At 42.7% G+C, this 54,520-nt stretch overlaps 3 protein-coding genes across 4 annotated transcripts; 1 reads left to right on the top strand and 2 right to left on the bottom strand.

Annotated features, from left to right (window-relative positions):
• Positions 1–4,052: 4,052 nt before the first annotated feature.
• psen1 (presenilin 1) lies at positions 4,053–24,040 on the bottom strand. Of its 2 annotated transcripts, none has more exons than XM_080784536.1 (11): positions 23,906–24,040; positions 23,167–23,252; positions 19,878–20,236; positions 18,150–18,291; positions 17,659–17,726; positions 15,866–16,086; positions 12,905–13,003; positions 12,549–12,647; positions 12,230–12,427; positions 8,348–8,466; positions 4,053–6,425 (listed from the first exon to the last, which is right to left on the bottom strand). In XM_080784536.1, exons 2-11 carry the CDS (start codon positions 23,200–23,202, stop codon positions 6,270–6,272), a joined length of 1,497 nt encoding a protein of 498 aa, XP_080640662.1. In that variant the 5' UTR covers positions 23,203–23,252; positions 23,906–24,040; the 3' UTR covers positions 4,053–6,269. The 2 variants fall into 2 exon arrangements, with proteins under 2 accessions (XP_080640662.1, XP_080640663.1); XM_080784537.1 differs by having other exon boundaries at positions 19,878–20,212.
• A 2,480-nt stretch (positions 24,041–26,520) lies between these two features.
• LOC308329814 (BRD4-interacting chromatin-remodeling complex-associated protein) lies at positions 26,521–41,082 on the top strand (the record flags this gene model as incomplete). The annotated part of the gene is made up of 13 exons (XM_080784317.1): positions 26,521–26,656; positions 28,936–28,981; positions 29,480–29,522; positions 30,453–30,518; positions 30,745–32,286; positions 32,436–32,681; positions 32,957–33,830; positions 34,064–34,221; positions 34,654–34,715; positions 35,667–35,812; positions 36,382–36,476; positions 39,544–39,646; positions 40,304–41,082. Exons 2-13 carry the CDS (start codon positions 28,941–28,943, stop codon positions 41,080–41,082), a joined length of 4,155 nt encoding a protein of 1,384 aa, XP_080640443.1. The 5' UTR covers positions 26,521–26,656; positions 28,936–28,940.
• A 3,906-nt stretch (positions 41,083–44,988) lies between these two features.
• On the bottom strand, positions 44,989–52,019 carry exd2 (exonuclease 3'-5' domain containing 2; the record flags this gene model as incomplete). The annotated part of the gene is made up of 10 exons (XM_080784316.1): positions 44,989–46,126; positions 46,308–46,709; positions 48,159–48,294; positions 49,380–49,486; positions 49,981–50,276; positions 50,446–50,578; positions 50,693–50,958; positions 51,113–51,256; positions 51,814–51,864; positions 52,014–52,019. The coding sequence occupies 10 exons, from the start codon at positions 52,017–52,019 to the stop codon at positions 45,910–45,912; spliced, it is 1,758 nt and encodes a 585-aa protein (XP_080640442.1). The 3' UTR covers positions 44,989–45,909.
• Between the last annotated feature and the right edge of the window lie 2,501 nt (positions 52,020–54,520).

The following is a 54,520-nucleotide window of genomic DNA, read 5'->3' as shown; positions in this document are numbered from 1 at the left end:
CACATTTAACCATTTCCAGGGCGCTGGCCGGCCTATGTGGCCACTGGCCAATAATGATGGGCTGGGCATGTTTTGTTAATGATATTGTTTTATTGTCGTTATTTTGTTATTATAATGTGTGATGAGGAGCAAGTTGAGCAACCCCTATAGGCCATAGTGGTTTGAGCATTGTGAGTTATTTTGTAACAATAAAATATTATTTAAATAAGTGACTAGACTGACTTTGACCGTGGGGTACTTATGTTTAATCACTTTCATATCATATCGGTCATATGCACATAGTGATACATTGATTACTTTATCAGATAGCTGACATCTGTGCACAATGACATTACTGGCCTTCTGGTCATGTATTCTCTATGTGTGTAATAAACTTCAGAATTGATACTGCTGGTGTCATCTTGTTCTGCACGCACGTGAATAAACTGAAATATCACTCGATCACCACCCTTAGCTGGAGGGAGACTTATAGGACCACTGGCCACATGGTTGGTCAACTACATTCACAACAGTAATAATCATGGCAATTCCTGGCTGCAGATATTTAACACACACACCAGTCAATTTGTGTCAGAGTGACCAAATCCTGATATGCTGCTGAAAATGTGCCCATAAGGAAGGTGCCAGTACAGATCAAAGGCACCAGAATACCCACAAGCAGTGTCAACTCTGTATAGGAAGAGAATTGTTGACCATTGAGTTCTACAGCCACCACAGTCCAAGCTTTGGTGGTTCCCGTTTTTTTGAGGGGCGCGCGCAACACCTCCAAATTATGTCATATGGCAGCCAAGGTGGGCCAGTGCCCTGGGTGGTCTGCATTAGTGCTGGATAAAGAGAGCAAGGCCAGCCTTACTGTCCTTGACAGCTTGCTTTAAAGATGCTGGCATACACTATAGGGACAGCAAGTCGCAGCAGCTCCTGGCACCCCTTGGTCTCCATGAGATGGCCAGAAGCACATGCGGTTCGAGACCAGAGCATAGTGACAACAGAACCATTAGCATCCCGAGAAAGTCCAAGGGAGATTTTCCAATAGGCCTATGCCCCGGGGTGCGCGTGTGTGTGTGTGTGTGTGTGTGTGTGTGTGTGTGTGTGTGTGTGTGTGTGTGTGTGTGTGTGAGAGAGAGAGCTGGCAATTTATTGACAACATGATAGTCACTCACATGTTAAACACGACATGAAGTCTGGAGAGATAAGACATTACTTTGGGTTTTAAAGAGGAAACCGCTGTAGCTACCATGAAAGCTATGTTTAGGAAACTGCCACCATATGTTTCACAAAGCTTTCTCTCTCTCCTCCCCCTTTCTTCTTTTGGAGTTAGGGTTTTGGAAGAAAGGTTCAACAAAGCTGCAATTGTGAAAAGTCCTGTGGTATGGAAAATATGTATTTTGGTGTAATCTTAACAGCTCTCGCACTAACTTTCTACTGTTTACAACTCTTAATGATTGCCCTGTCTGTTCTTAGCTTACATACATACAGTATACAGGTGTGAAGGAAACCATGGGGCCAAAGGTTCCTATTATGTAAACAAACCAATGGAATAGTCTTAAAATGCCAAAGATGCAACATAATGACAATGCCAACTACTGGTGTTTTCCTCTTATGACAGACATTTATTGTGGTGTGGCTGTGGGTGGTGTGGATGTGGGTTTTATTATTTGACATTTTATGTTTTTTGACATATTAAAGAATTTTGACTATTAAAGAATTGTGAGGATCAATAAAAGGTTAATTTTATCTTAAATGCCCAATCATTCCTGCCAGGGAGAGGGGTCTACTGATGATTTAGTTTTCCTGATAAATGTATTGAATGTAAGAAATTACAAAATTAATTGGATAATGTCAATGTTGCTCTCTGCCCCTGTCTCTTGCAGGATTTGTATTGCACTCAAGAAAGCTAAATGTATAGGTATAAAAGGTTAAATACTTAAAATCTTTAAATACTTGAGTTTCTTTTTGTTTGTTTGTTAATTTGTTTTTTCCAAGCAACATTTTACAAATGGTTTCCTCTGGCTTTCATTCTGATCCGGTTTCTGATCCGGTCCATAAGACACCCTCCTAGATAAAAAGACATTCTTAGCACTTTGATTCTTCAAAAGACTAAAAAAAAAAGGTGGCCACCCACTTCTTCGGGTCACTCAATATTTTGTGATAAGCAAGGTCTGCGTTCCAATAAAAATCTTTTATAAGGGCAGTGTAGTCTGGCTGCCAAACACATTGCTGCTGTTGGTTGTTTAATTATAGAAAACTAATGAGCTCACAATGCTGTATGTGTAATCTATTGACTGCTTTGAAAAAGACCCTCTGCAACCGAGTTCCACATTTTCCACATCCACTTTTGTTTTTCTTTTGGAAGCCATCAATTTTGATTCCTGGTCATTACGTCTAGCCGTGGCTTTAAAAAGAGCACTAAGCCACAGCATTTAAGTTAACATTGGAATTACCTCAGCTTTACATTGGTCCTCTATACTGGACAAAATGTACACACACAGACACACGTGTGACTCAGACATAAACATATACATTTGCTGTACATTCAGGAAAATGGATCTGCCCGGCTTACACGCCCAATCCCTTGAAAACCGGGCACAAACGCGAATGTTTCAGTATTCAGTTGAGTATGTGCTGTCAGCCTTTCCATTTCCAGCTTAGATCCACCTATAGAGCCCGACGCCAGCCCTGCTCCCATCCACTCCCTCTCGTCTCTGAAAACGTCCATTCATGCTTCTTCGCATGACCACGACTGTACAGTACATGCAGAGCCCGCTCTAACAGATTTTGAACTATCATGCATCACATTAAGTTTCACACATCTGTTATATTTTGCATAAGTACAGTATGGTTTTACAGATGCCGGCTGAGCTTCCGTGCCTGTCTCTCTTTGGCATTGAAGGAGTGCTTGGTTTCCTGTAGCTGATCTATGATCTCCTTGGCCTCTTTCATTTCCACAGCAAGCTGATTGTATTTCTCCACCAGCTCCTGGTTCTCCCTGCGGAGTTCCACCACCAGCTGGCTCAGCTCCTCGTTCTGCTTGCCACAATGCACCTTGAGCTGCTCCATCTCCATTAGCGTCTCCTCCATGCGCTGCACAAGGCCCTCAAGATTGTCCTTCGACATCCTTCACGCTCCTTCCTTTCTAGTTTCAACTTCTTAGTTTTTTTTCACGTCTGGAAATACAGATTGGGGTAGAATATGGCGGTCCTTTCTCCCACTCAACTACTTGAGTGTCTGTGTTATCTGTCTTTGTGGTTACTTAAGTCTAATCCCTCCAATTCCTTGCATGTCTCACATGGAAAATTACCGTAATCCCCTTAGAAGAACTATCCTGGGAGGCTTCTGATCCACACAGGTGGTCACGCACAATTCACTTCAACACACCCTCCACTGCACCCAGCCTGAGGATCTGGCTCCTAATAATTGCATCCCAGCTGAGCTACAACATTCTTATACCACATTGGAGACACGTTCTGTGAAACCACAGCATGGGATTAAATAATCTGTGTAAACAGCCATATTGTGCCACTGTCTTGGCCCAGTGGCGAGTCCAAATGGTCCCCATGGCGAAAGTTAATACTTTCCAAGCATTCTAGGCGGAATGCCAATCACTTTGGTGTCGAGCTGGCAACGGGGACAGGCACGGAATGAAATGCCAGTATTCACCAGTATTCCATGATATCTCTGCAATGTTCAATTTCCCGGTTGTGCAATTCTGTTGTGTGGAACCAGATGAGCCTATGCTCAATATGGACAAAAGAGGAGACTTAATAACTTGTAAAGAAAACAGCAAAGGTATAGTTAAATATATATAGAGGATTTCAAGTGAAATGGCCACAATCAAAAAGTGGTGTATACCCTTAATAACAACAAAAAGAATGAGGGATAACAAATGTAATCATAATTTAAAAAAGATAAGATATCATTATATAGCATATTTGAAAGAATAAACCCGTTAGTGATTTATACTGGTTGAGCTCAAAGATAAACCCAAGACAAATTCCAAGTCCAATCCAAGCAAGCCTAATGTAATTTAGACAAAGATATATACTTAGTTTTGTTTTATTTTTTATTTAAAAAAAAGGAACAAAATCTGAAATGAAATTGCATACACATGTGAAATACAGAAAAAATAAGGTCAGTCACCCAACCTTTTTCATGGAAGAAAAACAGTCGCAGCATATGTATTTTAATATTCCCATTGTGTGCAGATTTTGCCCCAGGAAGGAAGCATTACATTTGAGTGCATTTAAAGAGCAATCATTGAAACCTTCTCATGTATGAGAAGCCATGGATCCTAGCGCTTGCAGGGTTCCTACACATTTCTGCAGGTTCAAAATCCTCTGACATTTCAGTGGCTGTTTAATGTGATGGAAACAGAGCAACAGGGCCGCTGAATTTAGTCAACACTACTAAATATCACTTAACTTAGGATAGTTTTTCACAGCTTTGTGAACCGATATGGTGTCTACAGTACCAGACTGAAAAACTATTTTTTGGTCCTATTCCAACATTTTCTAGGCTGTTAAGGCATTTTCTCGACCTGTGTAGGAACCCTGTAGGATAAGCCCTAATCTTAAAAGTTTCACCTCTGCATATCTTAACAAAACAGCATCTGCCAATTTATTCTACATCATTTAAGTCTTCGATGCATGAAGTGCACAGTCCAAGACAGCACCAGGAAAGCAAAGTGGGTACAGCAGTAGCCTGAAGGTTAGAGAACGGGCTCGTAACCGGAAAATTGCAGGTTTGACTCCTCAAATGAGCTGGGGAAAAGTCTGGGCAGGGCGAAGTGAATAAACAACACTGTTCACTTCCCACATGTCCACTAATGAAGTGCCCATGAACAAGGCACTGGACAGGTCCCAGATGAGACTGTGGAAAACCCTACCCTAACCCTGAAACTACGTTCCCACACTTTTTATTCAATTATTTGTTCTGTGTGAACTTGGTAAAAAAAAACGGTACAAAGGTCAATAGTGAATCTCTTGATGAGGCCACGTCACAACATAAATCTAAAAGGTAACTCTACACACGTTTTCCACATCAAAATGATCAACATTTTCCATATATCCTGTTGTGTATGAGCTGTTGTGCAGTGTGTCTGATAAACCTTGGGCTACACAGGGCACGCAACAGATGCATTCTGTTCACGGAGGACCTGCTGGAACCAGCTACACTGAATGCAAGAATCAATGTATAGGTAGAGTAGAGTTCTGTGCAACAATTTCAAAAAAGTTTCTATTTTTCAATGGTACGCTTGCCAGAGGGAGGCTACGGGTACATCACCAGGGAAGGAATGAGGGGATTACATATAAAATAAACGGCTGATATGGAAAGTTGTATTATAAAACCAATAAAAAGGTGCAATAAATGATGATCTAGTCTCAAGTCGGGACCAATTGAAGTGTACTCGGATACGGATCGCTGTAATGTGAAAGCGTTGAATGAAGTGTACTCGGTTGCGGGGACCAGGCAGTCGTACTCGGGGAACAGTTTGAATCAAAGAGATGCAACAAAAGGCACACCTATGGGCACATTTTCTCTGTTAATCCCCATTCAATTGTCTTGTTTAATTGTGTATTTGTTGCATTACTCTTTTCTATTTTATAAAGAAAAAAAAACATCCCCTCCCACAAGCCAACCATTTCTCCCAACAAGCAGCAGGGGAAAAAAGGGAAAAAAAGAACAGGTCATTTAAGAGTCACGGTGGAAGCATGCTCTTATGGGACAGCTCATACACAATGGAAGAACTGGAAACACTCAACTTTACAATTCCAGTATTATCATCATTATTACCGTTCACAGAATGTCACATTATGTCCATAAAAATGAAATGAAGGCCTTGGAGACATTGCCATTTTATGAATTAGTCCCTCATATTTCCTCATACTTGGATTGCCTTTGGTAGGTAGAAGTAGTTCAGGTCCCAAAGTCAAGCAAACCTCCCTCAAGCCGCAGTCAAACCATGGCCACACATCGCCTCATAAGAGGCGCAAGATCACTTTTGCAAAACAAATGATCAAATGAAGGAAATTAAAAATCATAGCTTAAAAACAACAATTGTTGTTATCCAAGGCAGAACAAAAAAATAACTTGTGTCCAGTCATGAACACACACGTAAGAGGAGACAGGTTCTTGTGAAAGATCCGGCAGGAAGTGGGGAGGCCCCGAGGCTGCCCGTTGTTCCCGATTGTGAGGGGGAACACAGCTTGTTCACCAGACAGCTATGGGTGCGGTGGGTGGTGGTTGAGGGTTGCATGGAGGCCAGAGTCCTGCTAAATGTAGTACTGATGCAGTGCTAGTTGTTCCATGAAGGGCCGTACCAGGTTGTCTGTAGCGAAGTAGAAGACCAGGCCGAAGAAAATAGAAATGGGCAGGGCTGGAAGAGCCTTCTTGAAGATGGCGAGGAGTAGGAGGGTCAGACATAGGCCCTGTGTAGAGGAAGGAGATGTTCCAAACATGAAGTATGAAAAGAGAGAAACGACATGCACATCCCCAACCCAAGTTTGGGCAGGTGCTGAGTGACGAACAGTATACAGAATAACAACAAAACACTCACACACTGAGGGCTCCAATGCAATCCAAACATGAATCATATCACATCAAATCAAAATGTGATATCCACCATTTTAAAGCATACATCCAATGATCACTGCAGTTAAGTACATTATGAGTTACTGATCTTTGCTTTTGAAATATTTGTTTTAGAATAGAATCTTGAATTACTGGACATATTTATTCTAAAATGCATTTACACTAACTAGAGTATGACTGAAATCATACATAGGAGAGTGGTTGCAAAACTGATTCCGCTCTGACAAAGATCACACCGTTACTCAGCCTAAACACTCCTACACAAAAGTGTTGAGAGACCGATATGATTGTGGTCAGGCACCAAAACAAACTTAGGTTGTGTTGCAGTCATGACAAGAATGGCCACAAGACTTTCCATCTGATGTTTTCCATCTCAACATTTGAGAATGTTCTGTTGCCTTGTTTTCAGTTTATTAAAGTGACTGTTAAGGTGCTCCTGTAGCGCACCAAATGGTTTCTGTATGCCATTCTGTGTAAATAAAGCAAACATGACTTAAAATGAATATATGGATGTAAATAATTGATACTTACACCAAATCCTTACAATACATCCTTGCAGTTTGCTTGCATGAAATTAAGACCTTTCTTTTAACATTTTAACTCCTTCCCATATGCGATTAACTTCAAGGTTGGGTCTGTCACGCCACGCTTTTCAGTCGCCGAGAGCTTATTTTGAAGAGCCGCCAGCTGATTTTTCATTTCCGGGGCAGCCGCTAGTTACTGTCGCTTTCGTCAGAAGCGCTAATAGTGCCACGAGGTCCTGGGGATTTTTTATTGAGCTCCTAAACATCGTTCTGTATGATCACCTCAATCAGAGCTTCAATTCCGAGGAAAAGATAATCGCTAAAGATAGTGGACGAAGGGAAATTATTCAATGACGTCACAACGCGGAAGCAAAGCGTTGCCAGAAGACGGAGACGCCAAGAACTGGTAAATATAAGACTGGTGATTCTGGATTCATAATAATAACTTGTTCAATGTCGTTCTTGGCGATCGGTGACTTTTAATAAAACTCTGTGTGCAGTCTGCTTTATATAACTTCATTACCTTTGTCAACAATTACATGTCCCATTTGACACTGGGTTATACAGGTAGACAGAGACATCTTATCAGCACTTTACTGTCCTCTGGGCTGTGGGGATCCACAGGTTGAGAACCCCTGCTTAACAGTATATGGTTTGCATCATGGGAAAGTATGTGTACCAGTCTCAGCTCAGTAGATATTATCATTCTGTACCAGAGTGGCAGTGCTGCCTATTTGATCAAGTATTTAGTTGTCCCTACTTGTTTACTTAGAGTAGACAAGAGGCACCTCTTAGGTAGCAGCATGATGGCTTTGTCAGCCTGAGTTCTCTGTGTATATGGTTACAATGTCTGTAAATGTTTGGGACAAATATGAATGTATTGTATATATCTTATGCAATGGATATACTTGTACATATCACTTTTGTCAAAGTCACCTGATCGGCTACAGTAATTGGGACTGAAGGTTGATGGGCCAGGTGTGGTATGTCACACTATATAAATTGTCTACTCATTCCTTGAAGGTCTGAGGAAGGGCTGCGGCCCGAAACGTTACCACTTCAATAAAGATATATTTGGGAGCATAAAATGGTGCAGATGTTTTTCATTTGTGAATTTATTTTGATCCAGCAACCAGCCTATATTAGGTATATAGATGTGTGTGTCCTTTTTGTTCAGCCTCCTCTAGTAAGTGCTGCCTAGCCCAACACTAAAGTAAACACATGTGGTTACTCACAATGAGGATGGCCACAAAGCAGGCAAGTGTGGTGTTCCAGTCTCCGCTGGCTGCGGCCGAAGCCTTCCCCACCAACATGCTGTAGAAGATGAAGTCTCCCAGGCCCAGCTTTACACCCCCTGAGAACACAACCGCATTCACTTTTAAGCATTTTAATGATTATTTCAACTTCTGCTCTGTTGGAGATTACAGTGGAGAGACGGGAAGAAGACATTATAGAAGACATCTAACGTTACACAGGTCTCAAGATGGATTCAAACCTGAGGTGTCACAATTATGTGGGTACTAGTGCATTGTGGATTCACCTAGCAAATCCATGTTTAAAAGGTAGTGTAAATGTATGTTTTTGGGGTAAAACTAAACTATATTTGTTAGAAAGGTTAAAGCTCTATATTCTAATAGTAGTAATTGTTATAGTCGTGTTCCTTCAACAACAGGATCTCCCTTTATCTCCGGCTCTTTAGTAAACAGAAATTTGCCAATTTCAGCCAATCAGAAGAGTACCCATTTATCAAATTCAATTTCATAGTGTTCTAAATTCCAATGTTGTCTGCTCACTTCTTTGTATCTTATCACCAGTATCCAATCAGGAGCGAGAACTCCTAAATACTGTCTAAACAGCTGGTATAACGACCTGGAAATGCTTTGTTGTTTATTTTAGAGTTGGAGAGCAGGGAGACCCCTTATACCGGGACAAACACTCTATAGCAATGTCTCTTTATCAGAATATAAAGCTCTTTAACACCTTTAACAAAACAATGTGTCTTTATTAATACTTGCTTGACCACCTTTCAATGCAAAATGGCCGCAGCATAATTGTTCCAAGATATCTACATATATGACCAAAATCCCAACGTAACCAGTAGTAAGGAGAGCAAGGCTCTGACAATTATTCCTACAGTGATCCTAACAGTGGGGACCCACAAATGGCAGGGCGCCACATTTAGGGAGGGATACAAATTTGCTTCTGGACTGTAATTATACAGTAAAACTTGGGTTCCTACCTAGTATTTTCTTGGGAGGCTTCATGTGAGAGAAGGAACAGGAGGGCCCCCCGAAAAGTACAGTTGTGAAAACTAGTAATTGGTGTGAATAATCACATTGAAATCTGCCATTACCAAAACCAGTCCCTGCTGTCAGACATACAAGGTTATTCAGAGACATGTTCAGGAACACACACGCATTAATTTCACAGAAAAAGAGAAAGTCATAAAACATTCCTATAAAGACTGAGATTAGGGAACTGGAAGATTACTACATGTAGCAATGCAAGTAAAGACTGGTGTTCACAGAATTTGTCTACTGTGAAAACAGGGCAGAGATTTATACTGAGGCTGGGGCAAGCAATAGTAAGAATAATAAGTATTGTTGTGGTTGTGTAGTTACATTTTGTTTACAATTTATGTTCCATAACATTTTCTGTTTTGATTTAAGTTATATTAATTAAGCTTTATGGTCCGTAGTTTAAAGATAGATGGATATTAGTATATTATATCTAAAGCCCAAAGCACACCAAAGGGTCGCAATGCAACTCCTTGCAACCATGCGAGACGCGAGTAGACGCATGTAGTTGCGTCGACATGCGCCACCATGTGCCGACATGCAACAGGACATATCATACCGCTATGACGAACGCTAAAACCGTTTTGTTGCGTCTCGACAAGGAATTACAGCGGCCAAGACAGAAGACAAGCGGAAGTGCGGAAGGCACACTGCCACTCAAATACCCGCCCCCACCTGCCTCCGATTTGGCCTACCGAACGTCCGCTCTGTGACGCACATGGAAGCGTCTGTGGCTTCCTTCCCTGTAAGATGGCACGAGAGACCCCAGAGCCAAAGGAGGCTTAGAGCCATAGACCTTTCGGTCTATGGCTAGGAGACGCATACAACCGGAAATGAACTGGAATTGAAAAATTTGCCTGGCATCCGCCTCCATGTTATCAGATTTAGAAAAATACATTTATCTTGGGTTCAGATCGCGTTTTTGGTCAAGATTTTCATGATTGGCTGGCCTCTAAGCCAATGGGAGACTAGCCCTATACAGCCAATGGGACACTAGCCCCACGGCCAATGGGACACTAAGCCCGCTCTCCTCTCCCCCACCACACCATGACCAATGACTACAGAAAGCCCCACTAAGGTACAATATGCAAGAGAACGGAATGCAAGCAGATATCTTTTTTTTTTTTGTGTTCAGGAGGGCTGGTTGTCTGTGTGCGTTTAAAAAATAATGTGTCTGCTGTAATGATGGACAAGTTACAATGTATGAATCATTTTTGTTACAAACTCATTTTGGACATCAATCTTTGAGAACACATCTAAACTTTAATCCCTGGCAATCGGCAACCAGTATTGCCAGAAGATATGAGATTTGATAATAAGTCACTGTAAAATGCCAATTATAAAAATACTACAGTACAGAATGAAAAAGAAAATATTGATTTACCTTTGAACTTTTCAACCCAAAATGCCGCCTATACATATCATCCCCCACCAAGGTCCATGAAACTCCACCCATCCATAGTACCAGACCTTTTTTGTTCAGATAGCAGTGCTTATAATACCCTGGCTGCCACGCATGTATGCATGAGGGGTTAAGTACGACAATTCTAAACGTGATTACGTCTGAGGAAGACACAGAGCACCTCCCAATTCCCCGATCGTAATTCACCCTGTGTAGAGTGGCAAATACAGTAAATTATAGATTAGGGGATAATTACTGTCAGTTCCCCATAACTTACAGTGGGCCTTGACTGTGGAAGTTAGATTCACATTGACGTAAACGTAACTACATTCTCTGCAATTTCAAATGCAACAGTGTGGTGAACATCAGTTATTTTGCCTTGCTTTGGTGCATGCATGCACTTCCACACTCATGTGTGCATGGCTGAACAGGGTTTGTCTGTATGTGTATGGACGCATGTCTGTCCCATTGAAATTAGACCAACCGCAGCTCATGCGGCTACGGCGCTACGTGCATGACGTGACAAAACAGAAGCACCTCAGTCCATGGAAGCATGAAAGTTGGGTCGTATTTTAAAATCTCTTTATGCATTGTATGTAGCCATAGCACGTCATAGTACATATGTATAGCATAGTATAGTATATATGTATAGTTTCATTATATAGATATTCCACTGTTACGTTCTTAGCTTACGCATGTTTCATGATAAATGCTTTTTATGTGATTTTATGTGATGTATGATGCTTTTTTGTTCTTGCTTAATGTAAATCGCTCTGGATTAAGAGCATCTGCTAAATGCCTAAATTGTAAATGTATGTGCTATCTTAGTTATAAAAATAATTTTGAGGGGTGTTAGCCACTCCTATGCACGGCTTTGTGTGTTTGACACTACTCATGTCGGAACTTACCCCCAATCCATTCCGTGATGCTGAGTGCCAAGCAGGGAAGCTTTTGGTACCATTTTAAAAGTCTTTGGTATGACTTGGTATGCCAAAGACTATTGAACCCCCGACCTACAAACTCAGGGCATATTCTCCAACCACAAGGCCTATCTATCTATACTCACAGTTCAACCACACCGGGTGGTCCAGAGGTGTAATGTCAACTCCATGCATACACATAAAACAGAAAAGGGACCATAATCATGGCATTGCCCCTTTAATTGCAAGTCTCCATCCTCTTTAACTTCTTGATGCTTTAGCCTTCTCTCATGGTGGTCTTTTGTACTATAATGTCACCAACTCAGGGATTTTCACTTTGTTTTATTGCCTATTTAGATCATTCAGTGATGCCAGCATTACTAAGAGTTTGATTTACTTGACATGAATTAATTAATTCTGAAAACGAACTAACCTAAACTAAGAATTGATACACTAAATGCAACCAAACTAAGTAGTATTGAGACTTTCTGCACTCACTCTCCTCATCGTCATCCTCTACAGGGGGGCGAGCAGAGGGCATCTGTTGAATCTGTCTCCTAGTTTCCTCTGTGGACTGGAGGGGCCCGAGCTGGTGCTGCTGCTGCCCCACCCAGTTGGGTGTGAATCCTCCTTCCTCCTCTGGCGGAGGACTCGACGGCGCCGGGGGAGTTGCTACTGGAGACGATGGATTTGAGTCTACAACACGTACAGACAAATGACAACAGATTACACAGAGTGCAGAATTAGAGTAAGGGATTGGATAAAGGATATTTAAGAATCCATCCAATTATTTACACACACACACACACACACACACCTTGACTCTCTTGTGGAGATGCTGCTTCTGTTTCAGTTGAATTCCTCTTAGGAGGCGGCCATTCTGTATCTGCCATGTTGACTAGCCACACCATGGTAGCTGTTATCAAATGAAGACAGGCATACAAAAAGTTATTTATTCAGTTCATGAAAAACAGCACAGCTTGTGTGTGTTATTCCCTTTGCCACAATAAGTGAGCATATTCCCCACCATTTCACATTTGAACATACTATACTTCACCCCAATGAATACAATTCTTATTTATGCGTTATATTTATTAGCCAATATCTCTGTGCTATCACCATGAAAATATATAATTAAATCTTAACAGAGAGTAAAAGATAAATAAATCTTACAGGAGTAAATGAGAGCTGGAAAGATGGGCTCGTCCCTCTCCTGAGCCGTCTCCACCAGGATCCTCAGAGGGCCTTTGGGACACAGGACGGCTAACAGATCTGTGGAGGAGTGGGGGACAGATTCCAGACAGACCATGTTATCAGAGAACAGACAAAGAGCTCTTTGAGAGGGTCAGTGTGCAGAGATGACATGTGTGATAACCAGAGGCCTGCGTTTTGAGTGATTACATCCCGTGTTTCTGGTTTCACTTACGGTGGCAGGGCAGCCTTGTGCTTAAGGGAGTCTATCCCTTATCATAAGATCATAGGTCTGATCCCTACAGCAGTTGATGTCAAACTTTATTTGTCCTTTGGCAAAAAGCTGGGCCCTGTCCTGATGTTTATTTCTAAAGCTGCCATGTGTTGTATACAAATCCCAGCTAGATGACTAAAATGTCAACACAAGCAAAACATTTAACATGAGGGGCTCAACCTAACCTGTTCGAGGAACCTGATGTAGTATGGAGTTTGCTTGGCACAAAGCTTTTACATTTAAAGAAAAATCATACAGAAATATACAAATACAGTACTAAATTAAAACAAAGAAAAGAGTCGCCACACACTAGCATGTGTTTAATAAAAATAATGTAACATTCAATAAATAAAACTTAATAATGATATTCTAACTGTATTCACATTAACATGATGTACTGTATATGCTGCAGTGGTCACATTTGTTTATATCTGCACCTTAATCGCTGATGTCTGTTCTCCCTCTCAAAAGAAATCACATTCTTTCTATGCCATCTCAGCAAAGTTTTTGGCAGACTGAGAAACTGACAGTGTATCCAATGGTCTACCTCTCTGGAAGAAAAGGCAGCTTGCAGGACATCTGCCTTTATCTTGGCTTGTAAAGTGGCTCTTAAGCTGACATACTGGTGGATTTAAGATTTAGCTCACATACTGGTGGATTTAAGATTTGGCTCACATTTCTCAGATTTGTTTCCCCACATTTTCTGTTTGCAAGTGGCAGCCCTGAAGCCACATCCCTTACTCTCAGTAAAGCATGAAGAGATGTTTGTCATCCCTTATTGTGACACTCTACACACCACTATACCACTATCCCTTATTGTGACGCTCTATACACACACACACACACACACACACACACACACACACACACACACACACTAGTATAAAACCACAGTAAAAAATACTTTTCCGTCATCACTTTTTATCCTCAATATGTACTTTACTCAGTCAATCAAATCATCTCTATGGGGTGATCAGCCAATCAGATCATCGCTATGATTCACACAAACACATGATAATATATGGCCATGGGACCCTGTGCATTGAACACCACAAGTTCTGCAGCTGCACCCAGCATGTTTAGAATTTGGATCAAAGCCACAATAAAAATAAATATATTTCTCTGTCATTTGTCAGGGGAAACAAAGCGTGAAGAATCGCATTGTGAATCTGATATCAGTGAATAGTTAGGTATAGAACTGCAAAACATTGAATGTGCATTCACTGCATCATGACATATCGATCACTATATCTCTGAAACGGCATATCGTGGAGACATTGTATAGTCAACTATGTTTATAACAATATCGCCCACACCTGGCCGGATGGTAACCGCAAGGTTCCCAGTTCGAACCCGGGCTCCCCTAGAGTTAGGTCGCATTCTCACCAGAGAGCTTTGCTGCGATTAAAACGAATCCTGCTGCGCATTTTCAGAAAGTGCGCTTCGTTTGGCAGGTGTGAAGGCTCTTTCGAATCCTAATGCGCAACAAAGAACCGCATTTTACTCCGAGCAAAAACGGGGGTTTTGCTTCGCTTCCAATCGCGCTTGACTACGATTCGGTGCAGGTGTGAATGCAATCCGCAGCAAATACAGGAAATGAAGCAAACATACGTCAGGCGGGTGAGGAGCTGAACACAGTTGGAGACGGAGAAGGCATATTTTACGCAGCGCAAAGATGTCCCGTTACCGTGGATAGACGTGGTCGAATGAGGAGAGTGGAGACTGAAGCCCTGATCGAAATGAGGACGAGTACATTAATCAATTGCTTAAGAAAACACAAACACTGCAGTGCAGTGTAATAGTATTATAGCCTACAGAATATTCTGTCTGTCTGTGCGTGCCGTAAACATGGAGTGCTGTCACTGCGTGGGGACTAGTGGGGAGTAGGAACTTTCATCTCGATAAACTTGTAAACATTTTGCGCTGCTGTCTGTTATATCAGTGCGCTCAGCGCTGTGCCTCCATGCCCAAAAGAACAGTGCGTGCGTGGCTGCGTGCTTATAGTGAGAGAGCGAGAGAGGGGGGGGCAGTCCCAGACCGTCGGCACGACACATAATGCACGTTATGAGTATAATTATCACCATAGATTTATCATTTCACTGTGTAGGCTAGTTTATGAATGTAACACATTGATAAAGGTCCCCCCTGCTGCGTTTCCAATTGCTGCGGATCATGACAGTGTGAAGGCAAACCGTAGCCAATTAAATATGCAAGAATCCCATTTCTCCTCCCATACGCATTCGAGTCTACCGAAGTATTAGGTGAGAATGCGACCTTAGTGTCGAAGTGTCCTTGTGGAAGACACTGAACCCCCAATTGCTCCCGATGTGCTGGTTGGTGCCTTGCATGGCTTCCGCCGCCATCAGTGTATGAATGGGTGAATGTAATGCACAATCTATGTAAAGCACCTTGGTTAAAGGCACTATATAAATGCACCATTTACCATTCTTAGTTTTTAGAGGGTAAGTGCATGCATAAAGTGAGTGGCAAACCGTGTGGCAAATGCATTCTAAATCAGTAGCCAAGACGGACACACCAAGACGGTGTGTGTGTGTGTATGACCTTGCATGAACCATCGTACTGATCAAATTCAAATTGGCTCGTGCCAAACAAAGTAAGTGGGCTGGAGGGCCAAAGACATTGAAGGCGAAGGAATATGTATGTTTTACCATAGACGGATATGACGGCCAGTATGAGCCAGGCGGTCCACTCTGGCAGGTACTTGATGAAGACCAGAGCCATGAGGGCACTGATCATGATGAGGTAGGCCTGCTGGAGACGCAGGGGCCCCTTCCAGTGGATGCAGATCATCCCCACTACACCAAAGTTCCAGATGATCACCGTCAGAGTGATGTAGTCCATGGCCACGTTGTAGGTCTTGAAAACCTCTCTGTCAGAGAGAGAGAGAGAGAGAGAGAGAGAGAGACAGTTAACACATTTAGTACCGGAACTGCATCAAAATAAAGGCGCTGCTTGCGCCAGAGTAATCGCCAGAGTAGTGATCGCTTCTATTTTGAAAGCCATGAACCGGAAATACTTTCTTAAAAAAGTTGACTGACAAAGTGCCATCACAATCTCCGATCATCTTAATATATTTATATACGCTCCAAAAAGAGTTCATATTTTGCGGGAGAGACGGATGAGGAGCAGAAACGCAGCGCCAGCATATCGATCCATTCATCACCACGGAGAGCGCCCTGGATGAGGAGATACGAGTCATTCTTTCCGCCGCGCTAACATGGGAGTCAATGACAAGCTAATAGTTTCACAGAGCGTTAGCATACGGCAAGCGAAAAGCGAAATGCCAAAAAAAAAAAAAGTAATTATTCTGAATATTATTATCTCGCCCCGCGTCGTTTGGACGTTGCTAGGACGTCCACAGACGTCTAAGGCACCTCTCGGTTCCAATCCTTATGACGTTTCAGGACGTATTATGTACAAAATGTGTTAAAGATGAAGGGAAAGGGGGCACGGTGGCACAGTTGGTAGTGCTGTCGCCTCACAGCTAGAAGGTCCTGGGTTCGATTCCCGCTGGGGACGCTGTGGGCACTGGCGGCGTGTTCCCTCCTCCGCATCATCAGTGCCCATACCCGAGGCGGGGGTTGGCGATAGGGCCTTTCTGTGTGGAGTTTGCATGTTCTCCCCGTGTCCCCTAGGGTAGATACCCTCACAAAAACATGCCGTAATCCTGGTCTCTAAAACTACCTCCCTCTGGCCAGCCGGGGCGCCTGATGGAGGGGAAAGGAACTGGTCGGAATAACGTGTCCCTTCCACGCGCTACGTCCGGCCGGGGAAATTCCCCTCTGTCAGGTGAAAAGAAGCAGCTTGGACTCCTCATGCATAGAAGGAGACATGAGGTCAGTCCGCTGCCCCCCCAGGTTGGCAGAGGAAGTGTAGCGCCCAGGATTACATTAGATAATTGGCACTGGGTGATAAGAAAAACTGGGTTACAAAATCGTGGGATAAATTTAAGTAAAAAAAAAAAAAGATGAAGGGAAAGAGACAGTGCAACAGAGAGAAAGAGACAATGAGGGAGAGGGACAGTATAGGAGACAGACAGTAGAGGGAGCGGGGACAGAGAAAAATGTAGAGAAATACAAAGAGACAGTCAGAAGGGAGGACAACAATTTAATCCAGAGCAGAGTTGCGTCAGAGACACCTACCTACACCTACTTAATGATGAGAGAGTGCAGGAAAAGGTCAACATAATGTCTAACACTCTAACTCTACTTGACCTTTATCTTTTCCTTTGATCTCAATCTAAGGGGAAGCAGGTTTACGGCCCAAAGGTTATGAATCTTTACAATATGTTCTTGGACAGGAAATCCTTCCTGTCCAAGAACATATTGTAAAACATATTGAAAAACCTAGCTTCAGAACAAATGCTAGAGGTTAACCACATTCACCCTCACTCCCTATTTTGGTAAGGGTGAGTATTATTTGTAGGACTGACTGGACTTACTTGAGGTAGATGTAGGAGAAGAAGAACAACAGGAGGAGAGAGGAGAGGAACAGCCAGCCTTGAATCACCTGTAGGGTCAAGAGGTCAAAGCCATGAGGATGGAATTACCATGGTGTTTCTACCCACAGACGCCGCTGCAGTTCATTGGAGCGATATGCATCTTATGGAGGCCGCCATATTATTGACTATCCAATATGGCGGAGGCAAAGCACACTGCCACTCAAAGTGACTACTGGGGCCTGGCCGTGGCTCAGCGGTCCAGGCACCTTGGCTGGTAATCCAGTCTGGCAGTGTGCCGCGGGTTCGACTCCCGATCCCGACGGCCTTTACTGCATGTCTTCCCTCCATCTCTCTCCCCATTTCCTGTCAGCCTACTGTCTGTCCCTCCATAAAAAGGCGAAAGCCACAAAAAAAAAAACATTTAAAGTGACTACTGGCCAATCACAGCGCGTCATTCCCTAAGTAGGGACACTAGGTAGCCCATACTGTACCTTGTAGCAGCGGTTCTTGTAGAGCAGTACCAGCACCAAAGTCATGACGATGATGACACTGATCATGATGATGGCGTTTAGAATAGAGTTGAGGGCTTTCTGCCCTACAGTGTCCGTGTCTTCAGTAAATGGTGTGTATATCCTATGGATTGCATTAGAAAGCATTATTTCAGTCACATGTCCTGACCAGTGATGGTGTACTTGTTCAAGATTATTCGATTAATACAAAATGTAACCGAGAGAATAATCGCCATAAAAATACACTTATATTGGTCAATAAATTAAAATTTCCATACATTTTCTAATATTTAATACACATTTTAGTATTACATTTTATATATTCTGTAATTGAAAAGAATACAAATCTGATACAGAAGTTATTTCTCCCAGTCTGTGTCACAGTTTCTGATTGTCTAGTCTCATAAGAGGCTGATCACAGTACAGGTACAGTGCTTTATGTGAAAACCTTCGTCCATTGGCAACCATTTAGTTAATGTTACTGTTTGCAGTAAACACAACATTTATATCATAATATTTTAGCAACGATTTGCATAATAAAAGCTCTATAATAAATTGCTGAAGTTTTGATTGAACCATTATGAGTGTTCTTTATTATAGGCTGTTACTTCAGTAATGTGGTTGATATGTTTGCAATTATACAGCATTGTCTCCATCTAGTGGTATGGCACAGAACTATATTCTAAAAAATCTAATAACAGATTCCTAGCTCTGAATTATATATGGGGTCCAGCTTCAGCTTGATATTGTTGGCAGGTGGATTGTTGAAGGAATTAATAACTACACTTTCAGCGTTTATCATTATGCTTTTGCATTATGCTTTTGCTCCTTCATTACTTAAAATAATTGAAACAAATGCCTTTGACAATCACTGCATACAGTACACAATCACTTGTCAAGAGTGTAAAATTAAACATTGTTAAGGCTCATTCATAGTCTGGATTTTCAGTGGTGAGGTGACCACCGGAGCTGAAATAACGTTGAGCGGTGGTGAGTAAAAACAGAGAGAAGGGCTGGGGCGGTGGTTTTCTCTTCACCGCGGCTCGTGACGTTATGTTGTAGTTCGGTGGTCACCAGCAACCACCGAATGAATAATGCTTTACAGTGAGCCCACAATCGTCAGAGATTATTAAACATATTCATGCAATAGCTAAACTCTGAATTAATCAAAAATACAACAGAAGTAAAGTGTAAATTTAAAATGTTGTTCTGGCAGGACACTAAATGACACTATGCAAGTATGCAGTGGCTCACAATCACTGTGTACAAAACTTAAAACACTAAAATTACTGCTGCAAAATCTCATCTACTCCTCCAACTCCATCCCTTTGGTTTTTGACAGTTAAATTAATCCCCATGGGCCACAAGGCCATGAAGTGCTCCCTTTGTTTAATCACATGCTGTGCATTTTTCCATTGTGTTGTGCTGTATTGCTGCTGCAGCAGGGCGCATCCCTAAGTAAGAGCTGCCATGCTCTACTACCATCTGACAATATAAGGTTATGGGTGATACCTGACAGAACTGCAGTAAAGCTTACATAGCCCACTTCTAACATTTAAAACATTAATCCATGAAGTCATATACTTTGATTCTATACTGTTACAACTAAAACTTACTAATGATCATCTTCATTTGCTCTTGTGAGCAAACATTACTGGAGTTCACCGCTAAAAGTGAACACTAAAACCTAACTAATGCCACCGCACTCACAGTCGTTGTCCGTCGTTCTGCGTGTAGAAGCTGACCGACTTGATGGTCGCCACGACGACCACCATGCAGAGGGTGACGGGGACGAAGAGCATGATGACGTGCTTGGCGCCGTACTTCAGCGTCATCTCCTCGTCCTCCTCTTCCACGCTCTCCACCACCCGGGGCTGTCGGGCCGTGGGGGGCTGTCCATTCTGCTCTGCCCCAGTCCCACTGCCTCCTCCATCAGTACCACCATCACCGCCTCCTCCTCCTCCTCCTCCTCCCCCCCTGGACCGGACTCTCGTTACACCAACCTCTTCGGATGGCTGACTGGGCTCTGTTGCCTCGCTAGTTGGCTGGGGGGAGAGGGAGAGCAAAATCTATAAAAAAAGACAGGGTATTGGTCTTCCACACAATACCTGGAATTACATAAAACAATAAAAAGAAAATCACACCTGTGTGAAGTGTACTCTTATCATTATACATCATCCATCATCTCATAAACAACTGAATTTATTTATGATTGGTTAGCTCATCTAAATAAGATGTACATTTTCCCTTCATTGTCAATGGCATTTAATGTTTGTGTCGCCACAAATTTACAGCATATTTAGCAAACAAGCCAGACATTCGACATAATTTCTCAATTTCGCAAATATGAGACGTGTGGGACAACATTTAGGTCATATTTGGCGGACATTTGACCCATTTCTCCTTTCATTGTCAACGGCAAATATGAGACGTGTGGGGACAACATTTACGTCATATATGGCAGACATTTGACCCAATTTCTCCTTTCATTGTCAATGGCAAATATTGAGACGTGTGAGGACAAAAGCTGTATATAGGAGGGGCTAGTGCCCCTCAAAAAATAAAATATATACATTATCTCCCTTAATACCAGCGGTCATCAGCCACTGGAGTAGTGTGGTGGTGTTTATGTAGAAAAACACATTCTCACTGTATTGATGTTTTCACGTTTTGTTTTGCTAGTCCAAAAACATCGCTGTCTATGAAAACAAACCATGTAAACACCAAAATACAGCGAGACTCAGGGCATTATGATTGATTGATTTAAGTATTTATTAACAGTTTGCAGAATGGGTACACAACTCAATACAAGGACAGTTACTGTGGACGACACACTGATAAAGCGTTACACTTTTACGGGGGGAGGCAGTTTCTGCAGGTAAACACCACCACAAACTCCCTCCAGTGGCTGAAATTATATAACTATATATTTATTATTTCATTAAGTATAAGTATTGTAAACACAGGGAAAAGTTACATACTATATAATATATATGCCAACATAGTTATTTGGCCATGCAACGTTTGTTTTTCAGCCTTAAATATATGTAGCAGATTCACTGAGCAGAGCACTGCCCTCATTCCCACTCACTCAAATGTTATGCTTTGTCCCTGCAGGCGAAAATAAAGGGAGCATATCAAGGACAACAAACTAAACTTGCCTGGCAAGTCAAGACACGAGGAGTTTCAAACAACCTTGGCAGGTACGCATAAACAGAGACATATCTCCAGAGACCATTCTGCATAATTTAAGAGCCATTCTGCAAAATAAGAGCCACTGCTTTACAATAGTGTGTTGTTTATGTTCGTCAAACCCAGGGCCAAATGCAGAGGCTGGTCTCTCTACTATTACGTTCCCCCAGTTGGTTAGGTGGCATAGATATACTGTAAGCTATATTCTGAAATCGCTTTTAAGCCAAGAATTTAATGTGCCAATATAGCTGCTGCTTCAGTGCTTCCTGAGAAAAAAACTAAACTTTGCCTGTCCCTCCCATATAAAACCCTAGATGCCTCATTCGCCACCGCAATTCATTGGAGTGACCTGTATCGTAGGGAAGGCGGAAGTGGGCCGGAAGTGCTGCCACTTAAGTGACTAATGGCCAACCAGCACGTCTTTTCCTGGACGTATCAATTCAATTCAAAGGAGCTTTATTGGCATGAAAAAATGATTGGCCTACCGAACAACCCTTATGTGACGCGTGCAGAAGCTTGCCTTCCTCGAGATACAGACTATGGAGGCGTCAACCTTTCTATGTCTATGGTGTTTTAGCACTGCTTCTGTGAAACCTATTAAAACCAGGAAGGCATCCGTGTCATTTTAGTGTTGTCTATAACAGAGTGGTACATCTATTTTTGGAAAATTTGTTTGATGAAAAATGACGAATACGTTTGAGAACTACCGATATAGAAGGCATTTGTGGAATCAGCCTCAGGTCTTAATGGGTTAATACAGCTAAAGTGACATTTAGAATAGGAAACATAATTGCTGGACACAATAACTACCACTCTGCTGGGTGAAGAAAAAGAAAATTTGCTGTTCATTTCCCACAATGAATGTCTGGTGTGTGATAAACAGTGGACATTGACTGCTGCCACTCAGTGAACTGTGACAGGACTTTGTCCACTCTGTTGGTTAAGGAAGACACGCCTAATCAAAGAACAGTGACTGCACAGAAACATTCATAATCATATAAGATAAGATGAACGTTTATTGATCCCCCGGGGGACATACTGCCATTAGTTTCTTATTTACTTCCCCATCACTTGTTAGCTCAAGATGAGTCATGCCAGTGCCTGGCATGTTATGTCAGACTAAGAATAACATTCAAATGGGTAACTTAAAAACGTATACAAGGCTTTCTACTAATTCAAACATCTTTGTAGAAATTGTCAGTCTTGCATAAATAAGTTGCATATTGCAGGTAAACAATTTCTTACTGTGGTGTAGATGTTCGCCGCAATTTGTAAGACTAGATTTATTTTTATATATAATGGGATGAATCTAGAATTGCATTACCCTCCATTGACCAAATTGAAATTTGACTGAATGAGTCACCTGACTTTCATTGACTGAATTCCGACAAGCGCTTCCAAACCCCAACACATAAATATAATCACCTGCATAGACAGAAAGTAGCTCATGAGTCATTACATGTCTACAGTGGATTTTTATGAAACAAACACTTTTGAGATTGAAAGAGGATAATTCAAGCTTGCCCTACAGCTGCAATGTTGGTGACCTTAACGTCGTTAATACAAGCAATTTCAATTTGACCAATGGGCTGTCAATGGAGGGTATTGCATTTGCAACTCTAGATTCATCCCATTTTTTTTAAGAATCTAGTGTTGCAAATTGAGGCTAGTGTAGATATGCAGCTCTTTTGTGCTCCATTAGCCTTTCACTGAAACGCAAATAATTTAAAATGCTAGCTCAGTTATTAGGAAACACATTAGAACTGCACCGTTAGACAGAAAGGATGGCACATTCGTTTATACTGACCATATTGTTTTCAACATCCACTGCATTGTTCGCCATGGTTGGCAGGGCAGATACTTGTCCTCACATGCAAACCAAATTCTTTCGTCCTGATGAGAATAAGAAAGAACGTTTGGAATGGATAACAGCACACCAGAATGGAGTTCAGAGATACATCTTTGACAGAATGGAAAACAATGTTCAGAAAATCCAGGAATTTAAAATCGAGTGACCGTTCGATTGCACAATCAATTTAGGAATGAATATGAAAGCAGCCATCAATAGGGACCCGGGCTGGTTTTACGTGTTTCTTTTGTTGTAGTCCCAGCTGTCATTTATCCAACCCACGATTTACAGAAACAGAGCCCAGTTTAATGAACATCACACTTAGGGACTTCAATATATTAACACATTCACGAGCTGTACGGTACTTAATTTGGTGAGATGAACTAGCTTGTTGAATGGAGAGTCGGCTATTCATTCACACGGACATAAATACATCATGCTGGTGACAGTGGTGAATGTGCAGCTGTTTAATCTCATGGTTAACCCGATGGGCAATGGAAGCAGGTGCCACTGCTGCCACAGTATCTGCCATTAGTACGACCACTAGGTGTATGTATCCACTGACAGGTGGGCTGTACGTATTAGCAGTAGCAAGCTAACGTGGCTAGTTAGCCAATAATGTTAAGATTGCACTGGGTCGGCGGCAGAAAACTTGGTTTGCTAAAGCCCAACGTACTGTGCTGAACAGGGCTCTTACCTATGATCACCAACAGAGAAGATGCTTGCCTTGATGTAGAAGTTTGAAGTGATTTAAAGAAGCGTTCACACTAGCCGTGGTACTTTCCTCCAGTCTCTTTATTGTTCCTGCATGTCTTGGCTCACACACAGAACATCCGGTGGCTGCTACTGAAGGCTACTTCCTGGGGGGGGGGCATTCAGCATGATCAAAATGATTAGGCCTATATTTATATATAATTTATTTTTGTGAAAATGATGTCGTATAATAATAATAATTATTATTATTATTATTATTATTATTATTATTATATTTTGTATGCATGTATATATTTGTACATTTTTGTATCCAATTGTTTATTTTATTTTATTGTCTGCATGCTTTTTTATATCACCGTGAAAAATGACATATAGCCTATGCATGGGTCTAAAGTTAAAGTGTTTTACTTTTAATGTGACAAAAGGTTATACTCAATCATCGTAGAAGACTGATTAAAAATGTAATCACAATGTGTGAGAGGGGAGGGGGGGTCGCCGGGGGGTCGCGGGTCGTGGATGGCATCTGAACATGATGTTGTATACAAAATTACAAATACATAGATATGCTGGTCATCCAAATCAGATGATGTTCAAATTATCATGCTGACATCATGGACATGCAGGTCTACTACGAGCATCACGCCAAGTGTCAGGGGTGCAGGTGTTGTGTTACAAAAACCCTCAAGGGTCCGTCCCAAGCATTACCATTTCTAAAGACCCGGAGTTATAGTCTCCCTGTCCATGTCATGCAGTGCAGTGAAAGGAATTAAATAAGCTATTGTGGTGATGTATATATAGGCTACGGATAATATTGTTCCTTGAAAATGTTTGTTTGGTTGTCATGATGCATGCCAATTTTGTTTGAAATGTTACATTAATTCTGGAAAACCTTGTATACATAATTATCCTTCGTGTAAAATAATATGAATCTTCTGTTTATTTGGAGAAAGGTTTTATAAGATTTACAGGGTTTAGGATTTTGTATTTTGACTGGTTTAGGATTTTGTATGTGAAACAACTTCGATAGGCTGATTATTAGGCTAATTGAATATTATGGTGTAATTTTCTAAAAAAGAAAAGGAAACAGACAAACCGGCTATAGTATAGCTGTATATACTTTCTAAAAGGTGCCTTTCAAAACATGTGCTGTATAGGCTAAAACACAAAATAAAACAACGTTAAAACAGCAACATAATTGAGCAATAAAACGTTATCCTATACTATAAAGCAAGATGAAACATCATAAAGCAAACTATAATAAATGATCTATTATACAGACGGTCATTCTCGTTAAAAGTTCATGCACAACTCTTGACTCTTGTGTGAAAGTGTGAAAGGCATTATCAAAGAGCGGGGTTATTTGAAGCGTCTATGGACTTCAAGCCTGCACGCCTGAGTAGCGCTAAGCATCCCATCCCCATCTCCCTCCCACTGAGGGGTACCGCGGCAGCTGAGCCACATTGCTTTTTACTATTTTCCACCTTTGTGTTGCGATCGGCTTCCAGTCTGTTTCTCACACCCACCCTGGTCCCCCCCCCCCTCCTCCTTTTAGCATCTGAAAAGACCGCTGAGTGAGAATCGATGGCGCAGAGGCCCGCTTGACAGGACAATAAACCACAAAGACGGGGTGAGTTTTTTTTGTTGAATTGTGGAATTGCTCTAATGGTAGAATGATACGGGAATGCTCGGGGCGGGTGTGCGGGCTATGATATTTATACACAGACGTCTTTTGTTATTGCGATGAGATTTACAGCAGGCGTCAGCTCCCGTGGTCACCCCCTCTAAAAAAAACCAAGGAGCACCCATACAGCCCCCCTCCTCATCCAGCATCGTTTGGAACATTATTTTTAGATGAACATACATTCACCTTACCCAACCTATATATTTGAGGACTAATGTATCGCCGTATTAATTCCCCGTTATTGAGACAGAGAATAGCCTAATACCATGCTCTTGCCGCCGCATGTTTTTGATGAGGGTCGTTTGCCTATATTTCATTGGGCGATGCGGCACCTTGAGGGTGTTAATGCGGTGGCTGCGTTGTAAACAAAAATATGTCAGTGGGCTCGTTGAGGGGGGTTCGTCTTTTTAAGGGACCTCCCCTGAAAAATTGAGCGAGCGAGCGAGAGAGTAGGCCAATATTATAATTGGCTGCACTGTATAGCGGAGCTTTTGCACATTCCTTTTTACTCCAGCCACGAGGAGAAGCGCAGGAGGTAGCCATGACTTTACAACTGACTGAGGCGTTCACATTTGTGCCTATACCCATGCGTGCTTTGCAATTGATAACCCATAACAATAGCTTCCTCTTCAGGCTACTGATACCCGGGCATCATCAATAGAAAAAATATGGTTGTCATTAAGTCTGGTGTATTTCCAAAAATCACATCTATTCTGATTCTAAGCGTACACACCCTGCAGGAATGAAACTGATGAATCATATTCTATTATTGATCTCATCATGTCTCCCTAGTGGAATTGAAATGTGTTTTGGCTGGTGTTGATAACCTCATATGACCCCACAGACCGTGGGTTTGTAACGTCACCCCCCTCCCTCTTCACAGCCTTCCCATGCACGCTGTGAGACACAGTGATGCCCCAGCAGCAGACAGAGAACCCACTGGCACCTGCCGTGCCCACCTCCAGCAGTTGAAACCCATGCAGCCAAAACTTCCCATGAGGCCACCACGAGAACTCAGCCTGATCGCTCTGTATGGGGCCTCTCACATATGAAGTAGGTCCATAAATTGTTGTCCCCACTCCCAGAATGCAATGGCAGCCAGACCAAGAAACTCTGCAGCTTTTTTCGTTTTCTTTTTTAGGGGAGCTAGAGCTAGCCTCTCCAACAACATCAGCCAATGTTTTTGTTCACACACAAACATTGGCTGATGTTGTTGGAGAGGCTAGCTCTAGCTTAACCTGACGCTGCCAGATCCAAAAAGCTTGCTACACAAATTTGTTTCACAGCTTAATACCGCCCTCAGCTGGCAGCGTCAGGTTAGCTCTAGCTCCCCTAAAAAAGAAAACGAAAAAATGATGGCTGATCACCCCATAGCGATGATTTGATTGACTGAGCGAAGTACATGAGTATTAAACTAAAGTGAGGGCAGAACAGTGAAGACGCCAAAGTGATTGGCCAGAATGATGATCGGAATGAGCACGGAATGTGATAAATGATGATGTATATATAGCGCCCCTCACTTCACACAAGTGTGATCTAAAAAAAACCCACTGGTGGTTGGCTGGTGTACTGTAGGTTTTCTCCTACGTGTAGGTTTAATGTTTGTTTTTAGTTCAATGTTTGTTTTAAAAACGCCATTGACAATGAAGAGAAATTAATGTTTGTTTTGTCCCTATTAAGTAGACTGACAGACAGTAGACAAATAGACTGACCTGACGAAGATCTGTCAAGATCGAAACGTGCAGGCCCTACCTCCTTCCAATTTGTCCCTAACACAAACATTAAATCCCATTAACTATAAAGAGAATTTAATTTGTTTTGACACCATCATGTTTGTATACATCATCATTACATCACCATTGATTGATTGATTGAAATCTTTATTAACAGTTTGCAGAATTACAGTACATTTCAAGCACAAACTCAATACAAAGACTGTTAACTGTGAGTGGACGACCCAATTAAGCCTTACACTTGTTTACAACAGGGTCCACATTGTTCAATTCATCAAAACATTTAGAGACAAACAAATAGACACTTCTATGTAGTTAAAGAACAGAACAGGAATTCATCATATAGGAAGCGAAAAGGGAAAAAAAGTATATATACAGTGAGGGGAACAGGGGGATAAAAGAAAAGAAAACGAAAGACAGAGTGTAGGGCGCCTGCACACAACACCATGCGTTGATGCCATGTGTGCATATGTGCAGGCACCCAACACCACGTCCATACAAAAACATAGTACAATCCATAGTACAAAGACAGAGTGTAGGGCGCCTGCACACAACACCATGCGTTGATGCCATGTGTGCATATGTGCAGGCACCCAACACCACGTCCATACACAAACATAGTACAATCCAGATACAAATTCAGCTTTTACAGAGGCCAGTTTCGAATTGCAGCCATCCGTAGGTGCCCTTTGAGAGCAGTTTTGAAGGAGCCAAGGGATTCACATGTCTTAATGACTGTTGGTAGGGCGTTCCACATTTTGGTCGCATAGGAGCGAAAAGAATTTAGTCCCTTGTTTGTGCCGAATCTGGGTTGTACATGGTTTGTTGCACTCCCTCTGGTGTTGTGGGTGTGGACTTCGTTTACATTAAGGAAGTATTTAGACAGGTACATGGGTATCTTGGTGGTGTATCTAATCTTGTGGACCAGACCCATTGCAAGATGCTGTACTCTGTCGTCGACCCTAAGCCATCCCAGCCTGTCAAAGTGGGCAGGGGTGAGGTGGGTTCGGGGGGTGAGGCCAAGTAGGAGCCTGACCAGTTTGTTTTGGGAGGTCTGGAGCCTTGGAACCACGGCGATCCCTCCTCGATGTTGTATGATAAGAGCGCCCCCCACTTCACACAGGTGGTTTTTTGAGGGTATATACAGGTTTAATGTTTGTTTTAAAAACGCATTTAATGTTTGTTTTAAAAACGCCATTGACAATGAAGGGAAAATGTACATCATCTTGTCCCTAACACAAACATTAAATGCCATTAACAATAAAGAGAATTTAATGTTTGTTTTGTCACCGTTTGTTTTACATCACCATTACATCACCTAATCATAGCAACATGAGTTAGACTTTAATATATTAGCGCCCCTCACTTCACACGGGTGTGATTTTTATGATAGCCTTGCATAATCTCAATGTATTGTGATTTTATATTTTAAGTGACCTCATCATTCCAATCACCTTGGTGGCCAGTCTTGTAAATGTGTGTACATACTAAATGGATCATTTATATTTGGCCATATGAGTGTGATGCCAACTGAAATGAAAATCATTTATTTTTGGTTAAGTATAAATTAAGTTTAATTACACCTCCTTTAACACACAGCTGACATGGAGGATGATGATGGGACTTGTCTACTTGATGTACTGTGGTGAGTCTATGTTTAGCTGCTATGGTGTGTTACGTTTACCAATTACAGAGGATGTGTAAATGGTAATTGTATGTAGTCATGTTCTGCTTTAACCAGTTTAAGTTTAACCCTGTCTCTCTTTTGGACATTATAGGTGAAAGTTAGAACATTTTTGTGGCTAAGTGGTTAAAGCTCCGTGGACAGAACACATGCAAATTAGAAAACGAAGATATTGGCTTAGCAATAGCTCAACCTCCTTCTCAACCAATACCAACAGTTCCCATGTCTAAAATAGTTGTGGACTATAAGTCAAAGTCTACATTAATATAATACACAGTTTCACTCTGTAGTGTCTGTGTAGAATAAGCCTATACTGTAAAATGACTTCAATAATTTATGTGTGAAATTGTCACCTGGACAATTTCCCAGGAGGGGCGAGATCAACTTTCGCAGAACATTGTACTTGGTAGTGAATAAAGTCATTCTGACTAACCTGTTCCCTATTCCCTCACTCTGCAGTGACCCCCAGGCCCTGAATGACTTCCTTCATGGGACCAATGAGGTAACAAATATCTATATAATATGTCTGCAATAGAGAGGTCCTGAAATGAAGATCAGTTGATGCCTGACTGAATTTCTTGGGCTGGGCATGACATATTTATTGGGGGGTTGGGGGGGGGGGGGGGGGGGGGGGTTGATACTGTGAAACTGAATTACAGTGTAAAACAGCCTGGATTCCTCTATATGCAAGGCCAAACATAAGAAAGCATATTTATTTTTATATTTTACCATGACTAGTATAAAAATCCACTGTGGTTTGGCTTCATATTATGTCACTGTATGCATGTGTGTGCATCATGACTATGTGAGCGCAAAGCTCAAAAGCGTTCGCTGTTTTTAAAACATCATAAATATAACCTGACTTACTGTATCATGTCTTTGCAATCCAAAAGCTACCCGAGTAGTTTGATTCCTCCATTGTGCCTCCGATTTGGCCAGGCGATCCAACAAACACAATTCATATAGAATCTGACAGGGGAGGGCATCTCTGTCACTGCACTAGCTATTACAGTTCGGTCAGGGAGCCTGTACAGCAGGAAGTGACATGTTCTTCTACACTTGTTACGTACTCCTGGTCCCTCTTTGTTAAGTGAAAATAAGTGGCTGGTGATGCCATGTGTATTGGAAGAGATACAGTGTTTGTCTACACCCTCCCCTCAAGTCCAACAAGCATGGTTTGACAGTGATGTGGGGGTGGCGGATGTTACACTGTAAGCATTTATCTCCTTGACAATGTATGTGAAACTAAATCCAAGAGGCCAGTTGTGACTGGCTGCAGTGCTCACACAGTCACAACTGAATGGTTCCATCACCACCATGTAATCCCCAGTCTATAAAAAGCCAAAATTATTTTCCCACTGTTATGCCGCATGCATTTCACACTATGACTATGCACAGCAGCCTAATAGCCTGAACCGTTTCCTTCTACCAGCTACAGACAGAAGACCTGCTCATTAGCTCCTCCTCTGGGGAGCCTTCGCTCTTCACAGATGCCCCGGTGAGTGTCTGGATTCAACGGCAGCCAGCCAGCAGCATGACGTCAGCCATCACAACAACCATCACTGTTTACCCACGCACGAGAAAGGATTTTTCTTTTCTCTTTCTAGCCTGTAACCACAACCTGTTAACTAATTAGACAATGTCTTCCCCCTCTCCACTTTCTCTTTCTACTCGCCCTCTTTCCACCCTCTCTTTGATTATTTCTCACCCCTCCCTGCCTACAGAGCCCTGAATCTCTGTTGGGAGATGACAGGGACTCTGGGGACACACCTCCTCCTGGTTGTGTGGACCTGTCATTCCTGGAGGAGGCCCTCTTGTCCTCGCCGGATGGAGGAGACGACCCACAGGTGGTGCAGGGAGGGCCCATGGAGCCAGGAGTTGAGAGAGAGGAGGAGGAAGCTGCAGCAGGAGGGCAGGAGGAGGAGGAGGAGGAGGAGGAAGAGGAGGTGGCATGTGATATTCTCCAGCAAAGCTTGCAGGAGGCTGACATTACCGAGCAGACTATGGCTCTGGAGGCTGGTTTGACTCAGCCTGGAGAGGGCCTGGCCCTCTACTCCCCAGGCCCTCTCCTATCTCCACCCACCATGCCTTTCCTGCCCAAATCCACAACCTTGCCTGTCACTCCCGCCTTTCCCAGGGACACCCAGGCTGCAGTGGAACCTCCCCAACCCTCACTGCTGGCCGTGGGGCCCGGTTGCCCTTCACTTAAGCCTACCGCCCCTCCTCAGCTGATGGGTCTTTTGCCTGGAAACGTATTCCCTGCTCCTTCTCCAGAGACCACCTTTTCACTGAGTCCTGCTGCACAGAGCTCTAGTATGATCATCCACAAGGCTGTGCCCAGCATGACAGCCCGACCGCTCATTAACCAGACACTGAGGGCAGCAACGGCAGCCACAGCAGCACCAGGCATCCTGTTCCAACGTGCTCCTCTTCACATCCAACCAAAGCTGCCCATCAGCATTCAGCCTAGATTGGTTCAAATTAGCCCCAAGCCTTTTGGGCAAAAACCCTCCCCTGGTCTGACATTTGTGTCTGGGACTGGCTCGCCAAATATTTTACTATCCTCCACTCCCGGCCCTAAGGCTCCACCTCCACAGACTTCACAGCAAATCCCCAAGCCTGTCAGCTTGCAGCTAGTCAACCAGGGCGGCTCCTTCGTGCTTCAGCCTCAGGGACTCTTCCAAGGTCAGAACCAGTTCCTTCTTCCAGGCCAGTCCCCTATGACGATCACCCAGCCTGCCGGCACAGCACATCCCCTGCTTACCACCCCCAACCACCAGGGAACCCCTGTCCACACCATGAGCCCTGCCACAGGGCAGCTGGTAGAAGGCTCTCAGATCCTAACTGTGCCCCACAGGCAGATCAACTTCAGCCCCGTTTTCACCACCCCTACAGGGCAGCTGGCACTCCGGCAGGCCACAGTTCTTTCAGGACCACTGCACCTGCAATCGGCCCCTACCGTCTTCCAGACTTACACCTCTGGCGGCCAGGGGAGCCACCGGGCCACCCTGGTTCAGGGCCCCGCCCTGGGGAACCACATCACATTGATCAACAGCTCTGGGGTGCTACCTCCAGATCTGACTTCTATCTCTATTGTTAATGGAACATCAGTGGTGCAGGGGCTGCCTTTTGCTGCCCAAGCACATGGAGCTGGGGTTACTGAGGGACAGCTTAGCCTCCAGCAGGCCTCGGTGGTGCTGTTGCCTGACAGAGCCATTGCTGAAGAAAGGAGCATAGCAGAAGAAACCTTTCACCAACTTCCGCAGGTCAGATGGATTAGTTTTTAACTGTTTAAGCAGCTTCTTTAAACACTTTTTTATCAGTCATAAGTCAATAGTTTCAATGTTTCAATAATTCACAGTAGAGTTTATTCATATAGGGGATCCCAAATTTAATCTGTCATTTTTTCCAATAGCCCTATGGCCATGTTCTCCAGCATGTTGTATCTGTGCAGCCCACAGCTACAGGGGGGCTTGAGTCTCCCTCACCACCTGTAGTGGCTGTCCTACAGGCTCAGCCCACCCCGGATGCTCCTCTGGTCCCTGACCCAGCTGTGGAGCTCCCTAAACTCCTGATGCCTCCAGTAGACATGACCCAAGTGGTGGAGGAGGTGACCCACTCCCTGACTCAGAACCAGGCCTTCATGCAGCATTTACAACAGGCAAGACAGACAAGGTCACATTCACATCGTCACTGTACTCCATGGGAACTGTGGGTTAGAACAAGGCATATAACTAAATATATTCTCACAAATTCTACAGACATTATGCCAAAGTTTTTACAGTGACAATTTAAGATAATCTAATTACATAATCTAATACAATTGACCAACTAATAGTGATAGTTGATTGTATTGTTTCTTTTCATACTGTATACTATACTGTTTAATGCTGTGCGATTAATAATGAAGACCTTTCTGTTTTCTTTCCATAACAGCAAGCACTAACACCTTCTGAAGTCCTGGTGGGAGCTCTGCCAGTAGTGCCCATGGAATCCCTCACCTCACCTGCAGCCGATGAGAGGGAAGGCCTGCCACAGTCACACACAGTTATCAGTCAGGCGGACATCATTACTGTAATCACAGACCAATGTGTGGAGGCATCTCTGCTCGCCTCAGACCCCGCCTTGCTGTGCTCCTCCCCTGCTCCTGTTCAGAGCAGTACCATAAGCACGGTGCCAGGTGGCTTCTCCCCATCAAATGGGAATACGGTTTCTGAATCAGAGAACGCAGTCCTGGTGCCCCAGACTCAGAACCAGGTCCAGCCCCAGGTTCAGCATCAGGAGGTGCAGGTCCCACAGGCCTTAGATGGCCACATTCAAGTTCCACAACCTTTACTTCTCCATGTTCCACAGACCGCTGTCTCCCAGCCTCAGGACCAGGCCCATGTTGTGTCCCAGGGGCACCATCCAAACCAAGTTCCACACTTCTCCAAGCCTCAGGGCAAAATCCAGTCCCAGATCCTCCATCAGTTCCAGATCCAACAAACTTCAGTTGCCCATGTTCAGGCCTCCATTCCCCAGATTCAGGTTCCACAGGCCCCAGTTCCCCAGTTCCTTCAGCATCATCCCCATGGCCAAGTAAAGCATACAGTCCATGTTCCGCAGACTTCAGCTTCCCATATCCCGGTCTCGGTTTCCGGGCCTCAGACTCAAGCTCGACCCCATCACCAGGTCCCAGTAGTCTTCAGCAGCCCGTCCCCCTTGCCTGTCAGTGTCATGGTGCCTCAGCAGCAGCCCGAATCTCTGGCTTTGACTAACAGTCTCTCCAACGAAGGGCAAGACCCTTCTGTCCAACAGCACACACAAAGCAGTGAGTCTGTGCTCAAAGATACATCTCAGTATGTTATGACAATATATTACAAAGGATATTGGTTTAGATGCGATTGTGTCATTTCTTTTAACTCTTTATCCCTCATGCTGATGTTACCATAAATGGCATTCACCTTTGTCACTCCTCCATCATCATCATCAACATAATCACCATTACCACACATAACATCCTCTTTATCTCATCAACGTTCTTATCGATCATGAACACATCAGAACCAACAGCTGCCTTGGCCATAGAGGGTAGAGCTTTTACTCTTGACATCCATCCACCCTGTCCTACGCCCCAACCCATCCAAGCTGACGTCCAGGTTCCCAGGGAGCATACACAGGTGCCTCCCATCCCCACAACAACTCAGCATAGTGACATCAAGGTGAGATAAATACTAAATATTCCACTGTTGGTTGCTTTGTGGGTCGGGGATTTACATTTGAATTTATTTGACTACCACAATGCGATATTGCGGACGGGAGTGGCTCAGGGGTAGAGTGACCGGTAGAGCAGCCGGATGGGAACCATGAGGTTCCCAGTTCGATCTTGGGCTCCCCCAGAGTTAGTGTTGAAGTGTCCTTGAGCAAGACTCTGAACCCCAAATTGGTCCTGATGTGCAGGTTGGTGCCTTGCATGGTTTCCTCTGCCATTGGTCTAAGAATGTGTGTGAATGGGTGAATGCAATGCACAATCTATCTACATTTACCATTTATATTGGAGGTGTATGTGTATTTTTGTTAAACACTATTATTAATTTTTGAAAATGCACCAACCACATCCCTTGATCTTGTGTGCGTCCTTGTTCACTTGCCAGCTGCTAGGTCCTGGGGTGCAAGAAGCTAAAGAGAAGTTTTTGCCAGCTATGCGCAGGCACAGGTAAGAGTCCACAGTGTTTCACCCGGGTTTGTAAAGCGCCTACACGAACACAATTGACCCGTGTCCGGGATAGGGAGTCCGGGAGGGGAGGGTTAAAAATCTCACTGCACATATTCCTACCGGCTGGGGCGGCCCCTGTAGGGTGCATTAGGCAGGAGGCTCTCACCGGTGGGGGCTCCTCACTGGCAGGTCAGTCAGTAGGATACAATGACAGTGACCGTGACAACACAGCAATGTGTGTTGAGAGGAATCAACTCAATTGACATAACATTGGGGAGAAAAAAGTGGTAAAACGCTAAACGGAGTCATACAGTTTAGTTTTCTAGTTATATATATAATATCATAATCATTGCTGTCAGGAGGAAACCACCTAACTCAATTTTTGAAGTTTATGATTTTTTTGCCTAGGCCTATAAAATCAGTGCTATTGAACACCCTTTATGTCTGTGTGAACCAATGGAAAGTAGTAAAAAGTGCTTGGGACAAAACCACTTAACTCCATTGGACCCTCAAACTGTCTGCTAAAGCAACTAACTCCACCACCTCTCTAAGCTGATTACCACCTCTCCCCCTCTTATGCAAGTACCGGTAATTGACAATATATAAAGTCACAACACCAACTTTGATGAGGCAGTATTGCTTTGTTTTAAAAAACATAAGGTTTTCTTAATTTCCTGAAAATTTTACATTTTGGAGTTTTTGGACAGCAGAGATATATTTTATTTCCACGATAATAATAATTAATATGTAAATTATTATTGAGACTGTTTTCGCTCCTCTCTGTCCATCTGACAGTCTGAATCTCCAGCACCGCTAGACCGATTGGTGTGAAATCTTGAATGCTAGAGATGCATGGATCGTGATTAAAGCCGAAGATGTCACGGTTACCTGTGGGCCGGGTAGATTTGGTTAATAAAACAATTACATATTAATAGCGTATTGATTGCACAGGTTCCAGCAGCAGTTGTATCTGGATCACAGAGCAGTCCAGAACCCCTCAACCTCTCCCTTCTCCACCTTGGACGATGCTGTGAGGCGTCTTCTGCCCTACCACACCTGTGCTGGTCACCTGCCCTCTGAAGGGGACTTCAGTTTGGGTCAGTGAGCAATGGTTAACCCTGTTACCCTATATATATATATATAATATATGTGTGTGTGTGTGTGTGTGTGTGTGTGTGTGTGTGTGTGTGTGTGTGTGTGTGTGTGTGTGTGTGTGTGTCAGAGGCGTATCTACAATAAGGCGAGGGCAGTCCGTCTGTCCAAAGACATGACAACTATTAGTGGACAGCTGATTGGCCGTCGCGGTAGAGCGCGACCCTCAATCACCCATTGGAATGTAAATGCATGCATTTCAGCCTTTGTATACTACTCATCTGGCATGTATATCTCTTTGAAAACCTTTAGTGCTACGATTGTGCGCGGGGAGACGACAATTAACACATCTTGCCTGTCCAAAATGTAATTCTTGCCTGCCCAAAATGTAATTCTTGGAAACGCCACTGGTGTGTGTGTGTGTGTGTGTGTGTGTGTGTGTGTGTGTGTGTGTGTGTGTGTGCGCGCACGCCACAGAGTGCTCCTTTCTAGTTGATACTAAAATGTTGTCAATGTGTCACACAGACATTAGTTTGCTAAGCCTAATGATAGACTTTTTTCTGTCCATGAACAGTGGACCAGGAGTTTGACACCGTTTCTGGTTTCCTGCTGAAACGCACCAAGGACATGGTCAACAAATACAGGCAGCTATTTATTGGAGAAGCCCAGGTGATATGCAACATACTGTACTGTACTACTGCTCTGTTTCTCTGACACTGTGTAAGAAACCGTATTTCGTATAGCCTCTGCAGTCAAATCAATGTGTAAGAAAGTCTTATACTGTAGTCTTAGGCAACTCAATGTCAAACTTATTTATCTAATTTATGCTAGTAAGTAGTAAGTAACTTAAGTACATTTTATTTATAAATCACCTTTCGAAACAAAGTTACAACGTGCTGTACAGTGACACAATATAAAAACAATAAGGTTAAAACAAACAGTAGTATAATAATGAAAAAAATATAATCAATATACTCAAGGATAAAAACAGAAACAAAGCAAACAGACCTGTAGAAGAGATCAACGACAACATTAAACGGCTTTTAAAAATGTCAACTGACTTGGAATTTCTTAAAGGCAAAGGCAGGGCATTCCACAAAGGAGCAACCACTGCAAAGGCCCTATCACCTTTTGTCTTCAACTTGGTCACCAGGATTTTTAGGAGACCTTTATCCGAGGACCTGAGAGGTCTCACATTATCCTTTGGTTAAAAGATCAAGCATTCCCCCAACACTACAAGAAAAATAACAAATCCACGAAAGTTTAAAGAAACTCAGTGGCTAAGCCTGACATGGGACAAAAGCAGTAGCTCCTGTTTGAATACTCAATAACTTTACCATCGATGTGTCACAACACTTATGCACTTCATCCAATTAACTCCATGCTCAATAGAAAAATGGGAAATCCACGCCAAACAAAAGACTGCACCCGCACCAACCGCCTAACAATCTGAAATCCGTCTCACAAAAGACAAAAAAGGGAATCCTGAGCCAGGTTTCCCACCCCCGCCTCAGATTGGCCCCAATGTACCATACGTCACAGGGAAAGCCCCAATTTACTTCAAGACCGGCTATCACAACCGTGCGTGCAACAACCAATAGGCTCTAGTAACCGCTACTAGAACTTAGTTTAAAGTTGGAAAAATTTAATACTCACTTCTGGACCGAGCCCCCATTTGTCATAGCTGGCTCTTGCTATGACAAATCATCAGGAGCAGGAGACAGTCGAAAAGTTGAACAACGTATGTTTATTATATAATAGGCCTAGACATTAACTCAAATAACTTGAGGACAACACAACCGGGCAACAAATCCTATGAGGTGTGGAGTCAGTAATCAGTGGTGTGGTGGTGATGGATGTGTGGAAAATGGTGTGATGTGTGTGTGTGTGGATGGAAAGAATAAGGTAAACATCAATAGTAGGACATGGAGGCAAGCAGGCAGTGGACAGCAGGTCTGCCTCCTCTGGATCGCTCCTCTCAACTGGCAGGAGTGTTGCATTTATAGCCTCTGGGAGACACCGGGCCCAGGTTCTCTCCCATTAGCCATCAGGCAAATGCCCTACCCAGGCTCACCTACAGGATGACAGTTAGGCAGGCATATACTACCCATATGTGTGGGGCATCACAGATATAAAGTGGGGCCAGTCCATGAAGTGCCTTAAAAGTGGTTAACAGGATAAAATCTACTTAGTGTTAGTCAGGATTCTGGCTGCAGTGTTCTGTACTAATTGGAGTCTGGATAATGAGTGGCTCAGCGTTGTGTAGAGCAGGGATACTCAAATAGATTTACCTGTGGGCCACATTACAAAAATGGCAAGGGGCCAGGGGCCAGTAGATAAAATTACGACATTAATGATACTTGATAACTTCTCTCTTTCAATTGCTTTATTTTCGCAAAATGTATCAAAGTACAATGTGCATGCACACAATATGTAAATAAATAAATGTGTTATATTTTCTTGCATAAACACAAAGAGCTGTTTCCATAACTGCACAAATTATTGCACATAACATGAGTAGCTGTTATAATAACATAATAACATAACATGAGTAGCTCTTTGCCTGCCTGCCTGCCTGCCTGCCTGCCTGTCTGTCTGTCTGTCCATGAGTAGTTATTTGTCTGTCTGTCAATGAGTAGCTGTCTTACTGTCTGCCTGTCTATGAGTAGCTGTCTGCCTGCCTGTCTATGAGTAGCTGTCTGTCTGTCTGCCTGCCTGTCCAATTGTCCATGAGTAGCTGTCTGTCTGCCTGTCTGAGTAGCTGTCTGCCTGCCTGCCTAATTGTCCATGAGTAGCTGTCTGTCTGCCTGTCTATGAGTAGCTGTCTGCCTTCCTGCCTGTCCAATTGTCCATGAGTAGCTGTCTGTCTGTCTATGAGTAGCTGTCTGCCTGCCTGCCCAATTGTCTATGAGTAGCTGTCTGTCTGTCTATGAGTAGCTGTCTGCCTTCCTGCCTGTCCAATTGTCCATGAGTAGCTGTCTGTCTGTCTATGAGTAGCTGTCTGCCTTCCTGCCTGTCCAATTGTCAATGAGTAGCTGTCTGCCTGCCTGTCCAATTCTCCATGAGTAGCTGTCTGCCTGTCTATGAGTAGCTGTCTGACTGCCTGCCTGTCCAATTCTCCATGAGTAGCTGTCTGTCTGTCTGCCTGTCTATGAGTAGCTGTCTGCCTGCCTGCCAGCCAGCAAGTTGGTTAACAGAAAATAAATTGTTATGGCTGAGTAAAATAAAATACAATAAACACAATTTGCCTGAAAATAGATTACCCAGCTATGACCTTTTTCATGAAAAAAAATGAGTAGTGATATGGCTGACTGAGTAAAATAAAACAATCTACCTGAAAATAGATAGCTATAAGTGAAGAGCAATTTCCGCAATTTCCGCAATTACCATTTCCGCAATTTCCGCAATTTCCATTTCCGCAAAAATCAGGCATTTGGGTTCATTCACTTTCAGCACAATCTAATAATCTATATGTAACCTTCGTCAACTGAAATGACTGAAAGTCAAATTCCTTGCAAATATCTTGTTTTGTATCAGGACTTGTTTGTGAGAGGGAAAATATGCGTTGAGTGTGAGAGAGAATTTTGTGTGTAAAATGTACACTTCTCAGAGTTAAATGAACATGCTTGTGTGTGAATATGCATTTAGGACTAGGAGGGATATGTGAAGAGACCAGTTTCATTTTATAAATTAACCAGTAGTAATATTCTTCATCACCATTCTTGTTACATTACAGCAAGAGAGTCCATCAGCAGAGATGGTGATGCTAGAGCGTCTGTTCCTCCAGGCTGAAAGGTTTGCTCTGGGGGAGGACAGACGGAGAGCCCGCCGAGACCCAGGTCAGTGACAAGCTGTGGGCAAAGCTAATGTGCTGCCAGGATTAAAAGAACATTTGGGCTTTTAATCCCATAGCACGTTACTTGCACCTACACAACATACAATTTGTAGTGTAATATCTATTGTTTTAACTGACAAAGCACTAAATCTGTGACGCCATACTGTAGCTACACAATTTCTATGTTTGTGAAAAAATATTCCATATCCCATTGTGGCAACACATTTTAATCAATGGGAAGGTTTTGCCTTTGATACTGTGGAAGGCCTTCATAAAAGTCTCCCTCATACAGTACATGCCAACAGCAAAATGAACATCCAAACAACAAACAGTATAGTAGGTGTTGTTACATTCTTGTAAGGACATCCTGAATGAGAGCGTTTTCATTAACTGTGCTTACAGTTTTCATCCAAGGCTAATACTTTGTTGGAATGAGGCCATGGCAAAGTAAAGAGCTAATTTAGATATTTGTGCTATGCATGAGCAGAGCACAATTGGAGGAAAGCTCTCCCTTAATCTGAATGATATGAATGACATAAGAGATTATAAAATTAAAGTTTGACATTGTATATACATTTTCAGTTTTCGATCAGTGGTTCTCAAAGAGGGGATCCTTGAAATACATTTTGAGAACCTTGATTAGTTTTTGCTTATTCCACAGAGCTGTTCATGATGGCCCTGGCTCCCAGTTCAGCGTCTTCCTCTCACACCTCCACTGCCTCCTCCTGCACCTATTCCTCAATCAGCCCTTCCTCTCCCCCAGCCTGGACGAGGGTCTCCGACAGGCCCCCGGGCCTCAAGACGTACTGCTCCAGCTCCAGGGGGGCCCTACGGCTAACCATCAAGCAAGAGTCTGGTGGCTCCCGCAAGGTGGTTCACAACTCAGCCTGCGAAGCATCGGGCCATAAGAGAGACCATGCAGGGCAGCTGACCAATGGTAGTGGTGGAGAGGCTGTAAATGAGCGGATGTCTTCTCAGGTGGGCAATGGAGCACCTTCATGTCCTCAGCACAGTGAGGAGATATTCAATGGTATTCTACTATCTGCTAAAGCAGCCGTCAAAGTCCTGCCCTGTGATAGGACCGCCGAAGCACCAATCACGGTGCTAAGTTGTAAAACAACACCCCCGATCCCTATTTCTATGCCAGAGCCACAGGTTGTCTGCTTCGACCTGCCTCTTTCCAGAGATGTCAGTGGCCCAAAACTGAAACGCTACAAGGCTGATTCGCGGTGTTCCAGCCCATCAGCCCCACAGCCACCTGTTCAAGAAGACAACATGCTCAGTGAACATCTACAGAGTGCTATCGATAGCATTCTGGAGCTGCAGCGCCTGCAGGGTCCCAACATGGCTACACAGACTCCACCCATGGGCCCCGTGGTTGGGGGGCCTCGCACCGGAACGGGCTGTCACCAGCATCTTGGTGGGGCGTCAGTGAGGTAATATCCAGAGACAGATTGTCTCTAGTGTCCATTCGTAATGACATACCGCTGTCTGTCAGCAGACTACGTTGTTACGCTTCATGCACTGAAGTATGACAGAAGAAGGAAGGCAATGTGTCATCTGCTCCCAAGAACCAAAACGGAAAAGGTTTGAGTCGTTTAAAAGAGATTATATTCTGTGGGCATCTGAGGTCCCCTTCAAGGGAACAGATAGTGTCAGGACAGAAGGGAGGTAGGGGTATAGGAAAATGAAAAGAGGCACTAAAAGTGATGCATACCAGACAAACAGCACTATTTATCTATTAGTCCCATAGATGTTAGATACTTCATTTTGATGTACATGTTTGTGGAGAAAAAATATATTTGAATAGGAGCTATACTGTTTCAGTGGTAGTTTTAAAGTCATTCTGAGGTTTACGACACACACACTGGTGTTACCTTCATCAGCATATAGTATATAAGTAATAGTAAGGACAAATGGTACATGTGGAGTAGACTGAGATTATTCAATAGTTTTCTATAAGATTCCTTTCAAAATGTGAAACCTTTCTTTTGCATAGTGCCATGCTTCCAGGGTATTTATTTTGATAATCTGTGCCAATGGGTTTTAAGATGCATTGAGTTGCATTGGTCCATTTGAGAAAGGCAAGCAAGGTTGTGTACATTTTCTGCAAACGTATTAATGGATTGGATAATGTCTGAATTTCCTTAATTTGACCTTGTGTGCCTGGGTTTGAGGTTGGGTTTGTTTGAGATTGAGCATCTCATTGCTTTTTTGAAACTTTGCATTCTGTGTCTGGACAGCAACATGAAATCTGGCAGGCTGCATCTTTGCTTATCAAACAAACCCCAAAGAATTGGCAACCTGCTACATCCTGAATACACCAGCAAAATAAATATTACATGTTGTGTCTCTTACCCATTACATGTCATTGATCTGAGCCTGTCCAGATAAAGACAACAAAATAATTACAAAAAAAGAATAACCCAAAAGATTGACAATGATTCAACAACAATGTTTTATCACCCATGCTGGAGTCAGACTGAGACGGATATATTTATAGTATTTCTGTTGCCTTCAAAGACAAGAGCAGTTCCCATATGTATTAAGATGCAAGCAATAATAAGGAGATAGGGTTGTTAGGAGTGGTGGTGCAGTAGAAGGGGAGATCTTTGCCTGTCCTGCTTAATGTTGTCCAGCATAGACCATACATCTTGAAAAAAATATCTGGTGGGATTAGGCTACCTTTACATTTCTAGGACCCAAGACAACATATTCCACATATTTAATATTTATTGAATAATAAAATGCATATATCATCTTTGCGTAACCCTGGCAGCTCAGAGCCCTTGGATTCTCCTTAACATTTCATGGTTAAATGCACAAGTGTGCACACTATATTTTTTATCCCTTTGACTTCCATGCATTTTTTTGAAATTAGGTTTTAACAGATTTTAAGGACTCAAGCGTCTTGTAATTTAGATTAACCAGTGTGGGAATTTCTTTAGCAGAAGTGTGTTTTTCCTTGACGGCAGCATTAGAGCTTCTCATCTTGGACTGCACCATGTCACATTGTCACAGCCTACCAAAAAACTTTAATAGTCAGCTTCGCAACCACATGTTGCGGTTGTTTTGTTTTTAATCATTTGCTTTTTGTTCATTGTAGTTTGTTTTGTTTTCCCAAGCCACAGTAATGTGATAATTTGCAACATTTTATGTTAATGTGACAATCTTTATATTGTGTGTATAAATTATTTTCACTAAATGTTTGTAACCTGTCCACAAGAGAACACGAAAGGCCATAACAATACCATGATTTGTTTCATGCTCCCTTAAGAAATGTTAATGTAAGGCCTTCTAGAAGCTCAATAATGATGTCATTTTATTTATGAATTTTAAATCTGCTTCAAAAAATTAGTTTGAAATTTAGTTGTGGGTCAATGTTTGACAATTAGAAATTATTCTTAGTATGCCTTATTTAATTGAGTGTACATTTAAGGAAACGAGTGGATACTGCAAAGCAGCGTGACTAATTGAAGATAACGTTTTCCTTTTTTTTTTAATATATTTTTATCCCACGATTTTGTAACGCTTTTTTCACCCCTGTGTCAATCATCTAATGTGATCCTGGGCTCTACACACCCTCCACCAACCTAGTCCCCACAAGGGGACTAGGTTGCCCGAGTGTCCAAGTTGCTCCTTTACACCCGACAGGGGGGAGTTTCCCTGGTTGGACGTAGCGGGTGGAAGGAACACGTTATTCCAACCAGTTCCTTTCCCCTCCATCAGGCGCCCCGGCTGGCCAGGGGGAAGCAGTTTAGTGACCAGGATTACTGCATGTTTTTTGTGAGGGTACCTACCCTAGGGGACACGGGGAGAACATGCAAACTCCACACAGAAAGGCCCTTTCGCCAACCCTGCCTTCGGGTATGGGCACTGATGACGCGGAGGAGGAAACGTTTTCTCATTCCAAAATGAGATATACCGTTTTAAAATCACAGCTAGAGTCTCTTGAAACGTTGAACATGTACCGTAAAGTAGATACTAAAAAAAAAAAAGAAAAAAAGGACCACAACTTAAAGTCTTGAAAAGATTACTTTTTACAGAAGGGATCCTCTATTTTGTAAAGTTATTTAAAGTTCAGGTAATTCTTTTTATCTCTAACAAAATGAATATGTAAACAATATTTTGGTATAAAATTCTTCGTACATTGTAACATTTAATCTGATTAGTAACTATACTTTCAAAATGTGACATTTCAAACTGTCCATCTAGAAATCCTTTGAGAGATCAGGTGTTATATGAAAAAGGCCTTCCTTTCTTGAATTGCAATTTGTCTTTTCTTTTTTTAAATACGTTTTTGTAGTTAAAAAAAAAGAAAAAAAAAAAGTCTTCAGCTGGAATGAACAAAAGGAGTCGTTATATGCAGTAATTTAGCATTGAGAATTGTTGAAAGCCCAGCAGCCAGAGTGGATACACTAGCAGAATCCTGCCCAGAATCAGCTCCACATTAATCTACAGCATAGTTGAGAGCCAAATGAACAGAAAATTCTAATGTTGAAGTGTGCATCCACCCCAAGTGGGGTTTAAGGTCTAATGCAGTAAAGATGTCAGAGCACAGGGGGGGGGGGGGGGGGGGTGTTGCACTCCTTGTCAACGCATGCTTCGTTAAAATTACTTAAATGGATTTTTAGGTTGTTATTCTGAGAAATTTCTCTCAAGACACATGCACCCTTGTCTTAATGCAAATCCTGAATGTTCAAGGCCAATGAAAATGCAATCCATCATCATACAGTTTACAACCTAGAAATACATTTGATTAAAGTTCCCTTTACTGAAGCAGACTCATGTGCCATTCTCATTTCCATGTCTGCAGTGTGAAACATGATCATGATCACTATTGAATACATGCCCATACAGAAGTCACATCAGCATGTTGAGTATGATGTTGAGCCATTTTGCATCATTTGTTTAAAATGTTTAGTTTCTGACTGGACTGTGAAACCAGGGGAGGCCATGTTTGTAAACTACTTCAACTTCGGAAACCATTTGTCTAACAGATTGTTCTGATGCCAAAATCAAGAGGCCTTAATTCAGCAAAACTAGATTGTAAACAAGAGAGAAAAACATAATCCAAGTAAACACTCCTTTGACCCGAATGTCATGAGTGATTCATATATAAAATGTTAACTAAACACTTTTGTACTCATTTTTACAGACTATTTATTAAACTGTGATTTTGTAAGAAATAAAGAAAACTGAAAATGTTTTGTAGTCATTGTTGTTGCCTCACACACACACTCCACAATAATGGATTCCATACATTTGGGCTGGAGAATACAAATCACTTTATTTCATGCTTAAACATGAATAAACGATGCACTGCAAAAGAGGGTTTTGGTTATAAGGCCATTGTCATAATTCAGCTACTTTTTGAAAACAATGAATTGGCACATTATCTTATTGTCAAATTCAAGTAAAGACAGTTAAGCTTATGACATGGTAAAACTTCTAAAATACTTGGAATGGTGCTAGTAAAAAAAAAAAAAAGAAGCAATGAGCTCATGTTCTGATTCTGTGTCACGTCTTGTTAGGGGATTAAGAGGCACACTAAAACACGTGCCATTGAGGTGTCCTAACTGAAGAGGGGATCAGATGAAAGACATGTTGACCTCACGTTCTGGGTTTTTAACTTTCCATTCATTTTACTTTTCTCTGCATCAACATTTCTCAGCCTAGCATTTGTTTGCTTTGCAGAGAAAATGTATTTTACACTACTGATAATTCAGTTTGTCTTATGAGATCAGGATTTGGGTTTACAAAGGTCTTGAAGTTGAGAGTTCAGTTCATCCCCGCTTCCTATATTTAAAAGTTGAACTTGGACTCAAAAAGGCTTCTGAGAAACCCCTCCTGTGATATGAATTAAAGTCTGATTATCATCCATCAGTATTTATTTGGAAGGGGAGAGAACAAATTCATAACGGTTAGGGCTGCAAGTCTGCACAGGGAATTATAAATAGTTTAAATACATTTTTCTATTCTATAACCTTTGGATTTTTTTTTCCATTTTTTTTTAAATACAAAAATAAGGGTGAGGACATTTTGAATTTTGACTCGTCCAAAAGGATGCACACACAAATATAACTGTCTGAACGAACTCTAGTTTACCACCCTGGTGTCTGAATGAACTTGACCCAGAGACCAGCTGGCCCAAAACCCTAGCCTGGCATTAGTCAGACTGATAATGTGAATTGACTTGCATGTTGCTCCATGTTATCAGTCTGGCTAATGCCTGGCTACCAAAAGCCAGCCAGGGCAGTTGTTGGTTTAATGGAGATGGATAGGGAGGTTCTCTCCGTACTTTGACAGGAACTTGCTGTGGTTGTGGCAGACAGACCAAAGGGGGGGCAAGTGGCGGGGCTTCATGCATGTGAGGAAATGTTGTCGCCAGCGGCGTTCCAGCTCCATCAGGCCTCGCAGGCCTTTCTCTGCATTGGCATACACCACCTTCAGCCCATGGGGTATGTAGGCCTCATTGAAAATCCTTTCGATGTAGGGACAGAAAAAAGCCACATAAGATGAACCGTGTCTGCATGAGTGTTTAACAATTATTTTACCCTAACCTAGCAGATCTATACATTTACCATGAGAAATGTATACACTTTCCCCTACTGGAAATGTAGAGCTTCTGTTAATAGTGTGGACCGGGTCCAGCTGGGTCTCACCTGGTCTCAAGGCTTGAAGCCGTCTGCAGCGCCTGTGGACTTAGTGGCGCATTACACTCATCACTCTGCACACTGTCTGCCTCCGACTCAACATCGCAATAAAACCCTCTAACGACAGCCTCCAGTTCCTCTAGTCGGTCGTCCGGCAGGCTGTCCCTGGCAGTGAGAAGGGCCCGAGCAGCAGAGCGCACGCGCCGCCGGTCTGAGTTCTCCACCATGCGCACTCCCTCCTCGCACCCCTGGGGGGCGCCGTACTCCTCAGCCAGATGTTGCTTGAGCATGTTGTCATGGATGTTGGAGGCAGCATGGCAGGCGGTGCACAGCAGCAGAATGTCATGGGAGTTGTGGTCCTTCATCTCGTTGGGGAAATGACGCCTGTACTCATGTGGCACAATGTTTTTCCTATAGGACAAGTAACACAAAGAGATTCTGGTTATGCGTCTGGTGGATTTAAGTGCTTGTGGAAATAAGTGATAAAACACATTTTTTAAATGACTCACTCGACTTGAACACCTATAGCAGGGGTGGGCAAGCATGTTGTTTAGATCGATCGGTCAATGCCAAAGGACTTTTTTGATCAGAGCAATTTGAAAACTCTGACAAAAACATTCCCTCATACCTCCAGCTGTCCAATTACACCAGCATATCAATGGTCTAAGTGTTATCCATTTAGTTCCAGGCTACTACGTTTCAACCACAGCTATGAATTGGAAGAGACGCATCGAGTATCAGTTCAGGAAGAGACACCATGAAAAAAAAAAATAGATTCCTCATTGGCCGCTCCAGTTCGTTGGATGTGTGTCGATGGGAGGGCGGAAGAATTTACACTGCGAGGGGAAGTACGCCGGAAGAGTGGAAGGCACGCTACGTCACGCTGCCACTCAAGTGATTACTGACCAATCACAGCGCATCTTTTCCGGGACTTACAGACCCAAACATGAGCTCTGTGACACATGCTCATGCTTCCGTGGGGCTTCGCAAGGAATCTCGGGAATTCTTTGACTTCCCTTGAGCACATACGCTGCAAAGCCGAAAGGGCCGTAGGTCTATGGTTTTTCCACTCAGTAGGTGTTCCTGCATAACTTCCTGGTATGATGTCACGCGCATACCCTCCATTGTGAGCAAGTCTTCTCACATGAATGAAGTAACGATCATCAGTGATTGATAGAAGACCACCTTGTGGCTTCTGCAGCTAATAATAATGCCTACTTTAAAGTTTAAAGCACCATGCCAGTGTTTTTATCGTGTTTGTTTTTACCATATTTATTAATGTTACAGAATGTACCTGAACATTTATAACAATGTTAATAACTCCCATCATTAAAAGCACTCAAATAAAAAAAATGCAGCACTTTGCAGAGCAGTAACTCTTTTTTCAAGGCATATATGATATGCCAATGAGTATAAGTATCTTACACGTGCAGTTTAAAGATGGAGTGCCGTGATTTTTGTACTCCGTCTATGGAGTTCACATTACTCTAATAGACCCCCAGGTGTGGTTAGAATTTTTAAATACGTCTTCCCTGTGTTTTTTTGGTTATAATCAATATCATCCCAATCCACAATATCATTCCCCCCCCCCCCCCTTTCTCCTAGTATAATCATAGTACCTGATCATGTTTTAGGAGGGGCCCATCTACCGAGTAGATGGGCACCAGTCTAGTAGTATAATTATATATTATTAAACAAAGGGTTGCATTAGTCGAATTAGCAGCCTACAATAAGACATAAAAGCAGTGGCGGTTTTCACTTGTCTGGTGCTGGCCATGCAAATCTCATGCAAGAATAGGTTGCCCAGCCCAGAACTTTAGCATACATAAAATGTTTAATTTGGGGAAAATTTAAACTAACCTAATGTACGAATCAGCTTTGCCACACACAACGCAGAGATTCTCCTTGGCTGTGAGATAGTAATCCTGATGAGAATCAGGACGTCCCGAGGGTTCAAACAGCAACCGTACTATGAAAGGGTCTTCACTTTGGAGCTCTGGATCACAACGACACAAGAAATACATTCATGGTACATTTTGGCTATTAGTTATTAACATATTATTATTAACATAAATACAAAAAAAGACATCATAAAGATAGTCATTTTGTTTCGGGAAGGTTCCCAGAAATGAAGAAAATCGAAACTAATCATTTCATACTGCCACAGAAGAACACTCGTGTTCTGGAAGCTAAAACCCACCCACCATGCCTCGCATAGATTTTGGCGAGGCTATAGACTTGAGCCAAGCAGTGTGTACTGTACACTACAGCCAAGCAGTGTGTACTGTACTGTACACTACAGCCAGCACTTGAACCGATGGTCAATTTACCCCCCCCCCCCCCCCCCCCCAAAAAAATGCATGCAGAATCGAATACCGTAATATTGACACCAGTTACGCTATGTGAAGAAACTGCGAAAGGAGTAGTCTAGTGACTCTAGCCTAATCATTTGGTGCATCTATAAAGCAGGCGTCTAGACTAATGTTCTGGTGCATCTATAAAAAGGTGGTGTCTAGCCTAAAGATTTGGTGCATCTATAAAGCAGGTGTCTAGCCTAATGTTCTGGTGCATCTATAAAAAAGGTGGTGTCTAGCCTATTCTATAAAAGGCTCAGAAAGAACGCCTCGTATCTGCTAATCTAGGAAGCTCTCCGTGGTTTTGATCTGATGGATATACTAAGATCTTCATTTCTGACTTAAACATGCCTCTCGTTCAAAATATGAACACGAGGGATTATTCAGTGGCTTTATCGTAATGATAGCAAGCAAAAATATTCCTCCCGGTTTTTGTCCGGAACGGAAGGGGGGGCTTACAGAGTAAAATCTGCCATATCTGCGCGGCATCCCGAGCTGTTATTTTGAAAGAAATCCCGGCGATTGTATTAAGGAAAACAGGAACAAACGGTTCTAATTGGAATTAAACAAAAATGGCAAAATATTATTGTTGGCAGTGCACCTGTCAAGTATACTGCGTCTCATAGTCAATGCTCTAAATATGCAGTCAGATAGCCTGTATTTTAAAGTTACATCATTTAAGATGAGTTTTACTTTCAATTGATGTAGGACAGGTTCTCTAGCGTACCTCCTATTCCTTTGGACAGGTACCACATAGCTTTCTTTTTGTCACAGGTACACAGTGGCTGGCCGTCTGGGGCATGTAGGAAGCAGTTGTCATACAGAGGCGATTTCCTGTTCAGAAGCACAGAAGAGTAAAAGTGGGTACACAAATAGATATTGATCACATTTTAATTTGTCCGATATCAGTTTCTTTTACTTTCAAACTGATTTCAGTTTTATTTATTTTGTTTCCTGCCATGCCTCACATCCGTTACTTGGTCCATCTAGCCCTCCAGAAATCCTGGACTGAGAGGGCTCATCATTTTAACCATCATTATAGGTCTTGCCAATAGATCACTCGTCATTTAAAATTTATGTCACACAAACACAAGATAGCAGACACAAAAAAAACCAATTGATTTTGTCCACACAGCAATGCAAACAGCGTTTTTATCTTATCTTTACTGTAGCTTTCCTAAAGTCAGTTTTCCCTGTGGATGAAAAGCCCAAATGCATAGAAATAGCTGTTTAACAAAAAATATATACAGTAATTATTTATGCAGTATATATATATATATATATATATATATATATATAGTGTAATATCGTGTGGTCAACTCTCTCACCTGGCAGAATAGCCTGGATTTTTCTTATTGTTTTTACGAGGGTCTGGGACTTGCTGATCTCCAGATTCTGGGCTATCACAAGGTGGTTTTCTGAGTCTCTGTCTACGCTCTCCAACTGCGGTTTTCCCCTCTCCTGTCCGTTGTCTGAAGGGCACATCAATCAGGCCCTGGCAGCAGGCAGCCAGCTGAGAGTAGGTACACCCAGTAGTTGCTGGGGAGCTGGCTCCAGGGTTAAGGCCCAGGAGATGGAAGAAGATGGCGATGGAGACCTGGGAATCTCTGGCTGCATATGTCATCTAGTCACAATGAAAATCATATATCACTATAGATTACTGGCAGATTCTAAAAAAATAACTTCTAAGCCATATTGAATGGGTCAACTATAAACTCGTTAGATGGGAACATAAATGAACAAGATGCATTTTGAGCATCCTGTGTTACAATACCAATGGAACAGCAAAACACCTGCTCCAGGGTCAGCTGGTCAGCCTCCCAGTCACTGCATCGCAACTTCAGGGATTTGTCAAGAGACACATTCAACACATCTGCAGCCAGCGACTGCAGACTGAGGCCATTATTCAATGCAACTTGCCTAACCCTGCAAATGGGAAGACAGGGGTTAATGAAACAAAAGACAAGCATGAAAATCCTTTAAGAGTGAGGAGTCTCCCCGACACCTGAAATGAGTCACAAGTTCACAACAGTGCTGTACCCCTGTCTTAAGGCAAGGTAGCGCAGATCGACCGTCCCCCCTAATGACAGGCCATAGTCCATATAGGCCATAGTCCGGGTCAGATGCTTCCCGTCTTCATAGCAGCCCACGCCAACCTTCAGGATATGGGGGTCGCGGAGGACTTCAATCAGGCTGAGTGGGAAGGACTGCTGGCCACCACGGAAAGACACCAGCCTCACCAGTATACAAAGGCCCGAGTAGGATGCAATCTGCAGCAGGGAGACTGCAAACCTCTTTGCTGAAACCTAGTGCAGGAAAACAAAACTATTAATAAAAATTACACATTTTGAGGAAGATGAGTAGGTTAATGATTCGCACAGGTCAGATAACAGCTTATAAAACTGCCAACAACTAGCAAAAAATAGAAAACTTGAAATGAAAACAAAAAAAGCATCTTACTGAAGAATGTCTTACGGCGGTGTGCTTTACCCATTCACAGTCGAGGCCGAGGACAGGGAAGAGTGACAGTTCCTTTTGCAGCGAGGGCCACAGATGGTCCCACTGTTCTTCAGAGCTCACAATCACTGGCTTCACCCCCAGCAGCTGCTCAGGAGACGGCAGCCAAACAGAAGGAGACAGTTGAGCAGTTGCGGTTTGACAACTAACAGCTTCAATCTCCTTTTCAATGCAATGTAGTGTTGGAGTACAATCCAAGGCCTTAAGTTCTTTTTTGACAGGAGTTGATGATGACACAGGTTGTTGAGCTACAATTCGTGCAGACAGACACTCCACAGTGGTAACTTCTTCTTTGACAGGACACAAAGCAGGTTGAGCTAAAGTTTTTGTAGACTGGCACTCCACAGTCGTAACTTCTTCTTTGACGGGACGCACAAGTTGAGCTACCTCCTGAACGGGAGGCAGCTTCTTTCTCTGCGTCCGAAACACCCGCCATAATATGAGCCCTCCCAAAGAGGCTCCTATCATTGTTGTTAGAATGGTGGTTAGGGACCCTCGTGGTGTCATCACAGCTTTTAGTGGCATTCGTCTCCTTAAGCAGGATGGAAAATTGCAAACCTAGAATGGTAACACAGTTGTAGTTGCCATTGGTGGCCAGATCAACATGCGATGAGCCCTACAATTAATAAACACCAAAATTCTACCTTTTGCCTCGTCGTCAATGGGCTCCTTTGCCACTCTGGTTCTGCATCCCCCTGTAAACCATTACACTCTGTCAACACTGCGCACACACGGTCTTTTTTTATTAACATCAAAGCATTGTAACTGTTAAAAGAATAAAGGAAAAACAGCGCCCTCTTTTCCTTTGAACTTGACGCAAGTCAACAGTGTCTCGAGACTATACCTCCATAGTCCATACAAACCCAACGAGGGGTACTCATCTATTTACGTTAGCATTTAAGGCTGCTAACGTTAGCCAGTAACAGTAGGTAGTAAGACCGTTTAAAACCAGCAACGCAGGAGCTGGAGGACAAAACGCACAGACTTAATTCCATCCCGTCATCTATTTCGTTGTCAGTTGGACGTGTGCCAACTTCCATGTAACGTCGATATACGAGGTTCTACTGCTGCACGCACTCACTGAGGTTAAGCTAGGCTAACTAACAAGCTGTAGGGAGTTCAGACAAGAGTCCAGACAGAATACGCAATAACGAAGGTTTGGTTTACACTGTCTGAGGAACACTGACACCTCTGGAAAAACAGACACACTTATGTTATTCGTTGTATATTTCACACCTTACCTTTGCGTTTCACACCACCGGCTGTCAGCACCTTAGTGACTGGCTGCTGCTTGTCCTGCCAGCCATCTCTTCCGGGCTGTATTTATAATGATGATGGGATTGGCCGTTGGCAACACTGGGATTGGGATTGGATATGGGCAGCTAGCGCCGCCAGTGGATGGATGGATGTATGGATTGTTCTAGCTCTGGGACCAGAGCTAGAACATAAGTTGTTAGCTCTGGGACCAGAGCTAGAACATAAGTTGTTACATGGTTGTTACTTATGTTATGTTCATAACATAAGTAAGTAGACATGTTATATATATAATCATCCTCTGACAGGCCATGCAGATTTACTGCAGTGAGCAACTTTGTTCCACAGGCCTGCCCTATAGTTATATTTCATACTATATAACTATATTTATACTGTATATTTGTATGTTTGCATCATGATGTCCACATGCAATACTACTGCTCTGCTTATTTAATTTAACAAACAAGAACTTTTCGTCCATGCAAGGGTTCAAATAAAGCATGGGAGAACTTTCCCTTAATTTTAAGAACTGTGGGGATGTGCATACCTTTTTGTTTTTCCATATGCTTTTGTATCATGACAATGGGGGAGAGAGAGCGAGACACAGACAGACAGACACAGAGAGGTTAAGTAGCCTATAAAGCTTTGGAGTTGTGTTGCCTTCAAAGATCTGGGTTAGTGGTAACAGGAGTTACAGGACACACCCAAGAAGTGATAGCAGCCGCAGGAGAGTAGAAAGAATACAGTTGAGTATGTCCCCACAACTGCATGTCTGCATCCATTTGTACACTCACTGCAACACTTCTCCCCTTCCTCCACTTAAGTCTCCACCTCTGCTTCAGTCTTCCTATACTTATTTGCTAACATTCACTTACTTATACATTTATAAGTATAGTAGTTATACATTTTATATACACTTATGCATTTATACAGGGAGATGAGAGATCCCCATTGTCTTATGGATATGATTAATTCACGCAACATGGAATAACAGAGATGAAAACATATTGAACAAACATTGTCTTATATAAATATCACCCACTCAAACCACCATGGTCCAGTAGCCCCTTTCGGGACCCTTACGTCTCTGAAGTTTGGACGAGTTTGTAACTAGGACGCGCAGCTAGCCAGTCTCGGTTATAGCTCTATGGTCTCGGTGCGGGAGGCAGTACAATGGGAAGTCAATAAGGAAGTGAGGAAGAGAGAATTTCAGAGCAGCCAAAACTTCAAAAAAATACTTAACGGCATTGGCACTTAATGCCATTTCATACACGTTGCAGTGGTCTCCTATAGCCGTTTTGTTTTATGCATCTTTGAAACATCTCACCGACACTCAAGCAGAGCGCAGCACGGCGTGAACGGAGGCTATGTACATCTGTCTCCCATGGAGAGTGGAAGAACTACTCAGGGACCCTACCGTCAGCCAAACTTCAGAAACGGTAAGGGTCCCGAAAGGGGCTACATGGTCCAGTTGATTGTAACTGTAACATGGCCTCTGGGGGCTGATATTGGGGAACTTGTTCTTGCGTGTCACCCATGTTGTTTGCCTTATGACATGTTTAAATAGGTTTCACTGTATCAAGGGATCCAGTCAGCTTTCTTCCAGTTTAAAGGTATTGTACTCGAGTTGGTGCTCAGCTCAACTCCAACTTTTGTATGTGAAAAAAAACGTCTTATTAAAGGAAACTTCAACAATGACTATTTGACAGAAAAGATTCTCATATCTTCAGAGGATTACTTTAATGGCATCAAATATGCACCACGTGATCCTGTTTAAAGTTATACACACATTACACAGATGAGTGTTCCCAGCTGCTCCATATAGGACAGTCACTGTTGAAGTTTTCTAGGTAATGTTTCACAGTATGCTGTGCTACATACATATTTTGCAAATAACACAGACAAATACATTTTCCTCTACCACCATCAATTTATTCAATCTTTTAGCTTCAATATTTCCGGAAAGAAGTGGAATATAATAAATGAAATAATTACAAAATGCAAAAACAAAAGATCAGAGAATAGATCATATTCACAGGTTTGATTAAAAAAACAAACAATAAAAGCCTGATGAAGCAAAATCAGACAATGAAAGAC

This window comes from Protomyctophum bolini (assembly GCF_963924005.1).
Source record: "Protomyctophum bolini genome assembly, chromosome: 15".
Taxonomy (NCBI): domain Eukaryota; kingdom Metazoa; phylum Chordata; class Actinopteri; order Myctophiformes; family Myctophidae; genus Protomyctophum; species Protomyctophum bolini.
Note: the sequence above shows the minus strand (reverse complement) of the source record. Positions and strands in the feature narration are given on the sequence as shown.

What these genes read in the sequence shown, in the direction of transcription:
- psen1 (XM_080784536.1), bottom strand. Translation starts at nt 23,202, where the DNA reads ATGGCGAACAATGCAGTGGATGTTGAAAACAATATG. An exon ending in ACAAGAACCGCTGCTACAAG is followed by an intron (nt 17,727 to 18,149) that starts GTACAGTATGGG and finishes TTGACCCTACAG; the next exon opens with GTGATTCAAGGCTGGCTGTT. An exon ending in TTCTCCTACATCTACCTCAA is followed by an intron (nt 16,087 to 17,658) that starts GTAAGTCCAGTC and finishes TCTCTCTGACAG; the next exon opens with AGAGGTTTTCAAGACCTACA.